The sequence below is a fragment of the Ipomoea nil genome, unplaced genomic scaffold, assembly GCF_001879475.1.
Source record: "Ipomoea nil cultivar Tokyo-kokei standard unplaced genomic scaffold, Asagao_1.1 scaffold0382, whole genome shotgun sequence".
Lineage (NCBI taxonomy): Eukaryota > Viridiplantae > Streptophyta > Magnoliopsida > Solanales > Convolvulaceae > Ipomoea > Ipomoea nil.
This window is the reverse complement of record NW_017616810.1, coordinates 83,233-155,321: the sequence shown is the minus strand read 5'-3', so window position 1 is coordinate 155,321 and position 72,089 is coordinate 83,233. Positions and strand designations below refer to the sequence as shown.

At 35.2% G+C, this 72,089-nt stretch overlaps 5 protein-coding genes across 8 annotated transcripts in view; 3 read left to right on the top strand and 2 right to left on the bottom strand.

Moving 5' to 3' along the window:
• The first annotated feature begins 1,339 nt into the window (after window positions 1–1,339).
• Window positions 1,340–5,128, top strand: LOC109171861 (serine/threonine-protein phosphatase 7 long form homolog). 2 transcript variants are annotated; one of them, XR_002052663.1, is made up of 6 exons: window positions 1,340–1,486; window positions 2,454–3,294; window positions 3,372–3,459; window positions 3,564–3,992; window positions 4,088–4,974; window positions 5,052–5,128. XR_002052663.1 is itself a non-coding variant. In XM_019320936.1 (5 exons), the coding sequence occupies exons 2-5, from the start codon at window positions 2,456–2,458 to the stop codon at window positions 4,571–4,573; spliced, it is 1,842 nt and encodes a 613-aa protein (XP_019176481.1). In that variant the 5' UTR covers window positions 1,340–1,486; window positions 2,454–2,455; the 3' UTR covers window positions 4,574–5,044. The 2 variants fall into 2 exon arrangements, 1 of the variants encoding a protein (XP_019176481.1); XM_019320936.1 differs by lacking the exon at window positions 5,052–5,128 and having other exon boundaries at window positions 4,088–5,044.
• Window positions 5,129–23,926: 18,798 nt separating this feature from the next.
• On the top strand, window positions 23,927–24,901 carry LOC109171820. Its single transcript, XM_019320900.1, has one exon. It carries the CDS (start codon window positions 23,927–23,929, stop codon window positions 24,899–24,901), a length of 975 nt encoding a protein of 324 aa, XP_019176445.1.
• Window positions 24,902–31,108: 6,207 nt separating this feature from the next.
• Window positions 31,109–37,786, top strand: LOC109172067 (acyl-coenzyme A thioesterase 9, mitochondrial-like). Of its 2 annotated transcripts, none has more exons than XR_002052686.1 (5): window positions 31,109–31,951; window positions 32,263–32,440; window positions 32,655–33,115; window positions 33,489–33,613; window positions 37,350–37,458. XR_002052686.1 is itself a non-coding variant. In XM_019321228.1 (5 exons), the coding sequence occupies exons 1-5, from the start codon at window positions 31,220–31,222 to the stop codon at window positions 37,488–37,490; spliced, it is 1,641 nt and encodes a 546-aa protein (XP_019176773.1). In that variant the 5' UTR covers window positions 31,110–31,219; the 3' UTR covers window positions 37,491–37,786. The 2 variants fall into 2 exon arrangements, 1 of the variants encoding a protein (XP_019176773.1); XM_019321228.1 differs by having other exon boundaries at window positions 31,110–31,951; window positions 33,485–33,613; window positions 37,350–37,786.
• Window positions 37,787–38,522: 736 nt separating this feature from the next.
• LOC109172066 (formin-like protein 1) lies at window positions 38,523–42,803 on the bottom strand. Its single transcript, XM_019321227.1, has 4 exons — window positions 41,371–42,803; window positions 41,029–41,216; window positions 40,365–40,609; window positions 38,523–39,606 (listed from the first exon to the last, which is right to left on the bottom strand). Exons 1-4 carry the CDS (start codon window positions 42,618–42,620, stop codon window positions 38,806–38,808), a joined length of 2,484 nt encoding a protein of 827 aa, XP_019176772.1. The 5' UTR covers window positions 42,621–42,803; the 3' UTR covers window positions 38,523–38,805.
• Window positions 42,804–70,709: 27,906 nt separating this feature from the next.
• LOC109172058 (mitogen-activated protein kinase homolog NTF4) overlaps window positions 70,710–72,089 on the bottom strand; it is a 5,454-nt gene continuing 4,074 nt past the window's right edge. For both annotated transcript variants that reach the window (XM_019321217.1, XM_019321216.1), the window contains exons 6-7: window positions 71,705–71,885; window positions 70,710–71,117 (exon numbers count right to left, since the gene is read on the bottom strand). In XM_019321217.1, the coding sequence (XP_019176762.1) occupies window positions 70,942–71,117; window positions 71,705–71,885 (357 nt within the window). In that variant the 3' untranslated portion in view covers window positions 70,710–70,941. The remainder of the gene's footprint in view (window positions 71,118–71,704; window positions 71,886–72,089) is intronic.

Below are 72,089 nucleotides of genomic sequence, written 5' to 3'. Positions count from 1 at the left end.
GCGCACAACCTGTGTTGCTTTTTTATTTTTATTTTTATTTTTTTAATTTTTTGACATTATTTTCATACTTTGTAGGAGAAATAATTTCTTAATTAACCCCACCCCACATTTATAAATAACCCCACCCAATTTATTTCATCTTACATTAACCCCATATTATGCTTTATTGTGGATGCTCTATTGCTCTTATGCTACTTCTTATTCTTGGAGCTTTCGCAAGCTCAAAGTGTAAAAATTAAAAGTTCGTCATAACTTGAATATAATTAATGTATTGAATTTTTTATTTTTATTTTTTAAAAATGATTGAAAGGTTTTTTTTTTTAATATATAATTGACATTATGACATCATATTTAAGGGAAATTTGGAAGTAAATTAACTCAAATTTTGAGTTTTTAGTAGTTCAATTATACATATTTTTATTCGATGGTTTAATTACACCATATATTAAAGTTGAGTAGCCTATTTGACACTTTTTCTAATTATATTTCTTAAAATATGTCCTCTAATATATATATATATATATATAAAACAATTCTCCTCCCAATCCTACCTTAATTGGAGAAGGAGAACTGTGAATTAAGATCGATCTTAGAGCTTAAATTCTTTTATTTATGCTCAAATTGGGACTTTACTTTGAAAAGACAAAGATACTTTTAATAATTTTATATTTTAGCATATCTTTAACATATGAGTGTCCGAAAAGATGAATTTTACTATTAAAATAATAATCATAAATAAAAATTGGTACGAAAATAATAGTTGTTGGTGAAAATAAGTAGGAATTAAACATATGAACTAAAATCATTTTGTTAATAGTGTAGAACCAAAATTGGTACTTGCTTATTCCATTGCTGGAGGCATCACTTTTCTTCTTTTCTTGTTTACTTTTACTGAACAGTGCAAAACAGTGGAAGAAATCCTTTATTTAATTCCAGCAGGCATCACTTGTCTTTTTCACTTTTCTTCTTTTCTTCTTCACTTTTCTTCAGCTCCAGATACGTCTTTCGGGAGACCGACTCTCTCTAAATCTCTAATTGTTTTTCTTTTTTCTGTTTTGACTAGACTTGTGCTCCTTCCCAACCACTTTTTCTTTTTGACATACCAATAAATTTGTCTCCATCCGGAATTTTCAAATCTCCACAAGACCGAATCTTCAACATTTTTTTTTACCTTTTACCAAAAAAAAAAAACATTTTTTTTTACCTTCTGTTTTGATGTGAAAGGTGCTCTTCCCAATCAACTTTTTTTTTTTTTTTTTTTTTTTTTTTTTTTTTTTTTTTTTTTCAGATATGAATAAAGGCAGGAATTTCTTTTCATCTACCCACCTTCACTTGACCTCCTCATCTTTCCAGCATATATTGAAAGAGTGAACCAAGTCAGAATACCCCAACTCAAGTATTCACCAAAATTTTTCATTTGGAGGCAGAAGTTCATTTGAAAAGCTCTCATTAGTCATTTCTCTTCTCTACACATCTTCATCTTCAGGTAAACAAGAAATCCTCTTCAAACAAATGTTTGAATAGTTATTTAAATAATTTTATATTTGAGTTAATAAATTATTTATTTCGTTATGATGTTTTTTTTATATATATTATATCTCACTGTAACATATCATTTCTTTGTTTTAGGAAAAAATTTGGACTTTTCAAGTCCGACTTTGATGTCTTGTATAATCTATTTACACTTAATTAAAAATAAATAAATGCATATAATTTATTTTGTTTGCGCCCGTATAGTACTTAATTATACAATATGGTGGATTCATTCTTGTATAGTAGTTACTTGCACCTCTCATTTTTTACTATGAAATACAGATTAGAGAGTAGATGTCTTTGAATTTCTATACATGTGCATTAGTCATGTCAATTATGTTGACCTATCTTAAGGATTTTGGTATTATTGTCTGAAAATTTTTAATACAATGGCTTGGACTAGGTATGGAAGATACTACTATTTCATTATTATTTAATGTTCTTTGTTTAATTATGTTAAAGTAATGAAATTTATTTAATACAGTAAGAACTAAAAATTTTTGTATCTAGCTGCTGTAATTTTTTTTGAGTTGCTAGTTGCTACTGAGTACTGACTTAAAAAAGAGTATTAGTAACTACATCAAAGTAGGAGTATTGATGTTTTATTTTATTTATTTTATTTATTTTTAGGAAATATCCGAATAGTTTTTTTAAAAATAGTTTATATTTTGTTTTTTTTTTGTTACAAAAAAAAAAAAAAAAAAAATCAAAGTCGGGACTTTGATGTTATTTTTTTGGGAAATATCCGACTAAAATGGGAGTATAGAAGTCCGGTTTTTTTTATTTTGTTAATAGAAATAAATTCGGACTTCCCAAGTTCGACTTTGATGTCTAAGTAGAAAACCAAAACAAATGAACGGAGTGAGATTATTAGTTTTATTGTTTTTAGTTTTTAAGTATTATGATTTGTTTTGATACAGTTATGGCAAACCAACGAGTACACCCCGGGCCACTGAACCAAAATTTGCTAACGTTTCAAACCCGTCACCGAAGTAGAGCTATTTGGACGGATCCTAATTATGACGTCCAACTAAAAGCGGTTAAGTATGATACCGTAACGAGGTGTGCAGCCGTTGATGATGAAAGAGTCAAAGAGTGGCTGCGTATTTCGGGATTCTACGGTATTTCTCAGCTCACAAAAATACAGTTGGACCATGCGCTTATTACCGCCCTTTTAGAGCGATGGAGGCCGGAGGTCCACGCTTTTCACATGCCCTTCGGTGAGGTAGGAATAACACTTCAAGATGTAGAAGTGCTATTTGGCCTCAAAGTTGACGGTTTTTTAGTGTCGGGGCAGGATACAATTGGCACTAAGCAACAAGTAAAGGTAATGTGCAAAGAGTTACTGGGATTTGAGCCTACGGTACAGTTCATGACAAGTACAATGATTAACGGGTGTGTTGTACCGGAGGTTCAAGCTCTTACAGCAGAGAGCGGAGAAGAAGACGTCTTGTTGGCAACACGGCGTTTAATATTTCATTTGTTAAACGGTTTTTTATTTCCTGACACAACAAAGGGGAAATATAAATTATACTTCCTACCTTATATTAGGAATCTCTATGTTTGTGCCGAATTTTGCTGGGGTTCGGCTGTTTTGGGATATCTATATAGGGCGTTGTGTAGAGCTTCCGAACACGGCAAACGTACAGTTTTTGGGTGTCTTCTTCTAGTGCAGATTTGGGCATGGGAGAGGCTGCCTATGGTAAGGCCGAGTGGTGTTTTGCCGCGCGATAAAATCGCTGATTACCCTATTGCATATAGGTAACGATCTCTAAATTGACTGCATCAATGTTTTATCGTTCAAGTAGTAGTATTTATTGACTTTGCAATTGTTGTAGGTGGGTTTGTCGGCACACTTGGCTAACAGTGCCTAGCCACACTACCGTAGCCTATCGCGATCAATTAGATCACGCATCGGAACGGAGAGTACGTAATTTTACCGCTATTACGTATAATGTTTTTTAGTGAGTTCAAATTTTATACACCACGTAATTTATGTTAACATCGTGAGATTAATATTTTGTATGCAGTTTATTTTCACTCCGTATGTTGACTACCTTGATGACTTGCCCCCATATTGCAAAGCGGGGAGGAGGTTATGGACTGCCAAAATTCCGCTAATTTTCTACCACGTGGTGGAATATCACCACCCTGTGCGGTTCTGCAGGCAGTTCAATGGGTTGCAGGTTGTGCCGCCAGATGTGGTATACGACCAACGGTTGCACAATATGGACCAACGGGGGAAGTCAGGAACTGATTGGTTACAAAAGCATGGAGAACACGTGGGCCGTTGGAATGAGCGTTATAATTGGGTCGTCAACATGACTATAACCGATCGACCGCAGTCGGTGCCTGAGTACCGGGCATGGTACTACTTGCATGGTCGGCGTCTTATTGGTAACCCAATGCATTACAAAAACGAGGGATTCGTGCAGTGTGCAGCGTCACTCAACGAGGCGGTTAGTATATTACAAATGTTTTGCAATCATTGGAAGAGATTTACTTTTTTTATATTTTGTTTGTAATACATGGTGACGTATTTGATTAAATGTAGATGCACGCATTCAACCGGTTGAGGTTAGATGTCAGTGAAGTCCTTAACAATCCTGATGCCGATCGTGACCAACACCTTAGGGATATTCAACAGAATTGTATTGACATGTTGGTTGATACGGACTACGAGTTCCTTTTGCACATGACGCCTGAGCAGTATTTTGGGGCTCCGATGCCGGATGAACCATTTGGCCCTCCGGCTGCAGATCGTCGTCGAGACAGGCCAAACAGGCGTGGTGGTCCAGCAATCGGCGGTCGAAGTAGGCGCGCCGTGAATATTCAAAGACAGGCGGAATTCGTTGCAGCTGCTCAACAAGAGGCGGAGGCGGATGAGGATGAGGATGAGGACGAGGACGAGGTTTTGCTTGAGGATGAGAATGAAGATGACGATGGGAGTAATGATGAGGGGGCATTGCAAATTGTTGTTAGGGACCGTTCACCTAAACGTGATAGATTTGATTACGGGCAGAGTAGTGGAACGAATTAAGGGGGCGAATGCACTGGGTTCGCCCATTTCGCGTCAGGATCCCAAATGAGTGGATTTGGATTCGCAGGTGCTAGTGGTTATGGGTCGGGTGCAGCCACATATAACACCCCATCTAGTGCGATGTATGATCCGACATAGGCTGGTTCCTCCTTTTAGTTGTTCCATGCTCTACCCTATAATCAATATCAACATCCTCGACCGTTATTCAATGCTTATCCCATGGAGCACCCAATTACGGATTTACAATTGGGAATCCCATCATCGTCGCATTTAGGTGGTGACAACGTTTTTCCATCCATTGAACAGTCGATTGGGCCTGTTGAAGAGGAGCAGCCACCTCCACGAAGGTCTACAAGACAAACACGATCGACGGTGTGTGGAACCGGAACTCGACACCACAGGTAAACAAATAATCATAGAATTGTCTATGGTTTTATAAGTTAGTGTGACTAATGAATTTGTTTTTATTCATTTGTAGGCACGGATGAATTGATTAGAAGCTCAAAAATGAATATCCATTGCATTCCATTCTATGTATACAAAGCACTAGTTGAGCAGTATTTAAGTATTTAATTATTGATTTGTATGGGTACTTATTCTTCATTATATCTCTATACTTTTGAGTGAGCTTACCATTGTAAACATTAATAAAAAAACATTTAAACATGCGAAACAAAAAAACAAAAACAAAAGTTGGAATCCAATGGTCCGACTTAAATATTTTTCCTAAATCCTATTTTATAAAATTTCAAAATATTTATTTTCACTCTTTCAATTTTTTTTTTTTTTTTCAAAAAGGATGTATGAATTAAATATTTTAAATCGAGTTTTTAAATCGATTCAACACCAAGATTTATCCTATTTTAAAAATCTTAAATTTCGGGTACATTTGTGTACCAAATTTTGACCCAAAAAGTCAATCTGAGTGAAACCTGATAGAAACATGTGGAACCTGAATCAAGTGTTTTAATTAGAAGCTATCTTTTAGAAAATCTATTTTTGATCCCAAATTGTCTAAAATTATTTTTAAGACTTTGGTCTATGTTGCAAGATGGACCCTGATGAATTCTACAAGCCAAAGCCATTATATGATATTTTAGAGCAAGCAAATTACCTTTCTACCCTCACCAACCAATCATTTGCAACCTAGGGTTTTGAATCCTATTTAAACAACACTATTCCATTGATTTCTCTTATCCTCTCCTTTGCCTCTCCACTCCAAAAATCTAGCTTTGTAGAAGAAGAAGAAGAAAAACACAGTAAGTATCCTTGCTTTCATCTCACCCATCCATTTCATCTTAGCTCTTAGGGGGCGTTTGGTTCACGGAATCTTTGATTACCCCAGGTTATATGATTACCTGGGGTAAGTAATGTGAGATTTTGGGAATATAAGATTACCTGATGTGTTTGGTTAAAGTTGTAGGAATGTAACATTAACTTGTTTGGTTGAAGGTTATATTACATCAATTACTTAATGCCCTCATAGAAATTAAAAGGTGTAAATTGCAAGTCTTTTTTTTTTCTTCATAATTCAAAATTTTTCATAATTCAAAATTTAACAAGATACTACTACTATTACTACTCGTTTGCTTCAGGTCCTAATTTATAGGCCTAGGAAGGTGCTAGAACCGTGTGTCCTAATGATGAAGAGGTTGAAAGGTTTTCTCTGGATATAGCTGACGTTTGGTTTCAAGAGGTGTGATGAGTGCTTTCGTGACTCTTCATTGGTCGAGAAAGCGGTGGATGTGATGGGTAGCGGTTTCTAGGAGATTTAATTAGGGATTAGGGTGACGATTTGAGTGAGAACGAATTGGTTGGGAAGGATGCTGATATAGGAGAGGATTATGGGGGGAGGTTTAGGTTGGGTGGAGGTTTAGAAAGGGTAGGAGTTTGTGGGTGGATGTTTGATGTCCAATTAAACTCTAATTTTCCTCCTTTGTCTCCTGATTTTCTTCTCAAAATCGTGTACCACAGATATAAACACACTCAAACATCTCGTTAGTAGCAAAAATTATTCCACAAATAATTAATCACACATACCAATTATATTAAACTCATACAGGGTAATTTCCAATCAAAAATTAAACATATTTTGGAAACTAACAAAATTAACACACATATTCCTAAATTATAATTAGAAACAGCTTTATAAAAAAAACATATTAATCAGATTCCAAAATATTTTAGAAACTAACAAAAATACTAATTTCTAGATTTCTAAAACATTTTATAGCAATTTATATCACATATACTGCATATATACGAGACACACATACAAATAACATATTAAATCACATTTTGCACATAGCACATATATTAAATAAACACGGTAAATCATTTTTAGAGCAAATTGTTCATGCAAACAAGTTAGTTAATTTACAGAAACATGAACACATACTCAAAAACTGATTGACACATTAAAACATGCAATTTTATACAAATTATCAAATAAATCACGAATTGCACATTTTATCAAATTAATTTGCATGGCATATGATCTCACGTTAAATAATACATGCAAATACACAAATAAATTCCTAACACATATTGCAATTTTATCACATAAATATTTCGAATAAAAACATGCATAGAAACACATAAAACAATTTATCCACGTAAAACAATTAATTTTGAGCACAAGTATCAATTTAAATAGAGAGTTTAAGTTCAGTGATACTTAGCTCATTTCGATCATTCCCAACTCGTGCCTTAAGGTAGAAAATCTCGTTTCGCATAAAGGCTTCGTGAGAATATCAGCAACTTGGTTTTCTGTAGGGATATATTCGATCTTCAGATTTTTCTTTTCAACGTGATCCCTTATAAAATGATGTCGAATGTCGATATGTTTGGTTCTTGAGTGAAGCACCGGATTGTGAGTGATAGCGATTGCACTAGTATTATCACAATAAATACTAACGTCATCACAGTTAACTCCGTAATCCTTCAATTGTTGCTTCATCCACAAAATTTGCGCACAACAACTTCCTGCAGCAATATATTCGGCCTCGGCGGTACTAGTTGCGATGGAATTTTGCTTTTTGCTGAACTAAGAAACAAGCCTTCCCCCCAAGAACTGGCATGTCCCGGAAGTGCTTTTTCTGTCTATTTTGCAACCTGCAAAATCCGCATCTGAAAAACCCGTTAGAGTAAAATTTGTACCTTTTGGATACCACAATCCAACATTGATTGTGCCTTTCAAATATCGTATGATCTTCTTTGTTGCGGTGAGGTGGCTTTCTTTTGGATTTGCTTGGAATCTTGCACACACTCCCACAGCATAAGAAATGTCCGGCCTGCTTGCAGTAAGATATAGAAGTGAACCAATCATTCCTCTATATTTTGTTTGATCGACATCCTTTCCATCTTCATCTTTGTCTAGCCTTATTGATGTGCTCATTGGAATTTTGATCGATGATTTTCCATCAAGGCGAAACTTCTTTATCAAGTCGCGGGTGTACTTTGCTTGATTGATGAATACTCCTTCTTTCAGTTGTTTGACTTGTAAGCCCAAGAAGTAATTCAATTCACCCATCATGCTCATTTCGAATTTATTCTGCATAAGCTTCGAAAATTTCTCACACAAAGAATTGTTAGTGCTTCCAAAAATAATATCATCAACATATATTTGCACTAATAAAATATGATCACCATCTTGAATTCTAAATAAAGTTTTGTCAACAAGGCCTTTGGTGAATCCACAGCTTATCAAGAACATTGACAAAGTATCATACCAAGCTCTAGGTGCTTGTTTCAACCCATACAATGCCTTTTTAAGTTTGTAGACTTTATTACCTTCGCCTTTTACCTCAAAACCTGGGGGTTGTTCGACATAAACTTCTTCTTCGAGTAGACCATTCAAGAATGCGCTTTTCACGTCCATTTGATAAACAGTGAAATCTTTGTGTGCGGCGTAGGCTAGGAAAATTCTGATTGCTTCAAGTCGGGCCACCGGTGCAAAGGTTTCATCAAAATCTATTCCTTCTGCAACGAGCCTTGCTTTATTCCTAACAATCACGCCTTCTTCGTTTGCTTTGTTCCGGAAGACCCATTTGGTTCCTACAACATTGTGGTTCGGCGGTCTTGGAACAAGTTCCCAAACATCATTTCTTTTGAATTGATCGAGCTCCTCTTGCATAGCATTTATCCAATCCGGATCATTGAGAGCTTCGTCAATTTCTTTTGGTTCAATCTGAGATAGATAACACGTGAACAATGCTTCCATGGTAGATGATCTTGTTTTCACGCCTTCATGGATATTCCCAATAATTAATTCTGGAGGGTGATTTTTGAGTCATCTTAAATCTGGTTGAAATGGGTGCATGGTACTGGGTGGATCCATTTGTTGTGAATTTGCAGTGTTGGTTCGAATTTCATCAATTAAATTGTCTTGAAATTGATTACCAACATCACATGCAATTTGATCATTAATTGGATCACCAACTTGTACTGCATCTCCATTCCCACGTGAGGCATCACTCCCAAAATTATTATTTAAAGAATTTCCAACTTCTTCTGGGTGAGGGATGGGATTTTCTAGAGAATTAATTTCCAACTCATCCATTCTCTGCAAAACATCATCTTCACACGTATCATTAGTATCACAAAAATCAATATGACACTTGTTACCATTTTGAGCAATTTCTTCGTCCAGTGCATCATTTTTGATCTGTGATTTTTCATCAAATACCACGTGTATGGATTCTTCAACTACCATTGATCTTTTATTCAAAATTCTGAACGCCTTGCTGGTAGCTGAATATCCTAGAAAAATTCCTTCATCTGCACGCTCATCAAAAGCTTTTAGATGCAATTTATCATTAATATGAATAAAGCATTTGCATCCAAAAATATGAAAATAACCAATATTTGGTTTTCTCCCTTTATATAGCTCATATGGCGTCTTCTTGTACTGCTTATGGATCATGCTTCGATTTTGCGTGTAACAAGCAGTGTTGATAGCTTCCGCCCAATATCGTTTCGGGAGACCGGCAACACTAATCATCACTCGTGCGGCTTCTTTGAGCGTCCGGTTTCTTCTTTCGGCAACACCGTTTTGCTGCGGTGTTCTTGCGGCAGATAATTGATGAGAAATTCCATGTGAATTGCAAAAAGCTTGTATAACTCCATTCACGAACTCGGTTCCGCGATCCGTTCGTATTTTTGATATTTGCAATTCTTTCTCATTTTGTAGTTGCTTCAACAGCTTCGGTAGTACTTGCTCAACTTCATTTTTCTTCTTGATAAACACGGTCCAAGTGTACCTGGAAAAATCATCAACAACAACGAGAGTATATTTCTTACCACTTACACTTATTGGATCAACCGGTCCAAATAAGTCCATATGTAGTAAGCTTAGCGGTCTTGACGTTGACTCGTGTGTTTTTTATTTGAATGATGATTTGATTTGCTTTCCGCGTTGGCATGCATCACACACTTGGTCCTTCTTGAAGATAATATCTGGCAAGCCTTCTACTAGATTCTTCTTTGCAAGCTGATTGATAGTCTTGAAGTTTAAGTGGTTGAGCTTTCTGTGCCATTCCCAATTAGCTTCATTCGAATTTCTGGCCATTAAGCACACTGAATCTTTGCTTGTGCTCCAATCCACAATATACATGTTCTTTCGCTGTTTTCCAGATAAAACAATCTCATTTGTGAGCTCATTTTTGATTAGGCAATTATCTTTAGAAAATTCTACAAGATAGCCTTTATCACAAAATTGACTAGTGCTCAACAAATTAAATTTTAATCCTTCAACGAAAGAAACATCTTCAATCTTCAAACCATTTTTCTTGATCGTGCCAACTCCTTTTGTAATTCCATAATTTTGATTTCCTCCGAATATAACTTTTGGTCCATCGATTTCTTTGAAATTAATTAGATATGATTTATTTCTAGTCATGTGGCGTGAGCAACCACTATCGATGTACCAAACATCCTGCAAAAAAGATTAATTAATTTTAGGTACCCATACTTGCTTGGGTCCTTTACTGTTAGTGATTTTTGGTAACCAAACCCACCTTGATCTTATTGAATTAAGATGAGGCGATTTGTAACCATTAGAGACACGATAATCATAACTCACATTAGAAAATATTTTTGGCGCCGGGTTTTGAAAATTATTTTTATATTTTGGCACCTGGGAAGAGAATGGTTGCTTTGGTCTATAAAAAGTATTACATCTATTGCACAACCAATCTTTTTGAGTGGGATAAAATCTCCCAACTTTATTTCTAGAAAAGCTTCCCTCTTTTCTATGAAATCTTTTTGCACTTGACTCTTTGGCATATCTTTGCTTGATGAATTTTTGTTGTTTTGCCGTATCATAGAATTGTTTTGGCCTTTCAACATTCAACTTTCCATTTGTTTGATAGCCAAGTCCTTGTCTCATCGTGCTATTCTGACTTTTAACAAATTTTACCACTTGAACTTTATTATTTAAAGTAGTAGTAGAATTAGTCAGATTTTGAGGGGTTTGAGAACATGTGGAGTCATAACCAATTCCGGTTCTATCTCCTGATGGCTTTTGCATGCTCACCATTTTATCTATAATTTTAGATGAATTAGTGAACGTAGCAATAGTAGCTCTAAGATTATGTTCTCTAACCTCTCTTGCTTTACACTCTTCTTGAAGATGAATATTTTCATTCTTCAATTTACTCACTTCAAGTAAAGCATCTTGCAATTTTTTATTCATTTCTTCTTTTTCAAGAATTAGAATATTATTGCGCTCCTTGAGTTGAGGATGAGTGAGCATAATCTCTTGACATTCTTGCATTAGATTGTCAATAGATTCACGAGAAAAAGAAGAATTAACAGAATTGAAAGAATTAGATGTTACCTCTTCTTCCTCTGCGTCAAGAGCCATAAGACAATCTTCACTTGTACTCAACTCAATTGACTTGCATATTAGCGCCGTATCATCATCCGAATATGAACTTTCATCGCTTGATGATGAATCCTCCGAATCATCATTTTTGTTTGGTTCGTTGCCAACGAGAGCTTTTCTTTTGTCGCGCTTGAACCTTTTGCTTTCGGATTTGTTCGGTGTAGATTCAACATTTTTGCCTTGATACTTGCTAACGATCGGATACGGACAATTTATTTTAAAATGTCCGGGTTTGCGGCAATTGTAGCATAAATCCTTATTTTCTTCGACTTTTTCTTCTTGTGTTATGCGAGAGATGAATTTTCCACGAGCAGAATTTTTGTTGTCTCCTTTTCGCATAAACCTTCTAAACTTTTTGACAAAAAGAGCAAATTGTTCGTCAGTCATAAAATCAACATTATTTTCTACTGACCTGGAGGTTGACAGTTGTTCGGCCATTAGAGCAGCATTTCGAGCTTCATGAACATCATCATCTTTGGCCTTCATTTCGAACTCATATGCTTTTAGATCACTAAATAATTTGTCTGTTGACAACATTCTTAGATCTCGGTGATCGCGCATAGCCGTAACCTTCATATCCCATGCAGATGGTAAGCCTCGTAGGATTTTGAGATTAATTTCTTTTTGGCTAATATTTTTGCCAAGATCACTAATCTCTCCAAGAACTTTGATCATTCGAGCTTCCATGTCTGCAACACTTTCATTTGAGAGCATTTTGAAATCTTCAAACTTCTTCATGGCGATTGTGAGCTTATTGTCTTTTTCTTGTTCATCTCCTTCGCCAATCTTGATGAGAGTTTCCCATATTTCTTTGGCAGTGGCACACTTTCGGATCTTCGGAAATATTGTATCATCAACGGCTTTGAATAGAATATCCTTGGCAATATTGTCAAGATTATTTCGCGTTCTATCGTCCGGTGTCCATTCCGGTTTTGGCTTTTGTACGTACTATGGAGCATCCGAGGATAGGACAAACGCCGTATTGATTTTTAATATTTCTATAGGGCCAATGGAAATAACTTCCCACATTTCATCGTGTAAGGCCGATAAGTGTACCTGCATACGAACTTTCCAATCATCAAATTTATCAAGTGAGAATAATAGATTTTGAGCTAAATCTTTCTTCATCATCATCACGAGAGATATGAAAGATTAATCCAATTCACACACTTTGTAGAATGGATCTGTCTAGCAGTCAGAAACGGTTGACCCAGTTAGGCACGTGCTTAGATAGCAAATTGGCCTAAATAGACAGCCTGCTCTGATACCAATTGTTGGTCCCAAAAGAGGTAAGGTGAAAGTCTAGAGGGGGGGGGGGGGGGGGGTGAATAGACTTTCAAACTTTTTCGCACAGCACAACAATTGCTAAGCCAGAGATAAACCAAAACTCTTAACTAGATTGTTAGAGTATGGTGCACAGTGGAAATAAATAAACATAAAGTGTGTGTGAGATCGTGTGAGCAGTATATCTCGTGTAGAGCGAATATGTAAAGAGCGATAAGTAAAGAAAGCAGTAAAGAACACAAGACAATTATAGTGGTTCGCGAGGTGGTGTAATCCTCCTACTCCACTTGCTCTTTTCTCCAAGAGCCAATTCACTATATCCACCACTTCTTGGTTCCAAGATACAATGAATTCCGTGATCTAGTGCTTTGATCACAAAGCCCGCACTAATCACGCCCAGTGACACCACACTGCTGCTTCGGGTTTCACGTCGCCGCGCTACTATCCCAGGATTTCACGACTCCGTGTTACTTTCCCCCCGTCTTCCACACTCCGGTAGAAACGTATCCCATGATCTGGTGCTTTGATCACAAAGCCCACACCAATCACGCCCAGTGCCTCCGACACTGCTGCTTCGGATCTCACAGCTCCGTGTGACAATCCAGGATTTCACAGCTCCGTGCTACTTTCCTCCCTTCTCTTGTTTTGCTCCAAAACAAGTGTTGTCTTGCTTCCAACTTCTGAGACTCTGTAGATGATCTTCAATGATGCGCAGGTTTCTTTGATGAAGATAAACACTCTGGATTGATTTCTCTTGATAGCTCTGAGTGTTTTCTCTCTTTGAATATATCAAGTAAAGCACTTGATATTTATGCTCTGTTTAAGAACTCTCAGAATATTTCTCTTTTGAAGCTCTCTGAGTTCTTTTTCTTTTCTCACTTGAAGATTTTAGCTCTTTGCTCGTATATTTTTCTCTGCTCTTTTAAGCTTAATTGGTCTATTCGATCCCTTTGATGGATTCGAATTTTCTGCTCTCTTGTTCGTGAGTTCGTGATCTTCAAGTCTTCATATCTTCATCTTTTTATAGCTGGTAATGAGAATCTGTCCGTTGGAAAGAGACGCTCTCATTTTTGAAATCTTGTATCTTTTTGTCAGAGATCTTATCTTATCTTCTGCAAAGATGTCAGAAAGGATAAGCTAGCCGTTGTTAGAGCTTCATCTCCATGTAAATGGGTTCTTGAACTTCATCTGATATTTCCTCTGATTTTACGTTGAGTGGAAATATCTGGGTGTAGAACGGCTTCTCTGATCAGCTCTGAAGTGGTCTTTGTATCTTTGGGATTTAAAAATATTCTTCAATTTAATCCCATACTAGTTAAAACTAGTATTTTTCCTTGTGAGAATATTTTCACTGTAAGTTCATCTTCATCTTCTTCATTCTCACGTCTGGGTGTTCTCAGACTTCAAAACTGGCTTTGAACTTTCACCCAATTTGAATTTCTCTTTTGTAATTGACACCCAATTTCAATTGGCTTGTAATTGGCACCCAACTGCTCCTGGTGCTTTCAATTGCTTCCCAATTTGAATTGTTGACTTTGACTTTGAAATTGGCTCCCAGACTTCTCCTGGTATTGAATTTCATCTCAATTCAATTTGATCTCCATGTCTTCTTTGAATCGGTCCCCAACTAGCTCCCAATTTCAATTTCTATGAAATCGGCTCCCAATTCCTTTGAATTGGCTCCCAAGTGCAATTGCATCTCAATTGCCACCCAAGTGGAAATTGAGACCTTGTAAAATTGTTGATGGTGAGTTTCAAACTTGAGCCATTTTGAATAATATATCAAGCATCATCCACTTCGTCCGTACAGCTTTTGATTAAATCTCCAATCACATTTGATGTACTTCTTTCTTTCCATAGATGCTTGATCTCCAAGTCAATTTCATGCATTCTTCCAACATTAATTTTCTTCACGAAAATTCTTCTGGGATATCTTCTTTGAGTAGCATTGACGTGATTTCATATCTTTCATCTTCTTCTTCAATTTGCCATTTTCTCCAGACAAATTCTTGATTTTCGGCTTTATATCTTCTTCTTCTATTTTCATCCATTTTCCTCTGTTTTTCTCTTTTCATAATTAAATAATTTCCCGATCATGGTCTAAGACTCTACTAGACCTATGAAATAAAATTGGGGGATCTACAAATACAAATTTGGCATATCAAAACCATTACACTTTATTCCTAACACACAAGAATCACAAGTAGAAGCCAAGAATCATCATATAAGTAAGAAAATAGGTTTTGTAAAGCATGGGTTACCTTTGTAGCCTAATAACTTCCTCTTTTCACCCTTAGAAAGCCTTTCCTAAAGCCCCTCTTCCACACCAACTTCATACACAAACCAAAGGACAACAAAGATCCTATCTTTAGAAAAAGACACCTAAAAGAAGGTTAAAAACATCAAAAGACCAATGATCTTACCCTCCCCTATGCTCAAGATGAAGAAAGTAGGAATCTTGGGAGAATATCTTGCAAGACTTGGATGCTCAAACTCTAGCTTGGAGAAGAAGCTAAATCTTTTAGAGAGGGGCTAGAGTTTTTGTGTCTTAGGTTGAGGAGTGAATGAAATGAAAGAGCCTTGCTAGGTTAGCTTGGATCACAAACTTTAGGTAGAAAGATATTCCTACCCTTACTAATGTTGGAAAGACAAGGGCACAATTCAAGAAGCACAAGGTACAACCCTTTGACTTAAGTGACTAGTCAAAATCTAGTCCCTCGACTATTAAATTTCAGGATTTTTAGGAATAGATTAGCAAAGAGACTAGGATTAATTCTCTAATTAATCCCTGATTAGTGTTTGGATTTACGGGGTGTCACAAGTGTGATTAATGATGATGATGATGAGATTGTGATTGGTGAAAATGAATTGTTGGCGGTTGGCACCACTTGTGCCCGGTCATTGTACTAAAGGTACAGGCCTAGCGGTTACTGTGCTAAAGGCACAAACCCACCTTTGACTTGCTTGCCATTGAGCATGGGTCAGGTTATAAGTAATGCGGTGTCATGTCAGGGCTATATGCACTGGCCCCTTGATATTGGCACTAGAGGTGCGAACCATGTGAATGGCACTGCGGCGCTATCTTGATATGTTGGTGGTTGAATGGTGGTTTGTCGGTGGGGGCATGTAGTTGTCCAGAGGAATAAGGGAGGCGATATAAGGGTGGGCTGGAGGTATAGGTTGGAACTGATATAAGGACGGAGGGGAGCTACAAGGTTGGAACTTGGTATAAGGTTGGAAGATGGATTGTGTGCCTTGATGATTACTTGTTAATTGATTGTCTTTGAATGCCCTTGTTGTCTCTATTTGCTATCTATGAACTTATTTGTCTATTATGTCTTGTAACGTATTCTTAGGATGCATGTTAGTCTTTATGATTATATTTTCGATTCTATTATCGTGTCTTGAGTCTTGATCTTGGATTTAAATTAGAGTCTCGTAGGTTATATATGTATTCCAGTTTCAAAATGATTTTCTTATATCTACCTATATTGTACTTAACTCGTTGGAGTGGGTTACTAGCATTATTCGCTGACGGTTGTTACACCGCATGTTTTTTAGGCACTGACCAGTAGCTTCGGAGTGCGCTAGACGGACCAGCAGATTTAGCATTAGTTAGTTCTAGTCATAGTTACTATGGCATGTGTGCCTGGAATTTTATTTGAATATTAATTGTGGATTATGCTTGGATTAGTTAGTTGTAGCCTGTGCATCTAAGTTCTCAAACCTAGGTGTGGCATAGCACCCCGACTCTTATGATTAGTTTATGCTCTGTTTGGATGATTAATAATAGATTTACCTTGATTTCATAAGCTTTAAATGTTTTAAAAATTAGGGGTGTTACAGAAGCAGCTCAAGTCTCTTGGAAATATGGATAAATCTTTAAGCACTTGGTCCATCCTTCTCTTTATCTCACTGGTAAGGAATACTAGAACGCTTGAAAGTTTTTCGCACTTAGAAATTTTAAATTGACAAACACATTCTTTAGCTAAGGAAGATGGTATTTATAGGCAAGGTGAAAAATAATTTCGTTGGAGGGAAAACTATTTTCAAATGCCTTAGTGACCAGCAGGTAGAGACCGTCGGGTAATCCAGAGGGTAGATGAGTGTTGTCAGATTTTCAGCCGTTGAAACCTTAATTTGCGCTGAACATTTGTTTTTGTTATGCACAAAAGGCCAGGGCATTTAATGGAAAATCAACCTCAGGATATGTTCATAGGACTCACATTGCCTTGGAAATATTCACTCAACCTTTTAAGGTTTCAAACTGTATAGCTCAGAAAATATCTCTAGTAGTCCTATCGAGTGGTTAACTAGGTTAACACCTTGAGCCTTAGGTTCTCTCGGATACGAATGGTTGACCTTACCACTCGTCCCTTAACTCCTCAAAAGGTATGTCCTTCCTATCTTTGACCTTCGCGACCCTTCGGTTACGAATGGTTGACCTCACCATTCAGACTTGATAAGCTATGAAAGGCAGACCCTTCCACCATTCGATCTTTGTAGCCTCTCGATCTTGATAATCTTCACTCTTCGAATCTTTAATCTTCGTTCTTCATTCTTTAGTCTCGGACTAGAGATAACCTCTCAGATTACTCTTCTCTCGAGCTATTTGAAAGATAACTCTTCGGTTTGATCTTCAACTCATTGTCTCCATCTTACCCAAGAGTTAACCACTCGGGTTACTCTACGGATCATTGATGTGACTGTCTCATTGAGTCTCCATTTGGATGTGTACAAGATTACTACTAGAGATACCATTTGATTAGATTCGAATGTTTAGCAGAATATCTAAGTCTAGAAACTAAAATAATTGGGGGTCTAAACTCCTTTTGTTTGGTATCACTTCTTTCTTATGTGCTTCAACTTTAAGCATCACTGCTTGAAATCATTGACACTAGATCACTTTGCAAGGCCAACAAAAGTATGAGAACAACCCATAAGTGCTTGTAAGTTCTATAATTAATTACTTCATTTTTTAAAACACATGAACATATGATGCATATCTAATTAGTTTTGAATTGCAGCAAAATGCATTTGCATTATATTTGCAAATTAAAAAAAAAAAAAAAAAAAAAACTGAAAAGTTTGGAGGAAAAGGTGAAAAAACTCCTTGTTGAACTGGTAAAGATGCAATGGAGATTAGACAACAGATTGTGGTCTGTACTGCATGAGACATATGAAAACCTACATGGGGGTTTCACAAAAATAGAAATGTGGATTTAGTCTGAGGAAAAAAAATGTAAGTTTACATAGTACTTTATATATATGTACTATTCAATTTGTTTAAATATGAATCTAAAAAATATGTAACACAAATGCATGAGCTTTTCTTGAGGTCTCTATGGGCAATGTATGCATTAAAGATTGTGATGATGCCAATCAATATAAGAAAGATGTGATAAAGAAGACCCATAAATTGTTTGTGGGGAAACAATAGACATTTCGGTTAATAACTTGAAAATGGTTGTTCATTAACTGTTTTGATGATTTTTTGTAGGGAAGTAATAGACAACAATGACTTAGTGAAAGATTTGGTAAAAAGTTTTGGAAACCAAGTGAAATGTTTCATTAATTGTTTTGGTGATTGTGGATACTATAGTGCTTTTGTGATTATGGAAAACAAAATTAGTGCTTTTGTGCTTTGGTGATCGGGGATTGCTGCAACACAATGAATATTTAAAATGCATAAAGAATGAGAGCATAAAATACCCATCTCTGAAAACAGCTTGCAACTACAACATATATCCAGGTCCTTAACTCTAAAACAAACCTCATGACGAATAAGATCAATACCAGGACCCAAACATGATATTTAATTTCATCACCACTGCTCACACAGCTTCTTGATGGCATGAAGAACCTTTCAAGAATTGTTCCTCAAATAGATAATCCATTTCAATGGTGCAAACATCTCTAGCATGTGAAAGGAGCTTCACATGATTCATAGCCATGGAAGGCACACCTTGGGAACATCGCACAACTTCACCGTTCTCCTTACTTCCCCACTAAGAAACCACATTAACAAATGAATTATAAAAATCACACAATCCAGCTGTTTTTGATAATCTTCTAGAAATTGAATGGTTTGTAAACTCACTCCTTTGGGAAGATAAAATACCACTGGAGGAATAATCTTTACTAAACGCAGGACATCATTTCTCCCTAATATTGTAGAGTTTATCTAACCAAGAATTTCTATGACACTTATATTCTGTCATCATCCTGAAAAGTATAACATAACACATGAAGTGTAACAAAAATGAAACTACACTATGTATGGAATGAAACATAAAAAAATTATGAAAGTTCAAACATAATACTAAGTTAAAGATCATATTTCTAAATAGAGGGGTATGGGATATGTCTCCGGTCATGTTCCTTGAGCAACGGCTATTGTAACACCACTAAATTCTAAATACAGAAAATCTAAAGAAATGCGGAAGCGAATTCAAAGTTTTAAACTCAATGGGGGTAGGGCTGTGCAAACCCGACCCAACCCGCAAAATCCGTCCGACCCGACATCCGAAACCATGCAATCCGATATGATCCGCATCCGATTCTCCATATCCGATCCGCAGGCTAAACGACGCCGGATAATGCAAATCGGATAGGGTTTGGTTTTTTTCCATCCGACCCGTCCGAATATCCGAAGTTTATTAGGGTTAAGGTTTAGGTATATACTATACGACGTCGTTTAATGTTAGTATATATGTATGTTGAACGGTGATGATGTCCATTTGCGCAGTCGCTACTCTCTCTCTCTCTGAGACTTCTCTGAGTTCTCTCTACTCCTCTCATCCTCCATTCCTCTGACATCTCTCTACTCTCTAAGAGTCTGAGTTCTCTCTGTTCTCTCTGTTCTCTCTATTCTCTCTGTTCTCTACTCCTTAGTCTCGTCTGTTGTCTCTTCTTCTCCAATAGACGGTAGTCTGAGCCTGAACAAATGGTAGGTGTTGCTATGTTGCTCATGTGCTATTATAACACATTTGAGCAACTTGCCCCTATCATTACTTGAAATGGAAAATTGCAATATGAGCCTATAAGGCTATTAGCCTAATGCCCCTACAGCTTCATATTGTTTAGAGTTAACTGTTTACTTAATTGATAATATGTTGCCTAATATTGTTTTAAGTTTTGATATTAACAAGAAGAAGTGTAGAAATGGTTATTGCTGTAAAGAACTAAAGATGTTGATTGGAATGATTGCTGAAGCCTGAAGTTTAAGTGATTAACTTTTTTTTTGAATTTTTGAAAGTTAAACACTTAAACTTAGATTAATTTTGTATTTTTGTTTACTTTTGCAATTTTTGTTGTAAAATTAAACGATTATATGTTTGATGTTTCTGTTCTGTAGCTCTGAAAATTATTAAGTTGTTGCATGTTTTATTCTTAAGGAATATTTTGTTTCATTTAATCAGTTATTCAATTATTAATTACTTTTTGAAATCCGAATGAAATCCGAAATCCGATCCAAACAATCCGACATCCGATCCAAACGATCCGACATCCGAAGTAGCATATCCGATTGGTTTTTAGGTACAACAAATAACGGATTGGATTGCAAAAATGCAATCCGAAATCCGATCGGATGGACGGAATACAAATCCGATCCGATCCGTCCGATGCACACCCCTAAATGGGGGTGTTATTGCACGCTTAGGTTACTTACAAGATACAATAATTCAACTATGAAATTCAACAAAGGGTTTATCTAATACAAAGGATAAGACCACACCATTCAGACTAGATATCGCGCTCTCGGGGAATATCTCTAAGCCAACCTGGAAACATTTTATAAAAATTAGTGAATGATGCTAAGTAAATCCACTCCAACATGTAAAACTACATACATATACTTTTATATCAAAATAGATTTTGCAACGGTATGACTATATATATATATATATATATATATATATATATATATATATATATATATATATATATATATATATATATATATATATATATATATATATATATATATATCAATGAACTCAACTGAAAGATTCCAAAGATAGATACTCAATCAACAATAATCAATTCTAGGGGCACTAGACTTATTCCAAGAACGACAAGGTTCAATAGGTAACTCAAAAGAGATATAACCAAATTGACCAACAAAGGAATTCCAAGAGTTCTCACATCAACAAGTTACAATGGTATATACATAGCCAAAGGAAATATATAACAAATAGCCAAATGCTCAATATCAAATCAATATCCAATCGAACTCCAATCCAACCTTTACACCAAGAATCCAACATGTATGTACACCAATCCAACCTTATCCACCAAAGTGAAGCCTAAGCCTCTTCCACCTATGCAATTCATATTCCACCAATGCAAACGGAGCCAAAGCTCATATTCCACCAATCCAATAATAATACAATATAGCTAATCAAATGTATATATATACCATCAAATAACTCAAGAACCAATTGATATCAAGAGACCATGATTCATGAAGGAATCACAATTCAAAAGAAGGCCAAAGAGTTCACAAAATACTGGGATAGACTTGCAATACACCAAAGACCGAACAACAATGCACAGGAAAACCAAAAGAAGTGCATTATGAAAAATACTCCCAGGACCTAACGGTCCATTGCCGCGGGGGTAGAATACCCGCCGGACATTACCGCACAAAGGAGGTGGGTGTGTGCAACGGGCAAGAGATTCCCGCCACACACCCCTGCAAGACACCTTGCGGGTGTCCCTCACGGACATCACACACCCGCGAGGACGGCCCGCACAACCAAAAGTGAAGCAGAAACAGTACGCAACAGAATTAATCAGACCAATTCAACAGTAACTCTATTTCATCAAAACAAAGGCTAAAACTCAACAAGAAATACATACCAACAATGCTAGAATGACAATAGATCATAGGGAATCAAAGATATACATCATAGCTCAAGAATAACACCAAAATATACTCAAGAACAAGACTCATATCAAGAAATAACATCAAGAATATACTTAGGGATTTCCAAGAACATCGCGAACATTTATATAAGTTGGAAATAGATTTTGATGGACATGGAATATACCTTTTAGGCTAGCAAACCAAACGTCAAACACCAAGCAAATCACCCTAGCAACTCTTCTTCTTCTTGAACCTCTAAGAAACCCAAAACCCCAAAATAGAATGATGAATGTATGTAATAAAGATTATGAAATAGGAAGGGAAAATGCCAAATAGAAGATGATCTTAATTAGTTGTGTTGAGAAGATGTATAAAAGAGTAATCTTGGTGGAGTTTTCCTTGTAGAAGATGAACTCAATTTCTAGTGATAAGAAGATGGAAAATGGCGTGTGAGTGAGGTGAGAGTGGAGTGGGGAGAAAGACAATGTCTAAGATATTTTATGTATGAATAGATATGATAAGTATATTAGATATATTAGGTTAGAAGAGTGGGTAAATGAGTCATATTAAATAACACATGGGCCAACTTAATAGATATAATAAGAAGTCATGGTTTATATTATACAGATTGGGCTACAAGAGTAAATAATAATAATGAGATAAGAATTAGGAATTGAGATTTAATATATTTATATTTGTTATAAAACATGATTAATGGACATTATTATAGTGCTTAATGTCCTAATTTGTAACAGCTAATCTTAATGAGTAGATTTGTAACAGCTACCCATTCTTGTGTATATATACTGTACAATGCTTGAATGAAAGGACACACTGATTTCTTCTAATTCTGGTCATTCTTACTATCACTTCTCTCTACTCTTTTACATTTCCTGCTTTAGTTCATAGATTATATTGTCTACAATACACCGGTTAGGAGCTAACGGGCCAACGGGCACCACAATTACAACACGTTATCAGCACGCTCAATCCCGGTGAACGGTACTTTTATGATTTTTCTAAGCATTATTTCTAGATGTCTCAAATTGCATATTTATACTATGAGTTTCTGTTTATGTGGAATATGTCTAAGCATTTTTTTTATATACATCCGAATTCATATGAATGTTCGAATACATATATTTTTTTTCATATACAGATAAACATTATGTTTTTTTGTATACATATACTTTTCAGAATCTACAGAATAACAGCATTCTCAATGTATACAAAATTTTCTTTTCGAAAAATGATTTACTTCGAAATAAAGAAATACATATTTTTTTCGAAAAAGTCGAATGTATGTATACTCTTTTTTTTTCGAAAAACCACAAAAAAAAAAAAAAAAAAAAAAAACCTGTTTTGGTCGTTGATCTAAGCCCGGTGGTGGGCGGCGACGGTAGCAGTCCCGACAATACGGCTCTCCGGCAGAGGGCGGTGGCGGCTCGCGATAGCACGACTCTCCGGCAGAGGGCGGCAGCGGCTCTGGTTCAACATCCCAGACATTGTGACCGCTCTTGTTTTTGTTTTGTTATTTTTTTTCTCGCGGCTCATCTAATCTGTAATGCTTGGCCGATCAATCTGACTAGCCGCATCAATAAAGTGCAAGGAAACCTTCTGCACATACAGAGGTGTTCGCATCCTTTTCTTGCAATCGCATTCCGCTCGGGCGCGTTTGGCGAGATCCGCGAACATCCAGAACCTCCGGCGAGGGTTCTTGGCAAGCCAGAGGGCGGATCTCCATCTCGTAAGATGGAGATGAAAGTTATAAAAATCGATCCATCTCGTAAGATGGAGATGAATGTTATAAAAATCGATCCATCTCGTAAGATGGAGATGAAAGTTATAAAAATCGATCGATTGACATCAGATGCAAAATATGAAAATCCAATGCAGTTTTGATCTGATATAGGGTTCTAATTTTTGTTTTAATTAGTCAAACCCATTTTGGGTATTTTTTGGCCCGTATTTTTTTTAACAGAAAAGTGTGTTTTGGGTCTTTTACTTGTTTTGGGCCCATTTCAAAACATTATGTTTTTTTGGGGCTTATGATTATTTATTAATCTTTTCTGATATACGTATAAATGTATAAATTGTTTTGGGCCTATTATCTGAATATTATGGTTGAATATGTTTATATATTAAATTGCTATTTTTTTGCAATTTATTTGGATAATATGATGAATTTCTATGCATATTCTGTCTTGCATAATATATAATTTTATTATTATGTGAATTATAAAATTAGGCTTTGGATTTACGCCATCAAGTTTAGCCAGAACTAATAATTTTCTTTTGAAAACAATAGATTATGGCTGCCATCGTGAAACGTGAATTCACCGAGCTTTCCCTGGATGGAAGCAATTATTTGACATGGGCCCTTGACGTTGAGATTTATCTCACATCAACAGAACTACAAGACACAATCATTGAAAATTCCCCGAGCGATGACGCTCAGAAAGCTAAGGCCCTAATTTTCCTCCGCCACCACCTCAACCATGATCTCAAGAATGAGTACCTCACTGAAAAAGACCCACATGCCCTTTGGAAATCCCTTAAAGATCGTTTTGACCAGCAGACATCACTGATCTTGCCACAAGCACAATTCGATTGGTTAAACCTCCGATTCCAGGATTTTAAATCAGTAACTGAATATAACTCAGCATTACACAAGGTCGTATCTCAGCTCAAGCTCTGTGAGCAGGAACTCTCAGATACAGACTTGATAGAAAAAACCTTGTCCACATTTCATGCTAATGATCTTGTACTCCAGCAGCAGTACAGGGCCAAAAACTATTCTAAGCATTCAGAGCTGATTTCTGCGTTACTGGTCGCTGAAAAGCACAACCAATTGTTGATGCGTAACCACAATGCACGCCCAACCGGCGCTGCACCTGCACCTGAAGTGCACCATGTTGCCCAATCAAGCAACAATCGGAGGGGACGGGGTCGAGGGCGAGGAAGAGGCCGCGGTAGGGGCCCGAAGCGAGGTGGCAGGAGCGGAGCTAATAACGGTGATTCTCGGACCCAGAATAAGCAACCCGAAGATCAAACTCGTCAAGGACAACAAAATACATGCTATAAATGTGGATGCAAAGGACACTGGTCCCGCACGTGTCGCACTTCAAAACATTTGGTCGAAGCCTACCAGATGATGATACAACAAAATAATGACCGGAAGACAAATGAATCCTCTCAAGCTGCATTGCCTGAAGCAAACGCCTTACTCAATTTGAGTGATGACTTATTAGGCGAGGAACTTAAGGATTATGGAAACCAAGAATGAGTGTCTCATTCTTTTCATGCATCATTTTCGTTCTTTTATGCATGTGAGCATATATCTTTCAAAATAAGATACTCTATTGTTTTGAGTAATCCTTTATCTATGAATTTCGGATAATTCTTTATCTATGAATTTCAAAAATAAGATACTTTATTGTTTGCCGGATACTTGTTGGGGAAATAAAATATTCCATGCTACTACTTTAATTCTAAACCTCCGGCACACTACATATCCTTATTCTCCCTTATACTTGATATACGTGATTTCAAAATCGTACATTTCCCAAAATCTGCAGTATGCAGTTTATTTTACTGTCACACCACCATGGCATATCTCTAGAGGCTATCAAATACACATTGGTTGTATGCCTCTGTCAGTTGTCTAAAAATCTAGAGAAGGATCACTGACTTCATACTTTATGAAGATCGGTTCGCGGCATTAGGGGGAGATATGAGTCAGAATGCCGAGAAATTTCACAGAATGGAATGATCTTCATCTTTCAAAATCACGTACTAGTTCATAAAATAATTGCAACTATCTGCCAAAGAGTGAAAAATATGAATCCAAAAGAACTAGATCTAGTAAAGAATTTTTGTCACTCTCGAAAAATCTTAAGAAGTTATGTACGTCCAGAAGACGAGAAAACTCAGTAAGTTGATAGGTGCACCAAAATAATCACAATACTGAGATGCGGAACAACTAGATGCAAATATCTTTGGGAAATGGCTATAATCTAGTTGACTTAGAAATACTATAAAAGCTTTTATATGTGGGAGAAACTTATGAAAATATTAAAGTTGTCGACAACACAATTACCTTTAATTGCTCATATTATATCTGGATCCAGAGTTAGGCACTAGAAGTGCCCTAATTAACTAATGTATAAAAAGAGCAATTAAAGGCATATATATAGCTCAACTCGCTGATAAATGCTCTTTATAACATATACACCATTAACCCTGTAGGTTACAAAATGGGTATGTGTATGAAAGAGAAACAAGGATAATGAGGTGGTGTAAATATAAAAGCGAGTTCGTAGCTAAATGAATATACTCTCCAAAATGAATGTCATTAAAGTTCCGCTACATAACTGGCAGAATGATAAAATAGGATATGCAGAATTAAAAGTTCTCAAAAATGAGAAAAATAAAAACCGCAACATGTATCTTTGAGATACAAAGTTTGTTTATATATGAGTAACTAAGTAGGATTTTTTTTTGGCTACTTGGATATTGGTTATTTTAATTGATATTCTTGATGACAAATCCTAAACTGGTTATGTTTTGTTTTACCCACATTAATTATCTAAAAGCTTATGTTATACAAATATTAAATGGGTATAGTTAAGAATATTAAACAAAATACATAGCATCAATATTCAATCCATGTGAGCTCCAGAAGAGTCACTAGATCATTATACATAATGTTAGTTCTAGTAACAATCTCGAAGGGTGTATCATATCCCCTATCAAAACAAATATTTTATTTAGAATATTTAAACTTTGAAGATTATTATCTTCAGGGGGAGACTGAAAGTACATTCAACTCAAATTAATCCCATAGATTGGGTCTTAAAAGACTAACAATTGTACCTTTTGCAACATATACATACCATGTACTCTTTTCCTCACTAGGTATTTCTCATTAAGTTTTTCTAGTGTGGTTTTTAACGAGGCATGGGTATGATGCCAATAAGAAAAGTTACAAAATAAATGTTTAATAGACAAACCTCAAAATCCTGAAGATTATGCCTTGAAGGCTTATAGTTGTATTCTTTTTCCCTTAACTAAGTTTTTTTTCCCACAGGGTTTTCTTAAGTTAAGGTTTTTAATAAGTCAACCAAACAATATATGATTTTTATATATCATGTACTCTTTTCTTCAACTAGGTTTTTTCCCACGTGGTTTTCCTAGTATAGTTTTTAACGAGGCATGATTATGACAAAATAATGTCCAAGGGGGAGTGTTATAAAACATGATTAATGGACATTATTATAGTGCTTAATGTCCTAATTTGTAACAGCTAATCTTAATGAGTAGATTTGTAACAGCTACCCATTCTTGTGTATATATACTGTACAATGCTTGAATGAAAGGACACACTGATTTCTTCTAATTCTGGTCATTCTTACTATCACTTCTCTCTACTCTTTTACATTTCCTGCTTTAGTTCATAGATTATATTGTCTACAATACACCGGTTAGGAGCTAACGGGCCAACGGGCACCACAATTACAACAATATTGGCTAGGGATTTATTTATATTAGAAGTTGGACTAAATTGAAGAACAAATCCCTTATCAAAATAATTAAAGTACTAATTATAGAATAATTAGTACGGGGTGTCACAGCTTTCTACGTACCAAATGACCATGTAAACCTGAAATCAAAAATTAATTTTATTTAAGTACACATACCTTCGTGGGTACTTAGCTTGTTGGTTAGTGAGCTTAGGCATCTATTTGAACCTAGAGCTTGTCAAACCCATTCTCGGTCCAATGTAGCTGTTAAAGACATCATAATTATAAGGGATATTTTGAAATTTCTTGGGAATTTTAGGTGCATAATGTTTTTGAATTTGGAGTTTACGAACATTGCTATGCACCCTAGAATAAGGCGTTTGCTTAAGCCTATGAAACCGCTCAAATTGCGCTTTGGGCGATGGTTCATGGACCATAAGCCAGTCTTTATCGAAGGGAAACAATTTTCTGGCACCTCTCATTGGTTTTCTAGTTGACTTCTAAGGCTTTACATGCCCTCTAATTTGACCATTCGGATAACGATTCGGTTTACCATTTAGGTGACCATTCGATCTCCTTCTCGAATGGTTAGACCTTGAGTTGTTCTTACACCACAATTTCATTAGATTTTATAATAAAAAAAAAAACAAAAAAAAAACAATTTCAAACACATACTAGTTTCATTTTATGTATTTCATAGTTTCATTTCAACAATATTATACTATCACTTAAAGTACAAGACAGTTTCTTTAGGTGGTATAAAAAAAGACATTGAGTTAAAATATCAGTATCATTTTATGTATGCCACAATTTCATTCCAAGAATACTTTAGTTTCATTTGTATTACACCTCAATTTCATTAGATTTTAAAATGACATTTAACAACAGTTTCATTTTAAATACATTATAGTTTCATTTTAACAATACCACATTTTCATTTAATCCAAACTACAAAATCATTCCCATGCATACTGCATAAAAATTGTTAGACATGGCAATAAAAATCCAATACAAACTGTATTTAAATCCACACTACTATTAGCATTGTCCTTTCAAAATTAGATCTAAAATGAACCAACTTTAAACTACTACTACTAGAGGGATAAGAAAATAACCACTACCTACCATATTAGAAATAGATTCCTAAACGTAACAGGGGACTGAACTACTGTCATGCCTTTGTATTCAATTCAACAGACTTGGCATAACTCTTTCGAACTCTAGCATGATTATACTTCTTTTGCATTGTGCTAATCAACTTTCTATTGTGATCACCTTTTGCCCTACTATGTGATGGATTTTGTATTACACCACATGTGGGTCGGGTCATTCACCCACTTCAAAGAAAATATGACCAATTTCACCTTCAATCTTTCTTTTGGCATCCCCAAATGCATCTTCACATACTTCTCGAGCTTTACAATTGCCTAGACTAGATAAAACCAGTTGCTGAACTTCCTACCCATTTGTATAACCCAAACTGATGAAGCAACACTAAAAACATTTGAGAGAGATGCAGTATCCATAATTCTATCTTCAAGAACTATTTTGGTTCATCTTTTAAGAACGTACTTATCAGGGATTGTTGCAGCATAATAAATATTTAAAATGCATAAATAATAAGAGCATAAAATACTCATCTCTAAAAACAGCTTGCCTACAACATATATACAGGTCCTTAACTCTAAAACAACCTCATGACGAATAAGATCAATATCAGAACGTTAAACATCATATTTAATTTCATCACCACTACCCCCACAACTTCTTGATGGAATGAAGAACCTTTCAAGAACTGTTCCTCAAATGGATAACATATTTCAATGGTGTAAACATCTCTAGCATGTGAAAGGAGCTTCACATGATTCATAGCATGGAAAACACACCTTGGGAGCAGCACACAACTTCACCATTCTCATTACTTTTTCACTAAGAAACCACATTAACAACGGAATTATAAAAATCACACAATCCAGCTGTTTTTATAATCTTCTAGAAATGGAATGGTTTGTAGACTCACTCCTTTGGGAAGATAAAATACTTAAATACCACTAGAGAAATAATCTTTACTAAACGCATGACACAATTTCTCCATAATGTTGTAGAGTTTATCTAACTAGGAATTGTTAAGACACTTATACTCTGTCATCATCCTGAAAAGTATAACATAAAACATGAATTGTAACAAAAATGAAACTACACTATGTATGGAATGAAACATAAAAAATTTATGAAAGTTCAAACATACTACTAAGTTAAAGATCATATTTCTAAATAGAGAGGGGTATGTGGTATACCGAATAAATCCAGTTGAACTATACTTTTTTTGAACATCCAGTTGAACTATACAAACATATAAAATCTTCAACTAATTAATCCACAATCACACTAAAAACAAAACATAAAATAAACACTAACGTAGTATCATTTTATAAACACTGCAAAATCATCTAATGAATGTTGAGTTTTCAAAAATAAAAAATCTAATGAATGTTGCAAAACATACCTGGTCCAGAAAAATTCGAATTCAACTTCTTTATCAGTATACTTTAACATAAAATTGAATAACTTTAAGAAACACTTTTGATTCCTTAATCCTTTTAATGTGCTTCTTTGAATTCTCCCAATATGTCATATACAAAGCCTATGATTTGAACTCAGAAAGACTTGCGTGATTGAAGCAGCCATAGCAGAACACTTATCAATCATTACTGTTTGTGGGCACCTACCATCCATAGATCGTAGAAATGTTTTGAACAACCAAACAAAGGATTCTATTTTCTCATTCAATAAAAACCACAACGAAACATTACATTCATGCAGTGGTGATCCATACTTACAAAAGGGCCACAAATTATATCGTACATATTGGTACGCTATGTTATATCATGTATTATTAAATCTCGAAACAACCCATTATCCACATTCATTTGTGCATCCCTCCAAAAAAAAAAAAAAAAAAGCTACATAATCTTGCATCTCTATAGACTTCAAAGTAATAAAAAAAAAAACTCAATTCTTCATTTGTTTCCTCATAATTATCTCAATCGAAGTATTAGAATCAGTACCATCTAAATTCTTCACTGAATCTAAAAAACAGTATTGTAAGCATCTCTAGAAGTAATCCAACAAATGGTGAACCTCTAGACTGATTTTTTAAAAAACGAATACCATCTAATAAGGCAACTTAACGCTTCTTCATGTCTTTTAAATATGTCAATTAATTCATAGAAACATTTCTATGTGACTTAAGCAAACCTGGACATGATGAGAGGATACACAACCGGACTTTATGAATTGTGATCAACAACAACTATGAATTTGCATCAATCTCATCAATATTGCTTCTACCTATCGTTTCATTCATGTTTGAATAGAAAAAGATCGCCGCGCTATGAGAGAAAGAAGAACAACACGAATGAGAGAAAAAGGAATAAGGACGATGAATGATAGAATTTGCCTGTTTGAAAGAATTACCGGTGATGTTTGTATCTTGCCAATGCCTAACTTCAAGACGACGCCCGGTTTACACTAAGGGTCCGTTTGGAAAGCAAGAAAATGACTTTTGGAAAATGACTCATTTTTCAAAAAACATTTTTCTTTTCCGCGTTTGGTTATTGCATTTTGGAAAACATGGTGTGTTTGGTTTATTTTCTAAAAAATGAGTAGAATTGTATAATTAAATATTTTGACGAAAAATGACTTCTACCAAAATGGCTTCATTTTCCCCCGTTAACGAAAATAAATGACTGAATTTTCCTATTGCATCCAAACACTGAAAATTTCTATTGCATCCAAACACTGAAAATTCAAAAAATATTTTCCAAAAGTCATTTTCTAGGTTTGGAACTGACCCTAAAATTTGCCTAAATTTTCATAACATAAATTTTCATAACAGGTTTAGACCTAAATTTTCAAAGCCTGACTGTGCTCGGCCTATTTCCATTCTAATGAGGGCGAGGTGTGAGTCCAGCTATAAACGTTCATCTATTTAGAAGGTGACAGTGGGACTATGATTGGGAGTGGCATATTTCACAGAAAAACACTTAGTCGCCAATTAGGTGCATTTTCCTTCCGACTCCATGAAACCTCCACGAGCACCTCCGTTCTCTCATTATCTATCGACATCCTCCATTGATTTAAAGGTGAGAACAAATGAATCGGTATCCTCTCTTCACACATTTGTTTCCCACTTTCTCATTCGAGAATCAACCCAAACTCTTCCCTCCCCAAACAAATTAACCAATGCCCATATTTTCAATGCATCAAAAATCTCATCTTGCGATCAAGTTTCAAGAAACTTCAATTGGTTTGTTTCATCTTCAAAACCCCAGAGCTATGAACTTTCTCCAACCCACTCCCTCCGTTCGTCCAAGAAAGCAGAATCCATTTTTATTTGTGGCCAAATTGTTTCCCATATTTCGCAATTAAGACGATTTTCAAGCTCTCCGAAGGGACCTTCTTCATCCGGCGATTCGGTGCCATTAGACAACTCTAGCACTCCCATTGACGCAGGTTCTTCAATTCGAAAGCCGACCAACTTGTGGCCTGGAATGTATTATTCCCCAGTGACAAATGCCTTGTGGGAAGCAAGATCGAGCATTTTTGAGACGCTTTCTAATGCCACCACCATTGATGCCCCTCCCCAGAGTGAACTGATGACAAAGACTCCTGGAATGAGCAGGAGCAGTGTATTCTACAAATTCTCCACTGATTATGCTCTGAGAGAACAGTATAGAAACCCCTGGAATATGATGAGGATGGGAAGATTGGTCGAAGACCTTGATGCTTTGGCTGGAACAATATCTTATAAGGTAACAAAGTCTGAGACTGATGCTTTTGTATAATTTATTTATTGTTGGATTTCTAATAAAATTTTCAAGTGGTTATTATTTTGCACATCTGGATTTCAAATTCTATTTCACAATGGGTATTGTTCTTGGGATGTTTGTGTTTTAGTTGCTAGAGTTTTTTCAGACATTTAACGAATTCTTGCCAGCCTATTGTTGTGTTTGATTGTTGATTACATTTCCATTCTGTTATTGTGATTCCATATTGCTATAATTACTTTACATGGTTTGAAAAGAGCTCTCAACATTCTTATATATATCTCTCTGCAATCCAGCACTGCTCGGATGATGATATCGCAACTAGGCCGTTATTACTAGTTACTGCCTCGGTTGACAAGATGGTTTTGAAGAAACCAATTCGAATCGATTTGGATTTGGAAATTGAGGGGGCTGTTACTTGGGTTGGGAGGTCATCCATGGAGATTCAATTGAAAGTGATTCAGCCCTCACCAGGTATGTATCAGAAAAGTAACAATGTTCATGATTTTATAATGTTTATTCCCCATTTCTCTGTGATTGTGTGCTGGTTTATGAAATAAGAAATTTCTCCTGCTTATAAAGTGCAGTGTCTTTAAAACAACATATTCTCAAAACTTTGCCTCCAATACATTTGAATCATGATCGGTTCATATTGGTTGTGATTTCTAACCGTAACTGTATGGTACAGATACTTCAGACTCTTTGGCTCTTACTGCAAACTTCACTTTTGTGGCTCGTGACTCTGTTACTGGAAAATCAGCTCCGGTCAACCAGATTTCACCAGAAACGGAAGATGAAAAGCTGCTTTGGGGTGAAGCTGAAGAAAGAAACAAAATGAGGAAGAAACCGAGAGGGGAACAGAAAAAGGAAGTTGATATTGAAGAAGTGAATAGGATTAATGAATTGTTGGGCGAGGGCAGAGTGTTTTGCGACATGCCAGCTTTGGCAGACAGGGATAGTATTCTGATCCAGGATACCTGCCTCCAGAATTCCTTGATTTGCCAACCTCAGCAAAGGAACATCCATGGTCGTATATTTGGAGGCTTTTTGATGAGAAGAGCTTTTGAGCTGGCCTATGCAACGGCTTACGCATTTGCAGGGAGTGCACCTTGCTTCAAAGAAGTTGATCATATTGATTTCTTAAAACCTGTAAGTCGATGACCAATATCTTTCAAATATAAATATTGTTTTGAACGCAATATATGTGTTAAGAGTCCCACATCTATAAAATAAGAGAGAGCATATGGGTTTATAAGACCATGGGTTAGACTAGCTAATTGGTTGGATTCAATCTTTTAGTGTGGTTTGGCCCATGTGCATTATAGCCCAGTTGAGTGACCATGGCCCAATCTTAAATTATAACAAGATGCTATATATGCTTGTCACTTTTGCCAAAATTTTCAATTCAAATTTTTTTTTGTTTGAAGGATTGTTAGGTTTTGTGAATCCATGATATGACAGGATCGGAGTTTCAAGTGTATGTTACTTTGATTTTTAACAATTGATATTCCGGTGCAGGTAGATGTTGGAAATTTCCTTCGCTTCAAATCATGTGTTTTGTACACAGAACTGGAGAATCCTTCTCAGCCTTTGATTAATGTGGAGGTTGTAGCTCATGTTACAAGACCCGAACTGCGGTCCAGTGAGGTAAGCACGTACAATAATTTACGATGTTAGTGGTTTTACTAATCTGTTGGTTTAGGTGGACTCTCTATTCTGGATTTTATAAAATTACAAATATACGCGAATGCACATGCTCAACTAATAATAAACACAATACAATATGAATATTCTATGCTGCTAAGTACTAAAATTAGGGTGTGTTTGGTTGGTGGGTTTTGCCCATAGGAATGGGTATGAAAGTGATTGTTGTTGTTTGGTTGATAGGTTTTTAGAACACTACTATGGGTTTCGAATACACCCATCAATTGAAAAATGCATACCCAAATAAAATAAGGGTTTCATTCCCTTATTCATTCTCAAGCACTACTATTAGTAACCATTCCCATTCCACCCTACTACCAAACATGTTAAATACTTTCACCAAAACCCATTACTATTACCAAGTATTTGATACTCATTCCGATTCTGATTCCGATTCTTATGTGCGAACCAAATACACCCTAAGTTTCAAGAAAACAGAGGATAGAGTTAAATTAAATTAAATAAATAATAAAACAATGATCAATTGAATCCCTAGATAAGGCTTCTAGGCTCTCTTGTTTACTACTGTAGATAATAGAATACGCAAGAGATTGTTTTGGTACATCTAAGAGGTTTGGGATCAAACTTATGGCATCCTACTTAAAGGCATAGACTTTTGCCACTTGATCACAAAGTCTTTGGCATAGAATAAAGAGTAAATACCCAAAATGGTCCCTCGACTATAGCTAAATTCACAAATTGGTCCTCGACTTTCAATTTCAACCAATTAAGTCCTTAACTTTGTAATTTTGACACGATTTGGTCCTCCATCTATTTGACCATTTGTTGACTGTGATTTTTGAGGATATATATGTAATTTCATGGTCCACCGTCGGTTTTTTAAGGTTCCGGTTGCATTTCCAGACCGCACTGTTACATTTGAATCCACTGTCGAAAGCAATCTACCAAATCCGGTCGTCTTTCTTCATCCTCCCTTTGGATTCAATGTAGTTGAGTTCGTACCAGAGCGAAGAAGACGGCGTGTTTTCTAACCAGTGCAACATCATCCTGGAGGTCTCCATGTGCTCCGACGAGAGCTGAAGGTTCTTCTGGAGATCGTCGATCACGGTCAACAAACGGTCAAATAGATGGAGGACCAAATCATGTCAAAATTGCAAAGTTAAGGACTTAATTGGTTGAAATTGAAAGTCGATGACCATTTTGTGAATTTAGCAATAGTCGAGGGACCATTTTGGGTATTTACTCTAGAATAAATAAGAGTTGCCATCTGAATGAAAGATGAAGTAAAAGAATAAGTATGACTCTTTGGGCTGCAGTAGTTAGACAAAGTATAGAACAGATACTAGCTTGTAGTAGAGTCAATAGTATTCAAAAAAAAAAAGTATGACAAAAACCAATAGAATGTATCTCCTTTTTTGGCTAGATGTTGATGCAGCCCTTTCGATGTGTTGAAGAAATCCTATAATCTAATCTCCCTTGAGGCAGTTGGATTGACTTTTCCTAGGGTCTCTCTCTATAGATGAATATTGCAGCCCTTGAGGGGGTTGGATTGACTCTTCCTAGGGTCTCTTCTATATATAAAATATTGCCACCCTTGTGTAAGATTTGGATTTGTAATGGGAGTGACTTCTCAATTTGATCTACAAAAGCTCTAGCTTCGTCCTTGTTGCTGCACATATGTTTTCCTATTTGTTTTTGAATATTTCTCTTGCACTTTTAGGCATCTTGGAAACCTTTTTTTTTTCTTTTTTTTTCTTTTTTTTTTGGTTTGTAGAATTAATGATGGGACTAAATTTATAAGTAATAAGATTTAGAAAGAGTTAATACCATAAATGGTCCTTCGACTATTGGGGTAGTGCCATTTTTGGTTTTGAACTTTTAAATCAACCAAATGTGATACCTAAACTTTTTAATTTGTGCTTAAAAGTGAACCTCTGTCATAATTTCCATGAGTTGGCATCAAAATGATGGTATTACCGTCATTTACTCCCTTTTGGCACCAAGAAGGACCAGAATTTGTTCTTATATGTGCTTAGTGGAAGGTGTTGAAATTGAGGAATTGAAAGGCCTGGCAGGTGGAGAATAAGCACCACCCGCCAGTTAGGCGGAAGCAAAATATGTGTGAAAACCAAAGAAGAAGAGAATAGAAAGAGTATATTTAATGAAAGATTACAATAGATTTAATCTCTCTGTGTGCTCTATACTTCTATATACCTCTATTTATACTAAATTATATACTAAATCAATCCTAATAGGAATAGGAAACTAAGCCCACTCCTACTAGGAGTTTCCTAATATTCAATTGAAGGAAAAGAAAAAAATAATTTTAACTAAAATCCATTTGAGCAAGCTATTTCTGTAGTGTAGATGCTGAATTGTAATTTTTAAAAAATAAATTTTTTTTTGAAAAGGTAGAGTTAATATAAAAGTAAGTTGAGTAAAAATATGTAAACATATAACTAGAATTTTTTCTACTAATTGCATCATACATATAACTAGAACTTCTGTCCTTCAGCCATGTACCTAGGCCATGAAATATAGTTCATTAAAAATTATTCAAAAAAATTAAGTTTTGTGGACTAATAAATATCACAAGAATTTTAAAATGGATTTAAAAATAGCTTGCTGCAAGTGGATTTAAGTTAGAATATGTTTAGTAGTGTTAGGATTTATTGTTTTCTCTCCACCAAAAGCATATCAGGAACAATTTCGATCATTCCTGGCACCAAAAAGAGCAAATGATGGTAATACCCTCCATTTAGATTGCCAACTGACGGAAATTGTTATAGAGGACCACTTTTGGCACAAATTGAAAAGTCCAAAGTATCACATTTGGTCGATTTAGAAGTTTAGAACTAAAATTATCAATACTTGGTTGGAGGACCATTTCTAATATTAACTCAATTACAAATGTCAATCCCATAGGTTTAGGACCGAGTTAAGGGTAGTAGTGAATGCATTAAGAGGTAGTAGGTTTAGGGGTATAGATGCATAGTCATGTGAGATGGAGATGCAATCCTAATCTTTTGGGAACCTACTAAATGAGGGACATTGTATTGTAGGGAAGGGGGATTGTGAGGCCCACCTTACGTCCTTACCCCGTCGGCAAATTATACCATGGACTAGGATTGTGGACCCTGGTCCAAAATAATCATCACTTTATGTGTGTGCAATTGATATATTCTGTACTTGCAGTTAACAGTTTATGTGCTTATAAATAAATTGAAGACACATGTTAACGTGAAGATACATAACATGATAAATACAGACACATGATATGTTAACTGCAAACACATAATAACATGTTAACTATAGAGGCTTAACATGGTAACTACAGACACATGATATGTTAACTACAGACACATAATATGTGCCTTCAATTTATTTAAAGGCACATAAACTGTTAACTACAAGTACAGAATATGTTAACGACACAATTTTTGGACCAAGGTCCGCAACGCAAGATGGACCCTGGTCCATGATATAACAATTGACCCTCGTCTCCCCCCAAGTCCTAGCAAATGGCCCCCACTGTGTTACTTGACATAACAATATTCTAAGTTATCACATTACTGGCAAATGGAGTCATATATTTCATCTGATTCTGTCGTTGATTGCACCAAATACTAATCAATTTGGAGATTGTTTCTTCTCTAAGCTGCCATATGGAGCTTGCTTTGAAATGAATATCATTGATGAGGTCTGTTTCTTCTGCAAGGTATCAAACAAGTTCTACTTCACATTCTCTGTCTGCTCTGATGCACTGGAAAATGGTCCGAGGATTCGGACTGTTGTTCCTGCCACGGAGGAGGAAGCACGTCGTGTAATTGAGCGCATGGATGCCGAAAAATGTTGTTAATGTTAAAAACTGCGCCATTGCAGGACATCATGAGGTTCATATTTTCATCATTTCTGCATGAGGGTATTTGGATAATTTGGTTCATGCTATTTGGCTTTATGGTAGTAATTATTTTGGGATTTATGTATATAGAATCTTTTTTCCTAGCTGAATAAATCAAGTTTAGCTAGTGTAGAATATACTTGTTCACCAAAGAAGTTGGATATTTCCTGATTTGATTGTAAACCTATCCCTCGTATAATCAGGGGTTATCATGCCTTTATGGCTTTATTTAGTAAACATTTATTTTTTTCCAAGGGAAAATTGCAATTTTAATCCTAAGTTATAAGGTAGGTGTAATTTTACTCCTTAATTAGTCACTAAGGTGTCATGTGTGTCTGTCATTTGTCCTTGTTCTAATGGAAGAAGTATTTTTGTATAGAAATTTAAACAACATTAATATAGAAAGGGTAAAACTTATTTTTTTTAGTCTAGTTATTTTGGACGGAATCTAATTTATTATACGTAAGAGATTTGTTAGGGTTTAGGGTATTCATATTTCATATGTAAAAATTAAAATTGTTAATAATTGAAAGAAATATATGTGATATTTTAAAGTTATTAAATTGATCGAACTTTAGACATTTCATTTGTAAGAGCAACAGTTATACTACTCGACCACAAGGTCTTTGTCACCTTGTAACTAATTAGAATTACTATTGCCTCATTAAATCTCATTTACTACTCGGGAACTTAAATTACAATTTATCCCCTTTTAAAAAAAATAATATATATATATATATATATATATATATATATATATATATATATATATATTAAATTATGAATAGTTTATAACTTGTCTTTCATATCTATCTTTTGATAGTGAAATAGTGAATCTTCAAATATTCCAAGTGTAAACTCATGGAATTTGAAGAAGAAAATGAGGGCTATGTTGTCATAATAAGCTACGTAGTATAATAACACTCATCCATTATACTCCATATATATATTTTTTTTTTGAATGCATTATACTCCATATTTAACAGCAAGTAAAAACAAGAAACAGAAAGGAATAATACTACTTATACACTCTAATTTTTTGACACAGTTACTTGGTTTATCTATGCCCTCAGATTATTCTCCTTGATAGCATGGGCATGGATAAAATGTATAAAAATTAGAGCGTGTAAATAGCATTACCCATATTTTATATAAAAAAAAAAAAAAATCAAATTCTAACTATATAGAATCTATACAAACCCCCAAAACTAACTTTAGGGATGTCAAAACCTCAATCCCTTTGCTCTCCAGTGAATACAAGACATGAAGCTATTCACGACGAGGAAGAGCTGTCTTCATCGGAAGATGAAGTGTCTTGCTGCCTTCCAATGTCGTATCCAGGAAATATGTGAAACGGTTGGCCTCGTGAGCTACTGATTGTGGTTCGATCATTTATTTTGCCAACATCTTTGCATACCTGATCGAGGATACAGAGGAAGTCCCTCACGACCGTGAATATTCGGAGTGGATGAGCTTCTTCCTTAGTTGAGTCCCCATCGAAATATTCTGTCAGCTCCTTCACAATGGAGAAGGACATGCTCTCTCGGGCTTGAATGTTGAGGATTTCTACTTCTGCCTTTTTCAGAAACCGCTTCATCGATTCACAAAACTTCTCGTTACTCTCCTTCAAGGCTAATTCTTTGCTTATTTTCACTACTTCTTCGATCTTGGCAACTCCTTCTGCTAGCTTTGCGGCTTCGTTCCTAAGAACATTCGAGTCCATTGAGGCCGCTTTCTTGGCATTTGTGAGCTCCCCACTCAAGCCAGAAAGAACTTGAAGACCAACCTTTCTGAGTTCAACCTCATCCCGGAAGGTGGATTGTTGATTATTTTCCTTTGGAGGAGCACCAGAAAGTCGAGACCCTTCTGCTCTTATGATTTCTTGGACGACAAAATGTAGGAGTGTAGTTTTTCCATCACTACCCTTAACATCTACGAGCTTAAGAAGTGTGTCGAGTTTGAAGGCAAGCGCATCGCCACGGTTGGTTCCAATGTTCATGCGGTTTCCAGTTTTTAGTACAGCTTCTAGGAGCTTTAGAAACATTCTGCTGTTCCTCAACTCTTCACATGCCACCTGAAACGATAGAATAACAATGGTTAACTAGAAAAGAAGGCTATAATATTTGCAAAGCTTCAATTGTTTCCCCTAACCATTTTGCTATTCCTCTACATACCAAAAGCGATTGGGCGGAGGCCGGTAACGGGCCAATAATTGGTGGCTAGGGGATTGTTGGGCGGAGGCCGGTAAAAGGCCAAGTCCAGCATCCTGCCTCTCGAAAATGTGATGGCAGTATAAGGAAATAAAGTTGCGCCTTTATGGTATTTGGGGGTAAGCGCTTGATCCTAGCAAGTGATATGAGAGCCATGTCACGGGTTTAAGACTGTTCGGGGATTGTTGGACTGAGGCCAGTAAAAGGTCAAACATTTGGCGTAGTGGTAAGCGCTTGATCTTAACAAAAGCTAAGATATAGGAAATTATCCGTCCCTCTGAACAAGTAAACCACGACACACCTCTTCATGGTCAAAATATTTGTGTGGATCACAATATCAGCATACATATAACTGCACAAAGCCAATGCAGATTTGGTCTAGCAGCTAAGGCCGATTATGAAGCCTTTCAGGACAACAATCACATCGTACTAGAACCAATTATATATTGTCCCAATACACATTAATTATGTCCACAGAATCAAACTAGTAAATAAAATCTGCACTTCAGTTAGATGTGTTGATGTGCCCTATCATCATTATCATGTATTCATGTCAAGTAATAGGGAGAAATACAGAAGATATTATTATCTCTACAATTTGAATGATGAAAGTCGAATTTACCTCGAGTGTCTCAAATGATCTCTTCAAGTACTCAACCTCTGAATCAAAATTGGCTATATAAAGCATTGCATCCACCCTTCTAAACGCAAAAGGTATATCAAGCACCGTTTTGAGAAATTTTTCAGCAGGGCCCAGCTTGAGCGGTGATGCATCGTTGAATTCCTTTAACATACATTCCTCTTCTTTAGTGGGAGCCATCTTTAACAAACTTTCAAGAAGTTCTGTTCCCAGTATATCTGCATTGCCTGTTTACATTTAAAAAAAAAAAAAAAAAAAGAATAAAGATGAATATACTTATTGATGCAAAAGACCTTGTTTTTAAACTAGACAGATCATCATCTACACATGCATACTCCCATCCATAAGGTTAGCAATGGGGTTGAATGTCACTCAAGATGAGATGAGCAAGAGATATCTCATCGCTATATAAGCATAAATGTGCAATCCAACTATCAGCTTAGACTTTTAGCTGAGATGGAGCACATGATTTGGTATCAGAGCCAACCCCATGCCAAAGGTCATGAAACTATGGTTCATGTGTTTGCTTTAGATTTTTAGTTGAGATGTAGCACATGCTTCAATTAACTAACTGTATTGAGATAACAACTTCTCATGATGAATTGATGACTTTAAAAAAAACTCCATGAAGTAACAAGCTCTTTACCTTCTAAAAGCGCTTCACAAACTTCATCTATAGTAACATTAAGTGCTCTCAACAAAATCGCAATGTTTTGAGATTTCTTCGGGTCAAGCACCTTATTCTCCTGATTCAACACCGGCATCAATGGGTGTTTATTGCGATCTTTCGAAAAGTTTACCACGAATAACGTCTCAATCATTTCCTCATTCAACCTACAACAAGGCAACAATCAAATCTCCTCTATATATAAAACATTAAACAAAAGGAAAACGAAAAGGGCAAGAAAATGCAGACATGACTTATGCTATGAAGTTGTCGAAGAACATATATGAGTTAGGTATAAAAATTAAAAATTAAAAATCTCACTGAAAAGAGCCAGATTTCAACTGATCCCAAACCATTGCTCTATCAGAAGTACTGGTTCTAACTTTATCCCAATGCAAAGGCTTGAGCTTCGGCTTCATAGTCTCTACATTTCTCGTATCTCCAGCACCCGAACCATCCAACGAGCCACTCATATTCGGGCCCGGGCATATTACTACTGGCCTTGATGGTGCCACAAGCACTGGTGGACCCTCGTTTTGCACCACCGGAGGAGGTGGTGGAGGTGGCGGTGGAGGAAGTTTTACACACATATAGCTTCCGGAATCAGGCGGTTTTCTCACCGGAGACTCTAGAATCTTCAGAGATGAATCTGAAACTCCGGGAGACAATGGCGGGGCGGGAATGAAGCGGGGTTGAGCAGGGAAGTTGAGTAATGAGTCAGGGGACCTCAAGCTTCTAGGGCTCAAATTCAAGTCTATGGAAGGACTAGCACATGAAGAATCAATTGGGGAATTCAAATTCGAAATGGGAAAGCTATTCTGAGCCCTAAATGGCTCTTCAAACCCTCGCTGAGAGATCCAATCGTTAAGGTTGGGACTATTTCTGCCGCCTGAGGTCCCCGTGGGAGAGAAAAACTCTTCCTCTTCTTCTTCCGCCGGGAACATGGCATCACCATTTCTCCGTTTCTGTTGGAGCAGCGGCAGGGGCCGGAGCTCCGGCGAACCGAGGCGCTGGAGGTTCAATGGCGGTTTCTTCATAGTGTCGCCGCCGAAGCCTGCGTCGTCGGAAGGTGTGGCGTTAGGCGGGACAAGGCGGAGGCTGTCGGTCTTTTCCCGGTGGCTCTTCTCGCTGTAGCGGCGGCGGTGGAGGAGGAAAAACACGGCGAGGCCGAAAACGAGGCAAGCAAACACAACAAAGACAACCACAATACCGGTTATCACCTTCGGAGAAACGGGCTCGCCGCCATTTGAGGAAGACTCCGGCACAACAATGGAGGAAATATTCGCCGGAAGAGTAGCAACGGCGGAAGAACCCGGCGCAGGCGGCGGCGACGGCAGCGGAGATGAAGTGTAAACCGGGAAAAACGGGTTCCGAACTAAGGGCGGATTCGGGGGAGAAGCAGAGGGAGGGTGAGCAACACTAGTAGAAGGAAGAGAAGTTCCAAGTGGGAAGAGCGGTTGGTGGAGGATCCGCCGGCCATGGCGGCTCTGATGTGCGGCGCCGGCGGGAGGAGAAAGAAGCAATACTATTAACAATGCTAAGAACACCATTATCGCAAATGCAGAAGCCATAGAAGTACAGCGACAAGTGATTATAGATATTTATCTGCACTGAGAGCAAACTGTAATCATCAAAAGATGAATTCTTTGAAGAACCCAGAGAAGATAAAGAATATAGTGAGAGCTTTACATTGTTGCAGCAATGGAGAAAGGAAGGGTACAGATTGTAGTACAGAGTGAGAGCGGTGGGGGTTGGGGGGTGCAATGTATAGTTGAGAAATTAAAGAAGAGAAACCCCACCATAATAATTTTATTCTTTGAGCATAGTAATATTTTCTTTAAATTATTAGGAAAGGTAATTCACGGGTGAAATTGTTTCACATATCATTATTTGTAAAATAAGTTTAATCTAAATAGAAATACAAGTGAGAAAAAATTTATAATAACATGCAATTATTTTGTACTCTATTTAAATATAAGAATAAATGTAAAATATGTCATCCAACTACACAACAAATTACAATTGGGTCATTTAACTCAAAAAAATTACAATTAAATTTTCGAGCAATACAAAAAATAATTTAATTCAACCAAAAAGTACATGTTTAATCTATTCTTTTTAACCTAAAGTCACAAGTTGTGACTTTAGGTTAAAAAGAATAGATTAAATTGTCATAGCTATTAGCTCAAATTAAAATAAACAATTCTTGTTTCAAAAAAAAATAAATAAATAAACAATTCTTTTAGGAGCATATATCCACATTGGATGAATTTTTTGTCAATTTTTTACTTGCCAATTAGGAGAGAGTGAAGAAGAAAAAGAAGAAAAAATGAAAAAAAAAAATAAAAAAAAATAGCCGTTTATGAGAGCACTGTCCGACTAACTTTATTATTATTATTTTTTTTATTCATATGTCCAAAAAAAAATCCCACAAAACCATAGTCGTTAATATCATGCACAAGGGCGTACAATGCATAGTGCATCCCGTCCTACCAAAAATGACGTTGTTTTAGTTCATTGTCTAAAATTCTCTGTTTTAAATACACAAACTCATAACAGAATGTACAGAAACTTATAACTGAATACACATAATCTAACATGATACATAATACACAGAAACTCTTAACTGAATACACAAAAGCTCATAACACAATACACAAAAACTTTTAACTGAATACACATCATGGGGCTTGGGCCGTTTGGACGGATGGAGTGACGTCAACAATTGAAGCACGCACGTTTGTGCCTGAGCGCATATTGCTATGTGCGCCGTGGTGTAAGATATAAATTGCCCCAAAACCACTATTATTATGCTCTAATGAATGGTTCGTTAGAGTTAATATGTGAAATGTTTTGAATACTGAATTTTTATTTGATGGATAAATTGAAACTGAAATTTAATTTTTATATGACATATATATATTAAATCAAAATTTAACTAAATGTTTCAATTCGGTTTCAATTTCAAACTGCGACAAAATATTTTAAATTTAGTTTGGCTTGATATAATTGTCGGAAAAGGACTACATAAATGGTGAGAGAAGAGAAAACATATTGAAGAGGAAGATGGTATATTGAAGTTAACTGCTCATAGCTTTACATACTGGTTTATATACACAAGGTGAATGTATGGACCGTTACAACCGAAAGAAGGAAGGATATGGAATGACAATAAACTCCCTATGCTAAGCTTTCCTGCTTATTTATTTTCATCCTCCAACAATAATAATAGAGGTAATTATATAAATTAAAAGAAAATGACATTCATATCTTTAGATCACTCCATTATCTATTATCTATTAGTTATATAATAGATATATAATAGACGAGGGTGAGCATAATGTATTTTCCTATTTTTCCTTCTTAAAATTTTTTCTATTTTAAATTTATTTTTCTTTTTTACACATGAAATTAATGTATAAAACATATTATTAAAAACTCTAATTGAGATATTTTAAATAACACCTATTTTAATATTTTTTAAATTTTTAAATAAATCACTACATTATTGTTGGTTCATCAGGTCACAACTATAGGTGCATAAATTCACTATTATAGGCTCATAAAATTACTAGTTTACTACTACAAGTTTATCTCAAAGTATTAAATAATTTATTAAATACTTTATTAAAAAATTATATCAATATAAGTGTCATTTAAAATATCTCAACAACACTTATATATATATATATATATATATATATATATATATATATATATATATATATATATATATATATATATATATATATATATTGATTTTATTTGTACAAACCTAAATAGAGAATAATATATTTAAGTGATAATTGATCAATTAGTGTCTTTATATTTTTATGAATTTACAATATTAATTTCATGTACTTGAACTTTTTATGTACATACAATATTATTTTTATATACACTAGTATTGTCCCGTGTGATGCACGGGCTAAATATTAAAGATTTGTTTGTAATGTTAGAATATGTAAAAAATATTTTTAATAATGGTATTTGAAGTACAGAAGAAGAAAACATGAACCACAATTTAATTGTTTAAAATTACATTTTTATTAAGTATATGACAAAATAACTATGATATTGTATTTACAATATTTAATTTAATAATTGAAAATAGTATGATACAAAAAGTTACTATTATTAATCGCAGCTAACGGTACACATATTTGATCTTGAGTATGTCTACTCCTAGTATACTACTCATGCGATGCAAGAAATGAATATTGGACAATATTATAATAATATTATTTATTAAAAAAATACATAACCTAATATCAACATAGTTGCAATTCATATTCATATTCATATTCATATATATATATATATATATATATATATATATATATATATATATATATATATATATATATATTTACTTATTAATTTATGTTATTAATATTATTATTAATTATTATTATATATAATAATAATAATAATAATAATTAATAATAATATTAATAACATAAATTAATAAGTAAATAAATAAATAAATATATATATATATATATATATATATATATATATATATACACACACACACACACACACACACACACACACACACACATACCATATGGTCTTGTGAAAATTAAATGTTGTTAATACAAACATTTAACCATTAATATCAACATTTAATTTTCACAAGACCATATGGCTTTATTATAATTAAGACGAGTTCATGATGCAACATGGATCTTATTCAATGATTTAATTTGTCTCAAATCTCTCATATAACACCTGTAGCCTTATTATTAAAAATAAAAATAATAACGGACAAATAAACCCTTCAACTATTAAAGAAAATGTAATTGTTCCAAATTTCTATTTCATCATTAAACTTGTAAAAAATGCAATAAACCCATTCTGACCTATTATTTCCTGCAAACATGAAGTTACAATCATGTAAGTTGTTACATCATATATTTATCTTATTCATTGTCTACATAAGATGCCAACTCCTCATCACCATCTTCAAAGAATTTTTTTTTTTTTTTAAATTAAAAGAAAAGAAAAGAAAAAAGGCCAATACTTAAAAAAAAAAAAAATGGTTTAAGTTGGCCCAATTTAAGTTAATTTTAACTTCACTGTACTTTATTAATATTGGATGCCTACGAGTGATATAATCTCATGAAATATAGAGTAAAATACATGCAAACACTATAAAAGAATAAAGAGTAAATACCCAAAATGGTCACTCGACTATAGCTAAATTCACAAATTGGTCTTCGACTTTCAATTTCAACCAATTAAGTCCTTAACTTTGTAATTTTGACACGATTTGGTCCTCCATCTATTTGACCGTGATCGACGATCTCCAGAAGAACCTTCAGCTCTCGTCGGAGCACGTGGAGGCCTCCAGGATGACGTTGCACTGGTTTGGAAACACGTCGTCTTCTTCGCTCTGGTACGAACTCAACTACATTGAATACAAAGGGAGGATGAAGAAAGGCGACCGGATTTTGTAGATTGCTTTTTGGCAGTGGATTTAAATGTAACAGTGCGGTCTGGAAATGCAACCAGAACCTTAAAAAATTGACGATGGCGCATGAAATCGCATATATATCCTCAAAAATCACAGTCAACAAACGGTCAAATAGCCAGAGGACCAAATTGTGTTAAAATTACAAAGTTAAGGACTTAATTGGTTGAAATTGAAAGTCGAGGACCAATTTGTGAATTTAGCTATAGTCGAAGGATCATTTTGAGTATTTACTCAAGAATAAATTATATCATGAACAAAGGTCTAAGTATGTTGTGAGTGTTATGTGAGTTGTGTTAATTAAAGGAAACTTCAACAGGGCTAGTATGTGAGTAAAGAGTATGGCGCAAACCAATCACTAGTTTGCAAGTTATGTAGAAGCTAGCTCAAACAAAACAAATGGTGATGTGATCCAAAGGTAAAGACAAGAAATAAACAAGCAAATAAAAGAAACAAATATGAAAGGCAAACAAAGGGAAAGAATTCCAACTTCACCAACCCTTATTACCAAGATGCTAGAGAGTGTCTTGAAATTGGGGAGCATGTAATGGTATAGCCAGGGCCAAGGGAGATGCAACAAATGTGACGACAACACTATTCTCATAGTCATTGGACAAGGCAACTAGTATGCGGGCCGATCGATCTTGATGAGCTCCAAGTAACACGTGGATCGTAATTTTTTTTTTTTTTTTTTTTGGCATGACTTTGATACCAAATTGAAGCATATATATATATATGCTCAACAGTGTGACTATAGTGTGTTACATTCTCGTGATATTCACACAAATCCAATAATTCCCAGGTTAACTAGGCCTAAGGTCAGACAAGAGATCAACTGAGTCACTACACAATAAGCAATTCCCTTTATACAATTCAAACCACATAGAGCATTAAAAAAACACACACAACAACAACAACAACAAGAGATAAACTTAATTAAATTCTCTAGATGATTTAACTACACATATTATAAAGCAAGAAATGTAAAATTTCATAATAAACTTTAACGATAAAGCAATTGATAAAAGTAAAAGGAATTAAAATTGATCAAGTAGTAGAGAAACTTAGCTTTAATCCATAGAGAATTAAATATTACAATAATGTTAAAATTGTTTTAGAAATAAAAATTAAAAGTTCTAATCTAACCCTATTCTAAGTGGAGAAGAGAAAAATTATGAATGAGGTTTAAATGTCCAAAATTATGATAAAATGCAGCCCCCCCCCCCCCCCCCCCCCCCCCCCACCACACGGTCTTGTTGAATTTTCCTTTAACAATTTTGGTCTATGGCCAATAGGGTTTTCTTTATATAGTATATTTGATTTTAAAGCTTGACCTTGTTAATGACAACATTAGATTTAATAATATTCACATAAGTTATAACTCTTTAAAATTTAAATTAGCTTCCACATCTTGTTAGAATCACTTTATTTGGATGTTCTTACGCCAAGATGTGATCAAAACATCGTGATCACATCGTGAACCAAATGACAAGAAAGGGTTGCCATTGCACAACAACTCTCTAAGTTTTTTTTTTTTTTTTTTTTATTTTAAAAAACCTTGTTAGCGTTAGAATTATGTTTAAGATATAGTCATCAAAACACAAAACAATCGCTTTGACAAAATTGCTTGCAAAACTTGCCACCACAGCCATGGTCGTGGTCATGTTCTTCAAACTTTGCCCTAACTCGTGATTTCTTCATTTCTCTTGCTCGATTAGGCCTTGGGTCTAGTCATAACACTTTAAATTTGTTAATTCTTCACTTCCATAGCCTCCACAACTCCTAAAATCCTTCTATAACGCTAGATGACTTCAACATTCCTCCCATTAAGCTCAAATCTACACCACTTCTTCCCTTCTCGTTCCCAATAATTCTAATTTTCCTTACCAAACAATGTAATTTGAATTCCTACTTTGTTCTCACCTTATTCTTTTTTCACCAGATTACAATTATTTTCCCACTAAATTACAATTATTTTCCCTTTTAATTCGTTACTTTTAACCAAACGCCCTCTAATAGAAACCGAAGAGAGTGCACTGATCCATTTTGGGAATCGGGAAGACAGTAATGCTTAATGGAAGTAGAAGGGGTCACTTAAATTGAATTTATTAAAAAAAATAAAACACCTAGTAAGAATTTCTTATGAGAAAAGCGTAGTAAGAATTTCTTATGAGAAAAGCGAACTACCATTTTATAATGTCTGATTATACATTCATAGATAATTGATTGTGCATCTGAAAATTATTATTGTTGTAATTACATACGTCTGTAATTACGATTGTGCATTGTAATTAATATAATGCCTTATTGTGCATGACGAGATAATTGGATAAGACACTGGACTCGATCCGAAATACTCTTGGTCTAACGGCTGGGGCAGTCAAAGCAATTAAGTAGTCAAATAGTAGTGGTTAGGAGTTAGTAGAAAGTAGGTGGACGGTTGAGCATAGAGCCAATGCACTTATTAGAGTCCACAACAATTACTAAGGAGTCATGACACTTATTTGAGGTGAGCCATTGAAGTTATTAGAAGGCCATTGTGCCAATTATTATAACCGTTATACTTTGTGGTCACTTTATAATATAAAAGCTGAACCCATATAACAACAAGGGGGACACACTCTAAATCTTGTACTCAAAATCATAACAATACAGTCATACTCTTAGCAATACTACTCTACTTGTCTCTAGTTACTTACACACAAATATTCTCTAGTAATTTTATTACGGTCAATGCATTTGCTGATAACTCATTGTGAAATTCGCAGTTTCACAAGAGAGGTAGTTCTCATGTGATCATATATATATATATATATATATATATATAGGGTTTAATTATATCCGTAGATTGAGTCCAGATCAAGGGTCCAAATTGGAGATTTAAAAAACAAATGCAGTGGCATTATGGTAATTTTATTTACATAAGTTAGGTTTTTTATTTTTATTTTATTATTATTATTATTATTATTATTTTTTTTTTGCATATTTTCCCTTCTTGTAGAGCACAACGTTATGTCTTATAGAGGTGCCTTCCAGAGCACCCTAATATACCTTTCAGTGCACATTGTTTTGCCTTACAGAGCATATTATTGAGCCTCCAAAGCACATTGTTGTGCCTTCCAGAGAACATTGTTCTGCCTTCGAATTGTATATTGTTTTGCATTAGTATACATATTGTTCATCCTTCCAAAGCACATTGTTTAGCCTTCCAGAGCATATTGTTGTGTCTTGTAGTGCACATTGTTGTGCCTTCCAGTGTTTTGATCGTAGGTGTCACACACGCACATGCACACGCACACGCGCGCGCGCGCACACACACACACAGACATATATATATATATATATATATATATATATATATATATATATATATATATATATATATATATTTGATCCACTTTATTTTTCAAAAAAAATATTTCTGATCCGTTAAATCTGGACTGATGGACGGTTGTGATGGGTTATCATTGCTCTCCTAGGCATGTGGTTCTCTCCTGATCTGTTTCCTATGTGAAAATGTAAATTACTTACACTATTAAGTGAAAATGGTTGCACTTTAATTTTAAGTGATTTTACTTGCACATTTTACTTACGCAGTTGCTTGCACTGTTAACATACACATGTTACTTGCACGAAAGTTCGAGTTATTTTCAAAAATATCATCGCATTTAAAAAAAAAAAAATACATTTGATCCATTAGATCTAGTCAAAAGGACGGCTGTGATTGGTTCTCATTCCTCTTTTAGGCGCCCATTCTAACTATATGGGCCAGACCCGACCCATAAACTATAATCCATCAACTTTTTCATCTTTAATCAACTAGAAGACTTACCTCCTGCGGCGTCGACGGGAGAAGCGTAATGAAGTAGCAGCAGTAGCAGGCTCTTCACACGGTAATCTCGGTGACGAACTGAAGAACCAACCAGTGCAGCCGGACGGAGGAAGAATGGAAACAATAGTCACGATGGCACCACTGAAGGAAGTGAGGGAGAAGTCGACTATTCACAGAAAATCCAGCACGCCTCCGCCATCTCGCCTTGCTACAACGCCTAGTGCCCTGCCGCCGTCGTCCTTAGTCACTGACGCTGCCTGAAGCCCGTCGCCCACCCTTAAGAGCAGTGCGAAGATGGAGGAGCAGCCGCCTGTCGCCGGCGTCGCCTGAAAGAGAAAAACAAGTAGCGACGTGGCCGGAAAAAAACCCAACCTCGCCTCCGCTGTCCGTCCTGGTGCAATGCCAGCTTTGCCACCATCCTCTATAGTCGCAATGCCAATTCCGACTCACAACTTGCTGGAGTTGCTGCGGATGCCTGACTTAATGGCGTAACAACGGCGACTTCAGAAAGGAAACGACGTTGAACGTCTCGCCGGCAACCAGTCCCGGAAAATAAAAAAACACAGTTGCTCGCAAAACCCAGCGGTTGTCCGATAGGCAATAGGTAAAATTTCAATAATTTTGAAAATAAACCAAAGTTATTCTTAATTCCAGCAGAACCGGTAATTAATTCACTTAATTCACCCAAAATATACACGTCAAATTACATAATTATATCTAGATTGAATAGATATATTTTTACATATATAGTTTAAAAAATTTAAACATATACAGAAACTTAATATATATGAAAAAAACTTAATGTTGATTTTAGGCATAACAATCAACCAGGCAGACACTATAAACGCTCTGGTATCAAATGTAAGATATAATTAATTTAACGATACAGAATAATAGTATACGAGAAACCTGACCTCGTATAAGCAGAAGTGGAAGCAACGTTAATCTCCAACCACAGTTGATATTCTTGTTGTGTTGCCTCTTGAACGGTATACCATTAGCCATATTTTGCCTCATACTTTACTCAGAACCCTAGATGGTGTATTAGTGTCTACTGAGTAGTATGAGTATTGTAACTGTATTAGTGTTTACTGAGCAGTATGACTATTGTAACTGTATTAGTGTTTACTGAGCAGTATGAGTATTGTAACTGAATGTGCTATATAATGAATATCATGTATCCCATCAATCCAGGTTTATATTAGGTACAAAGTCTGGTTGAATAACAACTTCTAGTTGTTTAGTCCAACCGAACTACTTAATAAGCGTAGTCAAATTGCACCACTTAATTGAAGCCCTAATATATAATATATATTATTAGGGAAAATCTTACAATATATATATATATATATATATATATATATATATATATATATATATATATATATATATATATAGGGAAAGGTTCAGGTGCGGGATAGGCTTCCCGTGCGGTTGTGCGAAGGACGCACCTTAAGCATTAACATGGCGCACCTTAAGTACACATGCAACCCACACCTTAAACACACAAACAAAGCATCCTAAGAACACAAACCACTCACCTTAAGTATACAAACCACGCACCTTAAGCACACAACAAAGCACTTTAAGAACACAAACCATGCACCTAATGTTTTAAAATGGCTCACCTTAAGTTTCACACAACTGACGCACCTTAAGCATACAAATCACACACGTTAAGAAGAAAAACAGCGCACCTTAAGAAAAAAAACACGCACCTTAAGTTTCACCAACTACTCACATTAAGCACAGAAATCACGCACCTTAACCACATAACCCACACACCTTAAGCATAGAACCCATACACCTTAAGCACAAAACTCACGCACCTTAAGCACAAACCCACGCACCTTAAGTTTCAACAACTACTCACATTAAGCACACAACCCACACACCTTAAGCATAAAACACACGCATCTTAAATTTGACCTAGATTCAAAAATTACCAAATTGCCACCATGTTTTTTTTTTTTTTTAATTTTGGTAATCATCTTGAACGTTGATTTAAGCAAAATCAATTGATCATATTTAATTGCACAATCGCACTTGGGCGCACCAACCACACCAGAACCTAATTATATATATATATATATATATATATATATATATATATATATATATATATATATATATATATATAGGGTTGCATTCAAATACAAACCCCCTTAAAATACAAACTCCCCTTAAAATAAAAACTTGAGTTCGTGCACACATTAACATACTTACATGCACACAGGGCGCACTGTCAACAATTTCTGGAACTAGCTCATGCACACACTAACATACTTACATGCACACAGCGCGTAGGAGGAAAAATCACAATCATCCATCAAAGCTCGTGCACAGGTTAACATACTTGCATGCACACAGCGCGTAGGAGGAAAAATCACAACGATCCATCAATGCCCGTGCACACATTAACATACTTACATGCACACTGGACACACTGCCAACAATATCTGGAATTAGCTCGTGCACACATTAACATACTTACATGCACACAGTTTGTATTTTAAGGGAGGTTTGTATTTTAAGGGTGGTTTGTATTTGAAAATAATCCTATATATATATATATATATATATATATATATATATATATATATATATATATATATATATATATATTTACATTCAGGTAAAAACACATCTTAAAATACAAACCTATGGACAATTTGACGCCGTTGGATGGTGGTATTGGACGGTCCTGATTTTTTCCTCCTAAGCGCTGTATGCATGTAAGTATGTTAATGTGTGTACGAGCTTTGATGGATGGTTGCTATTTTTCCTCCTACGCGCTGTGTGCATGTAAGTATGTTAATGTGTGCACGTGCTAATCCCAGAAATTGTTGGCAATGCGCCCTGTGTGCATGTAAGTATGTCAATGTGTGCACGAGCTCGAGTTTGTATTTTAAGGGGGTTTGTATTTGAATGCAACCCCATATATATATATATATATATATATATATATATATATATATATATATATATATATATATATATATATATATATATATATATCCAAAAAGGAAATTAAGATGAAGAGGTGATATCATGCAAGATTACAATATGGTTGATATCATTAAAGTTGAGAAATTTTACTTTGGGGGATACCGTACCCTTCATGCTAATTAGATCAAAGTTTAGCATTTGGGTGATATAATTCAAGATTAGAATTTGGGTGAAGAAGTGATGATGAAAAAGAGATATGGAATTGTATAGGATCAAAATCTGCACTCTCACCTTTTAACTATCACCCTGAGAAATTGTGAAGATGTCAAATGGCAATGCATGTGATCAGTTACGTTACAAATGAATTTAATTATATCTACTCTCAATTTCTACTTTTCACTTTTACTTCTTGACGTAAACAACTATTGATAGGCTATTTTCATTTGACGAGTCCCAAAGAAAATGTATACATCAAAAGTTTAAGTGAGGAGTAAAATTATGGAGTCCAAGTACTCCTTTCGTCCAATTTTATGTGTCGGTTTCGGTTAACAAGACTTGACTGAATTTATTTACAATTAATTTTTCATAATATTAAGTTTAAAATTAGTATGTAAAATTTATATATTTAGAAACTACATTAAAAGTACTATTAAACACAAATAAATCAAATTTAAAATCATAAGAAAATGCTACTATAAATAAGCAAATAAGAAAGAGTTTGTTTGACCAATGAATAGTAAGTATGACAGATAAAAGCTATGTTTGGCAAACCTAGTTGAAAAGCTATAAACTGAAAATTGAAGAGTTGTTAACTAGTTGATTATGCTTAAAAGTGTTTGGTAAAATTAGTTTTTTGTTAAGCTGATAAATGTAAAAAGACTAAAAATGATATTTTCATAAAATTTAAAAGATGTGATTATTATATTGTTTTTATATTATTAAATATATGAGATATATTTAATTTATAAAAAAATTCATTTTTATAATGGCCATGTTTGGTAAAATAGTCAGTCTATCAGTTAATTTTGGCTTATTTAACCACTATTAATTGTTTTACTTGGTTAAAAAATCTATATAAGTGTTTGGTTAATTAGCTTTTTGTAACTCTAAAATGCTAAAATTCAAAAAGCCGCTCAAAACAACTTTTTCAAATGGCTTTTTGAGAAAAAAGAGTTATACTAAACAACTATCAGCTAACAACTAATTTATCAAATACATTTCTACAATCAGCTAATGTTATCAACTAATTATACCCTCTAATTAACCAATCACTAACAGCTAAGAACCATTTACCAAACAGGGCGAATATATATGAGATATATATTAAATTAAAACAAAAGAAAAAAGTTTTAAATTGGTAAGGGTAAATGATGTCATTTATTTATGAACGGATGATTGAAGTTAGGACTTTAAGGAGTTGTTGGGTGGTGAAGAGTTGCGGGAATGAATAAAAATATAGGAGAAAAAAGAAGGCCAAAAGAATTTTAATTGGGAAGGATAAAAGATATCATTTATTTAAAATAATAAAGATGAAATGAAAAAAAGTTAGGAAGCTCTTTAACTTATTTTGGAGACGCCATTTAAGCTCTTTAGCTTATTTTAGAAACATTACTAAACATAACTTAAACCTTATTAGTAGCTTAAAATAAGTTATAAGCTTCTACACAAGTTGTGTGAAACAAAATCAAAATGAGAGAGAAAAATAATTACAAATGAGTAAAAGTATAAGAAGATGACCAAATCCAGCTGGCATGTGACACTCTAAATCGGCACTGTGAGTCTCTGATAGAAAATCAGATGATGACAAAAACCTCTTTAGATCCCACAGGCCCGTCCCCACCCCCCTGCTCAGTGCTGACAATTTTTTAAATTTAATTTAATTTTTTTTTCAGAATTGGTCTTGGCTATCATTAAAAGGGTTGGCAAAATGTCAACTTTGAATATATAGTGTGTTCATTCTGTTAATTTTACTCTGAATTCTTTTTTCTATTAAGATTTAATAACTTGGCCTCCTTTTATTAAATTTAGTCTCTTCATTAAAAATTGTGGATTATACCTCTTTGTTTTACCAATTTACTCTAGTTTTTTTGGTACGAGAATCATATTTTACCCACTCAGTCACCCCTATCAAGACAATTTTACCAAATTTTGACAAATAACTGAAATAAGCAATTAACTTTATTAGGATTAGTATTAGGACTTTGTATTTGAGTCATTATATGACTCCCTATCCTAGTCTTCCTTATGATTCCTTTTGTATATATACCCTTCTATGTATAGTTGTAATTATAGTTGACATAATATAATTTCTCTCAGTTCTCATCTGGTATCAGTTAAGCTAGGGTTTTCTACCCTTTTTTTTTTTTTCCTCTAATGGCTGACGGTTCTGTTAACTCCTCCGAACGGACCGTTTTCAATGCTCCTATCTCGTCTTCCGCTAGCTTTTCTGTTACATCGCTTTCTACTGCTCATCACTTTGTCAGTATTAAGCTCACCCATAAGAATTACCTGTTTTGGAGAACTCAAGTCGTACCGTTTCTTGATGGACATGGTCTCATGTCGTTCGTTGATGGGACCAATCCCAGTCCGTCGCCCTTCCTTCCCGCCATCGAAGGAGGCTTGCCGACGCCAAATCCCGATCATGCAACATGGTTTCGGCATGATCGGGTTCTTATGTCTATGTTGATTTCTTCTCTCAGTGAAGAAGTTATGCACCTCGCCGTTGGTCGTCGTACCTCACGGGAGGTTTGGGAGTCAATTGAACAATCTTTGATTTCTACATCTCGCGCCCGCTCATTAAATCTCCTTGGCCAACTACTGTCTCTAAGCTAGGGAGATTCCACGATTGCTGATTATATTGGTCGTGCCCGTGTTATATTGGAGGATCTTGCTTTGGCCGGTAGGCCAGTTGGGCTAAGACGAGATGAATCTTTACGTGTTTCGGGGGTTATGACCGGAGTTTCAAAACCTAACCGCATCTCTCTCAGTTCGCGGTCAACCCGTAACCCTAGGTGAGCTCGCTGATTTCCTTGGTGCTCAAGAGTTCATCCGGGGGAATGTTCTTGGTGGTCCGCCAGCGGCGTTTGCCGTGCAGCGGGGCGGCGGAGGCGGTCAAAACCGCCGTGGTGGTCGCGGTAATAACTGTGGCGGCCGAGGTCAAAATTTCGGCGATCAGCATGGAGGCAATAGTGGCCGGTCGAATTCCGGCAGAGGTGCTGGTCACTAGGGGTGAGCAAATTATCGGTTAACTGCCCGAAAACCACTAACCGATAACCGAACTGACCGAAAAAATCAGTTATCAATCGGTCACGGTTATCACCTCTAAAAAATTTTTGATTTTTCGATTTTTCAATTTTTCGATTATTATACGGTTATTGGGATCGGTTACCGGTCAATGACCGATTCGGTGACCGATAACCGACACACACACACACACACACACACACACACACACACATATATATATATATATATATATATATATATATATATATATATATATATATATATATATATATATATGTTTAATTAAGTGTAGATAAATTTTTAATTTTTTTCTGCCAGTGTTTATTCCAATGTTTTAACTTTTAAAAAATAATAGTTTTATTGTGACTTTGGTTAATTTATTTTGGATTTGGAATTTAGGCATCAGTTGTAGTGACTAAACAGTATGTGTGTATATGTATTTTAGATTTTGCCTTTTGGAATTTGATTTATCTTGTTTGAATTCGGTTTTTTGGTAACCGACCGAAAATCGACGGTCGGTTATCGGTTGGTCATAGGACCACCTTCGGTCGGTTATGAAGGTCCAAAACTACGGCCGGTTATGTACCCGCTCACCCCTACTGGTCACCGTGGGTGTGGTGGCAGTGGCGATACCAACGGTCCGATAGTTTGTCAATTATGTGGTCGTACGGGGTACTCGACTGTCACATGTTACAACCGTTATGATCCTCCTCCACAAGCAAATTTGATGTATCAAACCACCAATTCAAATCTTATCACTCACAGACATGGATTCCTGACACTAGGGCTACCAATCATGTAACTCCAGATATTGCAGCCCTATCTACATCAGAGGAATACATGGATAATGACACATTGCGTGTTGGTGATGGTAAGGGTCTTTCTATTAGTCATGTAGGTCATGCTTCCTTTAATACCCCGTCTCGTTCCTTCCAATTGTCTAATATCCTTCATGTTCCTAGTGTGTGTACGTCTTTATTATCTGTTCACAAATTTGCCTTAGATAATAAAGTATTCTTTGAGTTTCACCCATCCTTTTTTGTTGTAAAGGATATTAACACCAAAGAAATTATGCTTAAAGACTATAGTCACGGGGGCTTTTACAGACTCCCAATTACCAAAACATCTCCTTCCGCTCTCCTTTCAGCTCGTACTACTTCGTCAGTGTGGCATGATCGTTTAGGACATCCACATCATCGTGTTTTACTTTCGCATTCTTCAGTCTTGTTCGGTTAGTGGGTCTAGTAATTCTATTCAATGCAATTCTAGTCTATGTAATGCGTGTCAATTGGGCAAATCCTCTCGATTCCCATTGGCACGTGTTGCGTCTTCTAGTTCCAGTGTTCTTGAATTAATATACAAAGATATTTGGGGTCCAGCTCGTCTTTTATCAATTGATGGCTATCGTTATTTTGTTATTTTCGTGGATGATTATACTCGCTATACTTGGTATTTTCCCATGAAATTAAAATATGATCTGTATGTCATCTTTGATAAATTTCGTACAATGGTTGAACGACTTTTTAATAGAAAGATTAAAGTCATTCAATCTGATCTAGGAGCTGAATACAAGAAATTACATCATCCTTTACTCAATTAGGTATTGTTCATAGACAATCTTGTGCTTACACCCATGAACAAAACGGTCGTGTCGAAAGAAAACATAGACACATAGTTGAAACAGGTCTGGCTCTTCTAGCCCGTGCCTCTGTTCCATATAAATTCTGGGATTATGCCTTTGAAACTGCAGTTTATTTAATCAATAAAATGTCATATGTCGTATTAAATAATATGAGTCCTCACTTTAAAGTGCATGCTTCCAATCCCTCATATTCTTTTCTTCGTGTCTTTGGATGTCTAAGTTATCCATATCTCAGGCCATATAATCGTCACAAACTCTCATACCGGCCATCTCCATGTGTCTTCCTAGGTTATCCTGAGTCGTTTCGGGGGTATAGGTGCATGGACTTACATACTAACAAGATTTATGTGTGCAGGCATGTAAGGTTTGATGAGACAATTTATCCTTTTGCTACTAACACTACTGTGCAGTCTTCTCAACCTGTGCAAAATATTCCCTGGGCTGAATCTGTTCTTCATCACATGCCACCAGTTGCTCCTTCCCGCGGGAATGTTCCGATTCCACCCGCGGTACCTTCTGATCCGCACAGCAGCGACACACCGCCCTCACCGCCTCACACTAATGCTAACCCGCCAGATGTGCCCGAGCACGAACCGCTTGAGCCAACGGATCAACCTGCCAAGCGGCCTCGCCATCGTCCTCGAGGTAAATCTGTTAAATCCACAGTTCGAACTCACGAGATGAACACTCGTAGTCGCTCTCAAGCTCCTCCAACGGCTTTAATGGTTCAAGTGTGTCCTTCAGATCCTACTCGTTATACACAGGCAGTTAAGTTTCAAGAATGGTGTGAGGCTATGGACCAAGAATTTAATGCCCTTCTACAAAATAAGATATAGCAACTTGTGCCGTCTCAGCCAGGCTTGAACATTATTGGGTGCAAATGGTTCTTTCGTACAAAACGAAAGGCAGATGGCCCCATTGAGAGGCATAAGGCAAGACTTGTAGCAAAGGGGTTTAACCAGGTGCCAGGTCAGAATTTCTTTGATACTTTTAGTCCAGTGGTTAAACCAACCACAATCATGATACTCCTTTCTCTAGTTCTATCGTCTGGATGGTTTATTAAACAACTTGATGTTCATAATGCCTTCTTAAATGGAAATCTATTTGAGACTGTGTACATGAAGCAACCACCTGGTTATATTGATGCTCATCATCCAAATCATATCTGCTTACTAAAAAGATCTCTTTATGGCCTAAAACAAGCCCCTAGGGTTTGGTTTAATCGTTGCACATTTTTCTACTATCTATTGGTTAATTGATTTTCAAGCATCGAAAACGGATGTGTCTCTATTTTATCACTCACAAGGATCTGATTGTGTATATCTGTTGATTTATGTGGATGATATACTTATGATGGGAAATAATCAGGACCTAATCACTCAGCTAATTGCAGAACTCTATGTTGTGTTTAAAATTAGAGATCTTGGTGAACCAAGATTTTTTCTTGGAATTGAGGCAATTAAATGCAGGGATGGAATTTTGCTTTCGCAACAGAGATACATGCATGACATTCTAAAACGTGCTGGAATGGCATAATGTAAACCATTGTCTACTCCTATTTCTTCCTCCAAAATCGTGAGTACCAACACAGATTTATATGATGATGTCACACAGTACAGGAGTTTAGCAGGTGCTCTACAGTATTTAACTATTACTCGTCCCGATCTTTCCTTTGCCGTCAATCAGTTACGTCAACACATGCATGCTCCTACCATTACTCACTGGGAGCATCTAAAAAGAGTCTTAAGATATGTTAAAGGAACTGTTAATTTTGGTTTATGAGTCAGGCAGTCAACTTCAAGAGAAATTCATGCATTTTCTGATTCCGACTGGGCTGGCTGTCCAGAAGATAGAAAATCTACAAGTGGCTTAGCTGTATTTCTTGGTTCTAATCTTGTGTCATGGGTCTGCAAGAAACAAAGAATTGTTGCTAGATCTTCTATAGAGGTCGAATATAAAGCTCTAGCAGATGTTTGTGTTGAGGTAACATGGATTATGTCTCTTTTACGTGAACTTCATGTCCCAAATATTTCTGTTCCAGAGTTATGGTGTGATAATCTTGGAGCTACATATATGTGTGTCAATCCCATATTTCATGCACGCACCAAACACGTAGAAATAGACTACCATTTTGTGAGAGATAAAGTTGCTGCTGGAGAAATACAAGTCAATTTCATCTCAACAAAAGATCAACTTGCAGACATACTCACCAAAGCATTGTCTGGTCCTAGATTTTCTTTTCTTAGAGACAAGTTACAAGTATATCATGCGCTTGAGGGAGAGTATTAGGACTTTGTATTTAAGTCATTATATGACTCTCTATCCTAGTCTTCCTATGATTCCTCTTGTATATATACCCCCTCTATGTATAGTTGTAATTACAGTTCACATAATATAATTTCTCTCAGTTCTCATCAACTTGTCACTTGTATAGTATTTAAAGAAAATAAAAAAAAAATAAAAAAAACTCCAATTGTTCAGTTTAGTCCTTTCACTCATTTATATCTCATATATGTTTGTTGTAATTTGGCCTTCGATTAACCCAAGTTAACTGGAATAGTCGTATGATAATCGCTGATAGATTTGTATGCAAGATAATAAAATAAGTAGAGAGAAGAGAAGAACACAAGGGGTGTGTTTGGTTCGCATATGGGAATCGGAAACGGAATGTGTATCAAATACTTGGTAATGGTAATGGATTTTGGTGAAAGTATTTAACATGTTTGGTAGTAGGGTGGAATGAGAATAATTACTAATAGTAGTGTTTAAGAATGAATAAGGGAATGAAACCCTTATTTTATTTGGGTATGATTTTTTCAATTGATGGAGTATTCGAAACCCATAGTAGTGTACTAAAAACCTATCAACCAAACAATAACAATCACTTTCATACGCATTCCTATAGGCAAAACCCACCAACCAAACACACCCAAGATGTAGAACTTCTAAAGGCCTCTTTAATTATTAAACCTTCAACACACACACACACACACACACACACACACACACACATAACCATACAACCCTTCATATCAATTTTCAACAAAAAGAATGGAGTAAATAGAAGTCAAATGAAAAGTCTTATGAATAATGGTCATCAATGTTATATTTATAACACTCCCCTTGGCTATTATCTTCTCCCAAAATGTTGAATCTCCAATCCCAAGTGACCATTGGCCATTATTTAACAATACTCATGTTTCGTTAAAACCTCGCTAGAAAAATTAAACCTAGTCAAGGAAAAGAGTACACGAAGTATGTTAAACTATGTGTTGCACTGGTTGCCTCATTAAAACCTTAGTCTAAGAAAACCCAGTGGGAAAAAACTTAGCTAAGGGAAAAAGAGTGCAATCATATGCCTTCAGAGCATAATCTTCAAGATTTCAAGGGTCTTCTACAAGACTATCCATTCAAGTGCACCTACATCGGTTGCCTCATTAAAACACTTAGCCTAAGAAAGCCTAGTGGGAAAAAAAAAACTTAGCTAAGGACAAAGAGTACAACCATATGCTTTCGGAGCATAATCTTCAAGATTTCAAAAGTTTTCTAGACTATCCATTCTAGTGCAGCTAATGAAGTAATGGACTTTAAGTCCCAAAATGTGAACTCCTAGTCTTACAATAGTGCTCCAATGGCAATAAAGTAACGGACTCTAGTCCCAAAATATGAACTTTTTTATCATTTTTGAATCCAAAATGGTTCCTTATCTACTTCGAGAGATTGGCAATTTGTAAGTCAATCAGATTCTAGAAATTTCCCAAACATGTTCATATCTGGTCGTTCCGCATCTCCAGTATTATTATTATTTGGTGCACCTATAAATTTAACGAGTTTTTCGCCTTCTAGACGAACATCTTTTGGACATACCTCTTTATGAGATTTCAAGAGTGACGAAATTTTCTATTTAGCTTTCCGTGGATTTTTATTATCTTTTATTCTGATATGTCTCCCATGTTTCTAGCGTCAAGGAGCATGAGTACATACCGTCCAAGTTGGGGAAGGTATATGGGACCTAGTCACTATTTTTATGATCAATATATATATTGGCAAATTAACTATCTTATGAACTTCTAGTTCAGTCTACCTAATATATGGATTTAATACTGAAGATCTTTTTCATCAATAATTTCGTGAAATTTCTCGGCATTCTATTAAATTTGAGTTCTTATCTCCCCCTAATGCCGTGAAACGATCTTCGTCAAGTGTGCAGTCAGCGTAGCTAATTATATATTGATCCCTTATCTTGGGCTCTAGGTATTAAAACAAAGACGGAGGTTTTTTTATAGCCCTTGGAGGTACGCAATGGTGGTAATATAAGAAAATTGCACAATGCTAATAAAATGCAGATAAGGAAATGTTTGATCTTATACCACGTACTAGATGTTGGGGAGAATAATTTTGATATGTAGTAGGTCAGATTTGGACAAAATAAAATTATACAAAATTGATGTCCCCACGAGAAAACATCTTTCATACATGCCTCATAAAATATGCATTTGAATAATGAAGACTACTATGTGATAGATATAAATCTGACTTACCAAAAAATTGGCCCAAGGCGACCCACTAGCTCATTTCATACGATAAAGTAATATGGGTCTTTAAAGCTTTAAAAAAAAATTCTATCGCAAGTTCGCAACATATGAAGTACTCAAAAAATATATGCAATTATCTAAGAGTGACATATATAAACAGATATGAAAGCATATATATCAAACAAAATTTTAAGGGTATACAACAATCATGCATAGGAAAGTTGGTAAGCTTGTCAAATAAAAATAGATCTTCAAGATCTCCCAAAAATCCCCATCCTCAACCTTTCAAAAAGTAACATCGTTAGTTTCACTCACTAGTTTGTTTCATACAAATTGACATGATATAATTCACTCCCTCGTTTGCTTCGAGCAAACTGATATGATATCATTCGTTTCTATCTTTCAAATCAATAACATCTAAACCAATCATATCATGTATGACATAAATCAAAGATCATTCTTATAAAGGAGCACACCACTCTTGAAATAACACAGAATTGCACCAAGTCATATTTGGAGAGGGATTCGACATTTTGACATCTCAAATTTAGTCAAAGGATGATTATCATAATTTATTGATAATAGCAATCCTTCCAGAATTGATATAGGATTTATGCAACGAATAATAATTTAATTTTGAATTAGTACCCAGTCAATTGCATACAAGAGCCATGATTGCATGCATGTGAAAAATATACGTAAATAAGCATGTAAACTAAGAGAAGTAACTCGAGAAGTAAACTTCATATGGAAAGTAAAGTCTAGGAAGTAAACATCATCCGGAAAGTAAAATTTTGAGAAGTAAATTTAGCAAAGAAAAATCACTTTGCATCCAAAATAACTTTGTACTGAAAAACACGTTTGCAATATATATACTTTTCGGTCATGCAATAACTTTTTAAATATTGCAGCAATTAATTGACTTTTTAGGTGCTTAAGGCATGAACTTACATTCCGGATGCTTCAGGCATGAGATAAATTTTTGGATATTTCTGCCATGAATTAACTTTTGGGGTGCTTTAGGCATGAACTAACTTTTCAGATGCTTCAAGCACGAGCTGACTTCTCGATTATGAATTTTTTGATAACAACAATAATTCATTAATCATAAATAGGAACGTTTACACGGTATCCTTACAACAACTTCCCTAGCTAAGCTATAAAAAAACTTGAATCGCAGACTGTTTTACAAATTGGAAATTAAGATCTTTGTAGGAACTTAATGCTTCTTTAGAGTCATCAATGATCTGGCTAAACATTTATAAGACTAGTTGAAAAGTCTTGCACAACACCTGAGTATTTATCTCCATTCTTCTTTTCATTGGCAATATTCTCGTCTGAAATTTGACCAGTTTACCAGAGGGCTGACTACCGACCGAGCTGAATAGCAGCAGTACACCTCCTCTTGAGATTTATTTTACGGATCCACTAGACTCAATATATCCACTTCTTTAACCAGATATGGCAGAATCATTGAGTTGGAGCTTTGGAGCTTCCGCGTCCTCCTTGAAGGGATGGTGGCTGAATCGGCAGCGGAAGTTATTGAACTAAAAAAACAAAGAACAAAGGGAAAAAGGATACTGCTGGCCAAAGACCACTGCTGGAACGAAGCTCTGGCAAGAGGCCGGCGGCTAAAAGAGAGGCAAGGTTTTAGAAGACAAAAGAGAGGTTTTGGCGGCTCAAACACCTCATCATTTCATTATCATTATTTATCATAGTATTTGCTTCAAGAAAACTAGAATCAGCATGATGAGATTCATTCTTCAACGACCAAATACTTTAGTGTGCGGCACGCAGGGACCAGTGCCCTTCACACCACATCGATAGCAAACTTACTTCTAGCTAGAATTTTTGCCTCGATGAGCTTGGTCTTCCCTGGTGATATTGATCAATCCGATTCTTATTATGGGCTAGGAACTCCTCTATATTTATACCACCTCCACAGTAACTTCGACCGTGACGTCAATCTTGGCCCCTTCTAAAGTTGCTTGACTGGATAATATTATGTGCTTCGGGCACCAGTGCAGAACCAATTTTACATGCGTGATGCGTTATGATTCTTTATCAACAACTAGTTGTATTTCTCAGCCACAATCAGTGATTAAATTAGCTCATAATGCTCCTCATAATTCTTTGCCCTATACTGCTGCTGTTGGAGTACAAGGTTACTTGCATGAAAAGTAAACATAGTATTTTCAAATAAATATTTCTCTGAAACTTCTTGTTTACAGAGTTTCAGTTGATAGAATATTTTATGCAAAGTTAAATTATAGTCAGTTACAAACTTAAAATCTTGAACTAAATGTCAAGTCAAACAAGGTATGCATGAGGAAGGACAATTGATGACTACTGGTCCAAATGGTCCTTCAAGGACTTCCATAATGCAAGGGGGCATTTTTCAATCAAATACTCATTTTTAAGATCGTAGTTCAAGTGGTGACTTATGAAAATGAGAGCTTGTGCCTTTTGAGCGTCGGTGCTTTGTGACTTAGCAACAATAATTTGACTAAATTCCTTATTAGATGCGAAATATATTTTAATATCTAGAGCCTAAGTTAAATAATTGCTCGCATCAAATGCGAGCTCAGTAAATTAACATTTGGTAATATAAGACATGATCTACTAGATCATCATTTTCATGCATATTCAATTCAATTCAAACTACAACATCATTTCTACTTAAGAAAATTCAAAGAAACACTTCCACACATACATAGAAACCAAGAACATCACATAGCATAAGATGTTAGCAACAAGCCAACAATACTGAGCATAACCACAATATTTTCTATATTAGGCACATATCACTCAACATGATATGCAATAGGATTAAGATTTAATCTTGGAAAAGGCCTTTTAACTATTAATATCAAATTATCAAGGTTGTTGCTACATATCCCAAATTTAGAGCATCTAAAAACATGGCTTGACGCAAGGCTCATCTACTTACAAGTAGTTAATGAACTTAAAGTATTGTCTCTCTTATTATCAACACACTCATATATGGATAATAAAATAAATCAAATGAGAGAATATTCATTTCGTAAAAACAAGAATTGAAGGTTCCAATCCAAACTCATAGCCATACATATAATATTTATACATAAATAATTGCATAGATTTCAAAAATTAAAATGCACAAAAAAGGAACCAATAGTACCGTTCATCGGAGGTATGATGGCGAGTCGTGAGATAACGCGTTGTAATTTGACCTTTGATTAGCCAAAGTTAATCAGAATAGTTGTACGGTAATGAGCAGTAGATTTGTATGCAAAATAATAAAAACAAAAAAAAAAAAGAAAAAGAAAAAAAGAAATTGAGATAAGAGAAGAACACAAGACGTAGAATTCCAAAAAGGCTCTATAATTATTAAATCTTCAACATGAATATATATACATAACCATACAACCCTTCATATCTTTCAACATAAAGAAGGGAGTAAATAAAGTCAAATAAAACATCTTATGAATAATGGCCATCAATGTTATATTTATAACAATGTTCTTATATAATGCCTATAAATCAACTGGTAACCCACCACTTGTGCAAAATTTTAAAACCATAATATTAGCTAGACATTTTTTATATATTGTAAAGGTGGTAGGCAATAGTTATTGGACTGTAGTCCACATAAATGTATGGACCACGATTCAAAAAGGACATCATTTTACGTAATTTTTTTATACACGATCCGCTGCAACATACATTTTTATAACTCATAATGTACATTATTCTAAAATATAATATACATTATTCTAAATCATAATGTATGTTATTTTAAAACATAATGTACATTATATTATTCCAGAAGTTTCATTATTCTAACACGTAATGTTCATTATTATAACACATAAAATATATTATTCTAACACCTAATGTACATTATTTTTACTCATAATATTCATGATGTTGTTTTGAACTGTGGTCCACAATGCTAGATGGACCATGGTCCACACAATAATTTGCCAGTAGTAGGTTAATGGAAAATACTACATGTACTTCCATTTCTACTCTTAACTTTTACTGTCACGCACACCAATTTTTGATATAAACATTTGTATTGGGACCCACATATGAATCTATATAAAAAAGTAATCAATCAATGTCTATTACATCAAGAAATAAAATTTAAAAAGTATGATTTAAGAGTTTATGTAGTAGAACTCTCGGTTAATTGGGGATTCATTTGGATTGGGTCAAAACTTATGACAAAAGGTGGATTGGGTCAAAACTGACATATATAACTGGCAACTTTTTCTTCTTCTTATTATTATTTATTTATTTTAACATAGAGACTAAATGGAATGAAATTAGATCAAATTATTGAAATATTGACAAAATATAGGATAAAATTAACAAAAAAAAAAAAAAAAAAAAAAAAGAAGGAGCCAAATCGATACTTTTGCTTCAAAGGTTTCCGAAAAGGATCAGAGTTGTTGAAAAATTAAAGAGTTATAAAAATAATTTTAGACATACTAAAAATGAAGAGAAAAATAGTACAAAAGGAGAATTATGATTAAAAACAAATAGGCAGACCGTGTATAGTCACTTTTGATTTTACATTATTAGGTTATTTTCACAATTGGTTTTTTTTTTTTTTTTTTTTTTTTTTTTTTTTTTTTGAAGGCTTCACAATTGGTTCTTAAGTACTATTTTGTTGGGTTGGGTTTCCCTCCTATGTGAAAAATAGCTCATGTTTGGACCAAGTATTTTTGTACCCACTATATAGTTTTTGTTGAGCCCTAATTATTATTATATTATATATAATAATAATAACATTTTAGGGAATATAAGAAGTTGGATTGATGGAAGAGTTATGTTGCTCTTTAAAGCATGCATGTGAAAGGTTAAAAGAATTTATTTTCTTTATCCCTTCACATTCCCATTTTGGTAATATAAAAGAAGCAAAACATTCTTCTTCAACATTACTACACACATGATATTGATTCGGCAGTAGTGCAAGACAGTAGTGAGCAGTGAAACAAAGCCAAGATTCTTTTGCTTCTTTTGTCTCCTTGGCCGGTCTTGTGAGGACATTCTCCACTACTTTTAGCGGCACGACGGCAGCGTGTTCGGCGGGCTTTGTCACACTTTTGATGCATGGATTTGTCGTGAGGTTTGCCGAAGCTCTTGGGTGTTTTCTTCATCAAATATTTGAAGAGGTCAGCTTGTTTGTTCCAGGCATCGTTTTGGGTAATCTCGTAATACTTTTATTCTTTTCACCTTACTCGTGGTGGTTGAATATTTTAAGTACGAGTTTGTATCCTTTTAAGGTCTGTGAAACATTATAGAAGTCTCTGGCCTAGAATTGTTGTATTTGATGATTTTTAGGGTGTTTGGTTCGGGTGGTAGCCAGCAACTTTGTACCTAAGATTTGTGATAGTGGAGTTATCGATGGTGGTGGTCCGTGGTTTTTCCCCGTGGTTTTGGGGTTTTCCACGTAAATCTTGTATCCCTTGCATTGTTATTTATTTTGGGCTATTGTGTTATCTCGTGTTTGTGGACCGTGTCCGGGTCTGTGATTTTCATTGTCACAGGAAGTGGGATTTTTCCCAACATATTTTTGCTATATTTGGTGCATAACTTTTTTTTTTTGAATGCTACTGACTCTATTACATTGTAGTATCTGTTCAGAGGTCACTACATGTCATCTGAGCACAAGGTGCTTGACGTATAACTTTTATTTATTTATTTATTTGTAACATTTAGTTCTCCTAATCAAAATTTTGAGATAAAATTATTACAATTCATCACAATTTAACTTAAAATCATATCAACTTGAACATTTTGATACTCTTGTGCACAAATGTATGATTTTGAACTGAAAATGTGATTCATTCGAATTGTTTTTAACCAAAGATTTGGTCAAAAGGACCAAATATAGTTTTAAAAATTTAAAAATAAAACGTGGACTAAATATATCAATAATAATACTTAAGAGTCAAATATGGATGTGACATTATAGTCGTGAGACTAACTCAGTAAAGTAGAAATAATTCTAGTTAAACTTAGTTCTGTTTATTAAGTGTTTTTGTGGTTATGCTAAGAATTCAAACTGCTTTGGTACAATTATTAAATTAACATTAAAAAAAAAAAAAAAAAGATCAAGAAATGATGCCCGCTTTTGGTAAAATTTACTCAGATGATCAAAACCATAGATTAAATAATTCATTATTTAAATGTTTGAAAGAAGTTATAAATTGTAAATTATACTGTGTTGCTTTTGTTTAAGTCAATAATTTAAGAATGATTTGAAGTAAATTATGGATTATTCAGTTTTCACAATCCATTATTGTCTAATAATCTATTCACATGATTTGCTTAAACAAAAGTTAAAAAAGTTAAGCATAATTTAAGATCTTATTAATCATGCTAAAAGTCAAATATTAATAAGCAGACACCTTTATATGTAATAATAAGGTTGTACTAGACATGAATGGACATGCCTGTCATTCACATACTCTTGATATCGATAGGTAAATTGCAATTTTTGAACTATACTTGAATATATTTATAATTAATTTATTATAAATAATATATTATGCTTAAATAAATGATATTATAATTTTCTCAAATACTCTAATGTTTTAATTATTTTCTTGTCAGATTAATTAAAATGGTTATTTAATTAATTTTGATAAAAATATTTAATATTTTAATTGATAGTAAATTACAATGCACCATATCAAATGATCTTGTGGTCTAGTGGCATAAAGTGACTCTCAAATGGAAAGTGGGTTCAACTTTTTGTCCTTCAATAAGTTGAGGAAGTAGTATATGAACAAAATATTAACCAAAATATAGTAATAAACTAAAAATTCAGCATCAAGGACTAAAGCATAATTTTTCTATTTGATTCATTTTCTTAAAAATAAACATATTATTTGTAATTGTTGGGCATCGGCCGAGTTGGCCGATTCAGCCCCTGCTCGATTCGAGATGTGGCGTTGTAGCTTGATTCATTTTCTTAAAAATAAACATATTATTTGTAATTGTTAGACGTCGGCCGAGTTGGCCGATTCAGCCCCTGCTCGATTCGAGACGTGGCGTTGTAGCTTGATTCATTTTCTTAAAAATAAACATATTATTTGTAATTGTTGGGCGTCGGCCGGGTTGGCCGAGTTCAGCCCTTGCTCGATTCGAGACGTGGCGTTGTGGCTTAACATGGAGGGATGTGGTTAAATGGTTAATGTCTACCCACTTAGAACTTTGTGGTTAAGCGTGCTTAACTTACGGTAGTCATAAGATGGGTGACCCCTCAGATTCAACAATTGGTATTAGAATCGAGGTCACGGGTTCGAATCGATGGCGAGGCGAAAGTCGAGTCCAATCTCAGACGGGATGTGGGCTTAGGTCGGGCTAAGTTCAGAGGGATGATGGACGCGTAGGCTAAAGACCAAGTCAGGCATGCCGCGCAACTGGGCTTTGAGACTAGGCTTTGGTATTCAAAGGTTGTTGCAGGTGCTGGGATACCATGGAGCTATATGGTTAAATGGTTAATGCCCACCTATTTAACTTACCGCAGTCACAGGATGATTAATGCCCACCTACTTATCTTACCGCAATCACAAGATGGGTGACCTGTGGAAAGTCATGATGGTAGTGTAGTAGTAATAATAATTTAGAAACTAGCTGGGAAAGAGATAAGAGATGAGATAGAAGATAAATACAGAAAAATAAAAAATTTGAAAAATATCTTTCGATTAAAAATTTAAAAAAGACATTTTTCGTCAAATTAAACATTTTTTCTATTGACTAAAACAAATATTTTTTCTTTTACTTTATTTTTTTTAGGTGCACTCAGAGTTTCCACCAACGGAGACACGACTAATCCCCTAGCTAAATTGTAGGAATAAAATGAATTATAACACTACGGACATAATAAAAAAGAAATAGAGAAGGTTAAACAGCAGCCTTGCGAACAAAGGTAAAAATGATACAGATAACATTTATGGACATGCCAACTAATCAGCTATCTAGCTGACTTCAACAAATATAACACATACATAGCTTACCTGCCTCATTCATACAACAACAGATTTTTAAGACCCAAATTCTCTAATGATTGAATGTTTAAATGCCAGAGCTATCACTATCTCGGGTGTTCAGTAGCAATGGCGTGCACATATATATACACACAGATGAGAATAATGATCAGATGGATAAAACATGATAATACAAATACAACAAACATTCTACAATCATTGGTTCTTCACATGTGCAGATACTCGGGATTAAATGCAAGAGCCTCTCTGTAAATCAGCTCCTTCATTTGTTCCTCGGTGAGGGCATGCTGCTCGAAGTCGAAGCTAAAAGGATTCAAGCATGAAGGTTCATCGCTAATGTCGTGCAGAGACGTTAGGTAGGGATGTGCAAGTGCATTTTCAACTGAAGACAAAAAGCAAAAAAATGGAGGATTAATAAATTATCACAGAAAATTTTGATAGGCGTGTACTTCTTAAGCATAAACCCAATACAGAAAACAATAATCACTAGACTATTAGGCTATTAAACTCACATAATTATGTGCTAAATCACAAACAGTTTCAGGCATATAACCACATAAATTGGAAATAAAGCATTTAGTTGAATTTGTTAGGCAATAAACCTGTCTCAATAATGTAACATGCTATCGAATAAAGAAACTGAAACTATTTCAGAGTGTTTCTTATAGTGTCAGAAAGGTAACAAGTGTACTAGCATGAAAGACAATAAATAAGAAAAACATAAGTATTTATAGAGGAAACCAATACAATTTCCGGCTGGCAATCTTATACTGTCTCACTGGAGTCTGGACCAAATAAATTATTTAACATACTATGTACTGATAATTGAACTAAATATGCAGAGTAATATTGAAGCAGAGCAGCACACTTTCATATTCAGATGCATATATAATAACTTGAGAGTTGAGCCATATAAAGGAGACCCAAAAAAACTGATTCAAAATCTAAAAACTGGTTCTACCCACTGACCTGTTATTCTTTTTCTAGGATCAAATGTCAACATTTTCTCAACAAGATCAATAGCAGCAGGGTGCACATGGGGAAATTTTTCAGTAAATGACTGGCGACGGTATAGAGGAAGTTGACGGATATATCTTTTTGCATTGTCATTTAAGAACTCCATTTCAGCTTCTGAAGGAGTACCGATCAGCTGAAAAGTGTACCCCTAATCAAAATTTACTCAAGTAGAGATAATCACATTCGAAAATGATTTGCACTCTAGTAATGGGCATGTGCCATGCATTTTCCATTTTATCTTCCAAATGCTATCATCAAAACTAAAATTAGAAGCAAAGATTACAAAGACAAGGTCAATGAAGGACAGCCACTCACCAGATGTGTAAGTATAGGTAAT

What these genes read in the sequence shown, in the direction of transcription:
- LOC109171861 (XM_019320936.1), top strand. Translation starts at nt 2,456, where the DNA reads ATGGCAAACCAACGAGTACACCCCGGGCCACTGAACCAAAATTTGCTA. An exon ending in GATTACCCTATTGCATATAG is followed by an intron (nt 3,295 to 3,371) that starts GTAACGATCTCT and finishes CAATTGTTGTAG; the next exon opens with GTGGGTTTGTCGGCACACTT. An exon ending in CAGCGTCACTCAACGAGGCG is followed by an intron (nt 3,993 to 4,087) that starts GTTAGTATATTA and finishes GATTAAATGTAG; the next exon opens with ATGCACGCATTCAACCGGTT.
- LOC109172067 (XM_019321228.1), top strand. Translation starts at nt 31,220, where the DNA reads ATGAAACCTCCACGAGCACCTCCGTTCTCTCATTATCTATCGACATCC. An exon ending in CTGGAACAATATCTTATAAG is followed by an intron (nt 31,952 to 32,262) that starts GTAACAAAGTCT and finishes TCTGCAATCCAG; the next exon opens with CACTGCTCGGATGATGATAT. An exon ending in AGTGATTCAGCCCTCACCAG is followed by an intron (nt 32,441 to 32,654) that starts GTATGTATCAGA and finishes TGTATGGTACAG; the next exon opens with ATACTTCAGACTCTTTGGCT.
- LOC109172066 (XM_019321227.1), bottom strand. Translation starts at nt 42,620, where the DNA reads ATGGCTTCTGCATTTGCGATAATGGTGTTCTTAGCATTGTTAATAGTA. An exon ending in TTGTGAAGCGCTTTTAGAAG is followed by an intron (nt 40,610 to 41,028) that starts GTAAAGAGCTTG and finishes AAATGTAAACAG; the next exon opens with GCAATGCAGATATACTGGGA. An exon ending in GATCATTTGAGACACTCGAG is followed by an intron (nt 39,607 to 40,364) that starts GTAAATTCGACT and finishes CTATCGTTTCAG; the next exon opens with GTGGCATGTGAAGAGTTGAG.
- LOC109171820 (XM_019320900.1), top strand. Translation starts at nt 23,927, where the DNA reads ATGGCTGCCATCGTGAAACGTGAATTCACCGAGCTTTCCCTGGATGGA.